Source organism: Artibeus jamaicensis, unplaced genomic scaffold (assembly GCF_021234435.1).
Source record: "Artibeus jamaicensis isolate MK-2021 breed Jamaican fruit bat unplaced genomic scaffold, CSHL_Jam_final contig_923, whole genome shotgun sequence".
NCBI lineage: Eukaryota > Metazoa > Chordata > Mammalia > Chiroptera > Phyllostomidae > Artibeus > Artibeus jamaicensis.
In genome coordinates, this window is record NW_026522014.1 from 13,410,674 (window position 1) to 13,482,762 (window position 72,089).

Here is a 72,089-nt window from a genome sequence, read left to right on the forward strand (position 1 = left end):
GGAGCTCCCGGGTGTCTGTTACCACCAGCCATACCTTCTCACTCAATTAAAGTACATCTCCCATGTTATTTCCTCAACAGCCCCCTAGTCGGGTTTTTTTTTTCTGCTAGAACTTACACCATTTACACTCCACAATGGCAGTATTGCCTGTGTTTGTGTATATATTAGTTGATTGGATGAGTGAATGGGTGAATAAATACATAATAGCACATAATAAATGAAACAGGGAGTGGCTGTTGTGGGGATTGAGATAAATATAAAACAATCTTAGACTGGAAAAATGTGACAAAGAGGTGGCATCTGGGTTAGGTGGTAGCATATGGTTTTAACAGAACAGTGAGAAAAGCCATACATGAAGATATATATGTGGAAATACTCTTAGTTTGTCCATGGAATGGAGGAGAAAGCAATGCCTTATCAAATGTCTTGCGAATACATTTACATCGTAGATGGATTTCTGCTGATCTCTAATTATTTTCCTGACTTAGAGCTCCACAAAACAGTGTGCTGGAGAGACTCAGACCTTAATTCTATCATGCCTAAATCTCTCCCCAGAGACATTTTCCTTTGGTGACCTGGGAAGCTGAACTTTCTTAATTGGATTAGTGGCACTTTGCTATTTCAAACTGAAACAGGATCCACTGGCCGACACTCGCTAGAGCTTTATAATCTACACCATCGGGTTTGTGGTCACTGCTGAAATATGCAAGCTAACCAACCCAGGGAGACAGGAAGTGGCATTAGAATTCTTTCTGTTTAGCCCTGCTTAGAGATGTAGTCTGAGATAATAAAAACAGTGCATTTTTTTCTGTATCAGAACGCATGTTCCTTGTAGAGCTGAAGTGTACAAAGAGAAGCCAAAGGATCTTCTCAGTCACTATGTATGTATTTCCTGGGCACTCGGTATTTCAAAGGAGACTTATATTCAATTCATTTGCTCTCAGATATTTTCTTGTTAATGAGAGGGTGAATCCTACAAAGCTCAATCTCATTTATTAAAATACCAAAGCAATCTTTATCTTATATCAAATAATCCTGTCTACGATAAGCTTAGGGACTTTAGTCATTTATCCAGGGTTGTTTTTCCAATGAAAAAGTCTCTAAATAGAATTATCAAGTCTATCAAATGTTAATTTGTCGAGAAAAGCAGAAGAGCTAATAAGGAAAATTAAATTTATATTGTAAATAGAGTATTATCATGAAGGCTTCCATGTGCTCAAAAGGAACTGTGACTGAAATATGACTGAGGGGAAGTCTCAACCAAACTGTAGTCATTTTCAGTGTATTGCAGAATCTTGCTCTGGGGGGCTGTCCCCCAAACACCACCACTGCCTTTTAGGTTTTTGGTGGGATGTGCAGATAATTATAGGGGCCACCATGAGTGTGGGATCCTGATTGTTAAAAAACAAACTACAGCTAAGTAAATTTTGGAGATCTTACTGGCTTTAATCAGCGATGCACGAACCAGGTAGCATTCATTCTAGCAGAGAGAAAGGGGCTCCAAGGCACTGTATGAAATGAGAGGCTTTCAGAGGCAAAGGGGAAACCAGGTTAGTTGCTACAAGTTCTCTTTCCTTTAGGGGAATCAGGGGTTTGGAAGGCAGCTTACAGAACTAGTACTAATTAGGTGATTCCTGATCCATTGGTTTAAGACTTTATTTCTGACAGAGCCAAAGACACTATAGTGAAGACTCAGTTTGGTGACACGGGGCTTAGCCTAAGTAACTTAGTTGGAGGCCTGTTTTTAACCAGGCACTCAACGAGGACTGTTTTCTGCAGAACACACCCCCACTCACATACCACATCAGGGAAGGTGGCTGTCCTGCTCTCCTGGCCCCGCTAAGGAAGGAGAGAGCTGAGAACACAGCTTCTGTCCCTGCGCAGGGGCCTGCTGGTAGGATTCCAAAGGGTCTAGGGTTTCCAATGGATGAAGCTGCACACCCACCACTTTTCCCTTAGAGAGTGGATATTGACCACATTGTGGTAGATGCTTTGTCCCAGTGCCCTCCCTGGACTTCAGGGAGTACAGAGCCTTTGCTATGGAGCAAAGTCTGGTGCCCTCCCTTGTTATTCTATACTGTCCACATCTCTTCTGCAACATTTTCCTAGTAGATTATAATTTTGAGAAGTTGGCCTAAGGTGCAACTTAAAATTGCTTTTGTGAAAAAAACAGTCTCTGTGATTTACTTTGTCTTTAAGTTATTTAGATTTTAGGGTGGGGCCTGCACATATTTCTCTGCATCCCAAAGGGGACAGGAAGAGAGGCGGAGTTTGCCAGGAGAATGAGATTAGAGAGGAAGCTGCTGGCACTAGGTCACTCTCTATGGAGAAATCAGAGAACTTCCTTGCTCCCCTCCTTGGCCCCTGATGGGATTCGCCATGGAAGAGGGGCTGCATCAGCCACTTCCCTTTCCTCTTGTTTTCAGTGGAAGTGACCAGAAACTGAAAGAAGCTTATAATGTGGCAATTGCCCAATCCCAATCCGATAACCTCGAACATCTGCAAGTTTGTGGACTGGAACTTTGGTTTTTGGGAAATCCGTTGAAGGTCTTCCCACTGGGATGTGCAGGCCTACCTCGTTCTCACTGGTCCTTTCCACACCACTACTGATGCCCACAGTATATTTTATGCTTGCCTTCTTGCTCTTCCATGTTCTCTCAATAAGTATACACACATATATGTAAAAAACTTTTTAAATTTATATATATATATATATATATATATAAAATCACTCTATATAACTTTCTAGTGCTGTGTCCTCATGTCTCTTATAGGAATCTGTCTGCTTCTCAACTTTTCTTTTTTTGATCAAGTTCTGACTGAGATCCAGGTGTTCCAAGCTATGTACTTTTCTGGCATTAAAATTATTTTGAGATTTTCTTTAAGGTTTCCTATCCGATGGATTATATTAATGTTATCAGGTTATAGAGAGTTGTACATTGAAAGCAATGGTCTCAGTGTGGTTTTCCTGTTGTCTAAAATAAGGGAATTAACCTTAAATGGAGGCTGCAACTGGTCTGTTTGCCTGTTTCAACCTGTGGTGAGAGTTCATTCTGCCAAAGTTTATACAGAAAAAAGGGGGCAACTGAAGGCTAACTCAAGGGCGAACATTCAGACCACTTCCTTTGCTGTGCCAGTTGGGAAGAAACATGTAGATTGTGTGAATCTCACTTTCTTTATCTGTAAAATAGTGATAATAATCCTTTCTTCATTTCTTGGTTTCGAGGATGAGATTTAAAAAAAAAACATGACATGTGGGAAAGTGCTTTTGAAACTCTAAGACACTACAGGAAATATGAGGAACTTAACTTACAGTAACCAAGAGGGTGGTTGTTTATTTTAAGTGTACTAAATCAAGTCTGGTTTACTCCTACTAAAGAAGATATTAATTCAGACTCTCAATGTAGCTATGTCCTTACTTTTATACCGTCTTTATATTTACTATGAAACCAAAAACAATAGACTACATTGCTAAACATCAGTTCACTTTGTCTTCCAGAGGTAAGGTTTTGGGCTCTGGGGAAATAGCAAGAAAAACTATGTAAATTATATTTAACTCTGAGCCCTAATATGTAAAATGAGGAGAGCATGAAATGAACTGAGGATCCTTTTTAGGGGAAATCTGCATTGTTTTCCAAACAGAATGTAGCACGAGGAGTCACTGTCTGTGACGTGACACCACACGGAAGAGCACCCAACCGTTCCTTCACAGCTGCACACTTACCTTCTACTCCCCAGGCTCCTGCTTTTCTCAACTAAACGTTTGGAGGCAGGGGAAAGGGAGTCATTCTTTGCTGAGAGCCTCTGACATGATGCAGAAGGGGACGCTTTGTCCTTGCTAGTTCACTTAGTACCACCACACTCCTGTGATATAGGTCACTAAGAAGTCACAAACTTGGGCTTGAGCCCTACCTCCTGTTCTTGTACTGTGTGCTGCTTTTAAATGTGCTATTCACAGATATCGTTTGGGGTCAAGTTCAATTCCTAGTTCTAGGCGAGCTAAAGTAAATAACACCATTTCTTCCACCTCTGTCCTTCAGTGCCAGCCTAACCTACATATTAGTGAGCATGAAGTTGTTAAACAGTAGAACTCAGGCAGCCGGCTCCAAGGGCATTACCAGAGAGATTATAGATTAGGGCTTCACAGCAAATACCTCAGAGCTTGAAGACTTCTGCACACAGAGGTAAAATGTTGGAAAATTCCCTTTCGTAGTGAAAGCCCAAAGTCAGAAAGAATCTATCTCATTAATAAAACTTGGAGTATTTCAGAAAGACAGAGTTGAGCCTGGCTGGTGTAGTTTACTGGACTGAACATGGGCTATGAACCAAAGGGTTGTTGGTTCGATTCCCAGTCAGGGCACATGCCTGGGTTACAGGCCAGGTCCCCAGTATGGGCCACATGAAAGGCAACCACACATTGATGTTTCCCTCTCTTTCTTCCTCCTCTCTAAAAATAAATAAAATCTTAAAAAAAAAGAGAAAGACAGAGTTGAAAGTGGCAATGCTATGTTAAAGAATTATTGTTCTTGCCCTGGCTGGTGTGGTTCAGTGGATTGAACACTGGTCTGTGAACCAAAGGGTCGCTGGTTCGATTCCCCATCAGGGCACAGGCCTCGGTTGCAGGCCAGGTCTCCAGCCAGGGCCATGTGAGAGGCAACCACGCATTAATGTTTCTCTCCCTCACTTCCTCCCTCCTTTCTCCCTTTTAAAAAATAAAGAAACAATAAAGAATTATTGTTCTTAAGGTAAAATAATAGGCAGCAAGATTTTTGGGAAAAAAAGTAATCAAAGAAGCAATTTCTTTCAGAACAGCATTACGTAAGACCCTGTGTTTTTTTCAGCAGTAACAGATGGACACAAATTTCTCTGGAGTTATTATTAAGAGCCTTTTATCAAGGAAGCAGTCATTTTCATGTGGTCCCGTGGAGGAACATAAGCACCATGGAATGTAGCGGTTCAGGCGAGGGCAGAGTTAGAAAGCGAGAACCAAGAGACAGCGGAGTGGGAGGGTTCCCCCTACAAAACCAGTTTCACTAAGTCCTTTCTGAGAAGTGTTTAGAAGTTAATAAGGCCACCTCATGTTGCATTCATTTTAATCTTTACATGCACATTTACATCTAAGTCGACAATACGGGAAACTGACCAGCTCTCATTCTGTATTATGTTTCTTCCCATTTTTTTCCTTTTTGCCTTTGTATATGACTCTAAGTTAAAAAAAAAAAAAACTTCCTTGAACATTCAGATATTTGGGTCAGAAGGACCTCTGTTCACTCTCTCAGGCACAGTTGGGTCGTCCTCAGGGACCAGGTAGAAAATGGTACTTGTTATGAAGTGCTACTCCAGTAAGACTTGGTCTGCTTTGCTAGAGTCCTCTCGGCACCGCACGAGGGCTAGCCCACCCCGGGAACACTTAGATTATCAACTGTTAGGAGCTTCTGGGTCACTCAGCTGTTCAGGATCAAGGAAGGGTCCTGAGTCTCTTTGTCTGAGAGCCTTCTCCGACCATGAAGTGCAGGCCAGAGAAGTGAGGAGTTAGTACCTCAGCACTGACTTGCGGCCAATAAGAGCGAGAGATGGAGGATAAACATTCCAGCTTTCTTGTCGTTGCTGGGGCAGTTCTGAGGCTCTTAGCAGGACTGAGCTCAGGTTCCCACTGCGGCGATCTTCTCATCCACACCCTGCATTGCTTCCTTCTCTGTTTTACTTCCCTATTCCTTCACTGCCCTTCCTGGGATCACTTCCCGAAAAACCACTTGCACTCAAATTCTTGCCTCAGTCTGGTAACCCAGACTGAGAAAACCACCTGCTTTTTTTTTTTTTTTTTTCTACCTAGCATGCAGAAAGACACTTCCCAAGTTGAAGGAGATTTTTAAGAGATTGTGTTTAAAGAGCTCTTGTCATGTTTTGTCACTAGTGATATGAGTGATTGGGGAATGTAATGGAATTGGGCAAACAACCTGGGAAAGATGGTGGTGCTAGAACCCAAAGGCCACTGACCAGAATAGTCAAATTTTCATAACGTACTTCATACCAGCCCTGAACTTAACACTATGTTCTGTGTGTGTGTGAGAGAGCGGGGGGGGGGGGGGGGGGGGGGGCACCATGTTCCTACAAAGCTGTTTCTGCTCCCTAGCACAGTGGTGCCAGCTAATTTACATCAAGCACGTGGTGTGAAAAGGTACCCCCCACTGCCCTCCGTGTTTCTGTAATACACAGTAAGCACTGAGACCATGCTTTAAAGCTTATACTGCAGTAAGGCCAGAATACTTGAGGTTAAAATCTACAAAGCCTTCCTCTTCTACTCTGATATTCTTCAATTTACTTTGTGTTTGTTATCCAGAGAGACCCTATAGTTTTACTTAAAACAAGTATTTATTTAATTTAAAAATTAGATTAACCAGTGATTTAGGAATTTTTAAGGATGATTAAAATTTTTTTATTGTAAATCTGCTTTAGATATATTTGCTGCAACAACAGCTGTCTTAAAGAGGAAAAAAACCATTTAGGTGATTGGAAGATCTTCTGGAAATAGTTGCTCTCACAGATAAACACCATATTTCCAAACACATTATTGTGACATTTCAGCATTTGGAGAGAAGGTGAGGTGCCTGGCTTGTGCTAACTCTTTTATAATTTTCAGGAATTATTAGACTCATTCCTTTTCTCTCAACTTCAAGAAGTAGAATGTTTTTAAACCATCTATTTTCTAAAAGACCATGAAGTACCCTATGTTAAATGTTCAATTTCTTTCTCTAAACTAAGGAATCTATTTCTTCTTTCTTCTGCATGAAAGGAAATTTTTGTTGTTCCTTCTGATCTCACTGGTAAAGAAATATGAAGTTTGTGCACTTTAGTTATTAACTGGTGCACAAACTAAATTTAACAGCAATCATGTGCTACATAAATAATTGGATTTATATTCTTACATGATGTTGATCACAAGAGATAAACTAAAAAAAACTGAAACCAACTGGAACAAAGGACTTGATTTGAGGCGACCGTTGTTTGGGAGTTTATTTTTGTGGGACAAAGGCAAATTTTTGATTGTTTATCTTATGGTTAGAGAGTTTACATTAAGGAGGCATTCATATCTCTATTTCTTTCTTTTTGCTGTGACACTCTTCCTGGATGTTTCAGACCACTCTGTTTTTGCAAGATGATTCAGCTTTCTGAAGAGGTTTTCTGCCTAATTCAGTTCCATCAACCAATTGCCACAGAAACTCTTGATATCCTTTCCTCTTCTTGGAATGAGACATTGGCTCTATTTCAAATGGATTTTCTTTTTCTTTTTTTTACACAGAAAATAGATTAAGTTTCAGACAGTAAAATGTATTCTCAGTGAAGGAGTACCATTCTGGATGACCCACTGGGTGGAGAGAAGCCACAGCACATCCCTGGTGAGCTAATTTACCAATTACAAACAGGTGGCAGTACCATCCACCTCAAGACACAGTGGTGCCTGAATGATTTTTCAAACTTGATTAAAAAGGAAGTTAAAATGGTCTTTTGCTGCATGTCAGCCCAGCAGTCAAAATGAAACAACCAATGACACAGCAACCCTAAAGTTTCGTGAGATTGAGTCAATCTGAAATTCCCAAGGCCTTCTCCAAGCAGATTAATTTGGAGAATGGGAACAGTTGGGCTGGAAAAATAGTTTGTATAATGAGCTTTAAAACAAGATCCATCCGTTGACCATGGATTCTAGTTTAGAAGCATATTTTCCAAGGAAGACCACATATATTATTTGATGCATTGTGCTATTCGATTAAGACCTGTGCTATGAGACTAGAATCATATTCTGGGTTTATTCACTCATATTTGCCAATTTTTAAAATAGAATTCGGAAGGTATAACTAGTCAATCACCATAAGGAAGAGAGGAAGGATTGAGTCTAATATGTTCGCTCCTTTCCTCTGTGTAAGTATATGTGAGAGAAAGCTTTAATTGCATTACTATGCATGTACACATCTATTATACATGACTGTTTGTGTCTATATCCTGCACACAGAAATGTGGTCATCAGAAGGACAGATTGACAGAAAAAAGTAGGTCAATATTGGGAGGCAGAAGAAAAGCTTCTACAGAGTAACTAGCGTTATGTTATTATTTCTCATATAATTTAAATTTTGTATTTCCTTGTAAAAAATGAGTGAATTGTGGTCAGATATATCCATCCCAGCTGGAAGGAAGCTCTATTTTTCAAAGACATAAAAGTGGGAGGAGCCAAAATTTTGGTTCCTTGCAAATCTTGGTTTTATCAGCAGACATTAATGGCTTCCTTTGATGCCTTGAAGTTTGTTGATATAGCCATTGATCTTGAGTTTTTATTTCTCCTGCCTGAGGTAATAGGCAAGTTTATTTTCCTTTCTCACAACCTATTTAATGAGGTGGACCCCCCAAAACAGAATTTATTTATAAAAAAGTGTGTATTTATTCTTACATGTTTAAACTTCAGTCGCCTTCAAAGTACATGCTGTCTGATGCAATACACCTACTGAGATGTTTCTTTCCACTGCTCAAAATAGTTTTTGAACTCATCCATTTTGATGCCTTTTAGTGCTTCTGCTATTTTTTGTTTCACCTCTTCCTCATTGGTAAAATGTTTTCTTTTGAGGACTTTTTTCATGGGGTAAACAAAAAAAAGTCACTCAGGGCAAGATCTGGGGAATAGGGAGGGTGGGGCATAGGGGTCATGCCATTTTTGGTCAAAACTGCTCAACACTCAGCATGGTATGAGCAGGTGCACTCATAAATCACCTATCATGAATTGGAAAAATGTGTTGAAAGAGTCTTAAAAAAATGAAGCAGAACGCAGCCTCTCACAATAGCACCAGCTGGTACACTGCTACAGATGGGTTCTTAGATCCCTCACCTAGTGGGAGAAGCCTGTACTACAAGAGGCCCATCCTCCAGAACATAATTTTTTTGGGGGGATGCCCCCTTATACATGTCTAAAAATGCATTACCCTAAAAATTTTATTGGAAATTGAAATTGCTCATGTGTGGGGAGCACTTCCAAAAAGAAATGCATATTTAGCAAATCTAGAAAGAATAATAAAATAATTTTATAGATGTCTTTGCTGTTTCCTTTCTTTTCTCTCACCTTTATCTTCTCTTCCCTGCTTTTGCCACTTATTCATCACACACGTGTGACATTTCTATGGTGTGTCAGGTGCTTTGTTTCTTAATCTAAGGAGCTGTAATTGAGAAGTAACAGGTGGTTTTGTGAGGAAAGAAATGGCTAGTGTCCCAACTTTTTCTGGAGACTTGCCTCTATTGCTTTCACATGCACCTTGAGAATTTTAAAGAATACAAAAGCTGACAAAACTAGCAATGCTGCTTCAATAATTAATTTTTAAAAGAAAGCAAAGGTTTTCTTCCCCATTCATTATACATCTTACTTTGTTGCTGGAAGTAACAAGGCACCCACAAAAACAATACAGATGGACAATGGAGTTGAGGTGAAGCATTTAAAGATGGTTATGCATGCTCAGTCATCCCACCTATTCATGTTCTTTCAAAAGAATGAGAGTATGGAACAGAAGGGCAAAGAAGACAACAGTTTCTTTGTTTATATTGGAGGCTTCTGAAGCACAGACTCTACAGTCTGACCCCTCTCATCTTTCTTTTCTCCACAGTAGCAGACATTTTAGCCTAGCAGTTGGCCAATGAGAATAAAGACTGCATATCCCAGACTCGCTTGCAGCAAAACGTGGTCATGTGTCTATGTTCTGGCCAATATGATGGAAGCTGACTATCCTATGGTAGTGTTTGAGAACCTTCCATAAGTGACAGCTAATGTCCCTGTTTGCCCCTCCTCTCTTTGCCTCCATTCCATCTTACTACCTGGAATACAGATGCTGTCATCTAGGAATGTGTGGACAAGGGTCTTCCCCAGCTGTGGTAGAATGGTGGCTGCAAAGAGCCTGAGTCCCTGAAGACATCATGGGACAGAGCTGCCATAGCCATCTCAGACTGCTTCCCCTGAGACTTTTGTAGAAGAGGAACTCTAGAGAGCAGTAGAGGGACTAGATATGGCTGCCTGTAGGTATGAAGAAAAAATAAAATGAGTATTCTCTTTTCTATATTCTGGGAGAGTGCATCTTTATGCCCTTGGAAGTCCAGAGGGAAAACTTCAATAAATATTGATAACGATGACTGTGAACTACCGATTCTCCAGAATAGTCAATTAACTATAATGTAATTAGGACAAAGCTCAAAGGTCTACCCAAGGCATCCATCCAGCCCTTCAAAATGATGAGAAAGAGATTACTGGGGAAGGGAGGTACAAGGACCTGTTAGATCTCTGTGACTGGGATAGACATTAGTTCATTTGTGTTCGCCGAATGTACTTACAAGTGTATCACTGATAATTATTGAAATCAGTATCCCACATACTGTAGCTTTCTTTTACAGCTGCCAAAGTCATAGTAACTTAACACCTAAAAATGACACTTTTTACACATATGCACTCAATTGTATTTTAGTTAGCCAAATTAAATGGCATTTTTCCATGCCATTTAAGAATTCAATCATTTCACTAAGACAACCACTTTCAAACTCTAATGTTCACAGTTCTCCATGGTCTGGTCTAATGCACCAACTCAGTCCTATATTATTATTAACTTGTTTCTCCTGTGAACCCACAAATATATCATGGCCCTTCCTTGCCTCAGAAATTTTGCTCTGGACAAACGGCAATTTTTCCTTGGCCTTTGACCCAAGATCTTCTTGACTTCTCAGATTGATACTACATGGATGACCCCGAGCACATAAAAAAGAGAGGTGGCTGTTGTGTAGTGGTCAAGTACATGGGCCCTGAAATAAAACTTCTGAGGTTCAAATAACATTTCTATCAATTATCAGCTATGTTTTGGCAAGTTAACTAATTAGTCATAACTTCAGATTTTTCCTGATATGATGAAAATAAGAATATCTACTTTATAGGTTTCTTGGAATGATTAAATGTGACAGTGAATGTAAAGAACCAAACATTATATTAAGCCTTCAATAAATGTTACTGTCAGCATTATAGAGCCTATAATTATATACTGTTGTATCAGTCAAGGTTATTGATTATTGGCAACAGAAACAAAGTTGAGCTAATTTATGCAGAACTATGTTGGATAGCTCAGAGAATAAACAGGACATATTCTTTGGCAAGTCATCAGTTTATTCTCTGTATCTATGAGTCTGTTTTGTTTAGTTTGTTCATTTGTCTTGTTTTTTAGATTCACTTATAAGTTAAATCACATGATATTTGTCTCTCTCTGTCTGACTTATTTTATCTTAGCATGATGCCCTCTAGGTCTCTACATGTTGTTGCAAATGGCAAGATTTCATTTCTTTTTATTCCACTGTATGTGCATATGTGTTTATGTGTGTGTGTGTGTGTGTGTGTGTATAGAATCACATCTGCATACATTTGTCTATTGATGGACACTTAAGTTGCTTCCATACCTTGGCTGTTATAAATAGTACTACAGTGAACACATGGGTGCATATATCTGTTCAAACTAGTGTTCTCATTTTCTTTGGATACCCAGAAATGAAATTCTTCTGGGTCATGTGGTAGTTGAATTTTTAATTTTTTTGAGGAAACTACATGCTGTTTTTTTTATTGTGGCTGCACTGATTTGCTACTCCATGCCTTTTTGTTTGTATAAGTAACACTTCAGTGAACATCCTCATAGTTCAATCTTCACTCATGTCCTTAATTATTTCCTTAGTTCAAATTCCAGAGGTATAGTTAATTGATGCAAAGGTTGTATGTATTTTTATGCCTTTGGATAACAAATTGCTTTTTAGGATATCATATAAATATGAAATTACAAAACAGGACTGACTGTGCATTCTTATTAAACTGAAAATTGTTTTTTGAATGAGATGGGTTCTTTTGGTTTATATTGTAAAAATTACCCAAATGATTGAATATTTTAATGGTGACAGGGAATATATCACTAAATCTCTATGTGCATTTATGAATTATTTCTTAGGAAAAATTTCAAGTACTTGGATGTCTAGGAAGAGTGTACATTATTACCCTCCAGCACACTGACTTTAGTTAATTTTTAGGATAAGAATAGTAGCACTATATTATAATATAAAGATTTCAAAAGAATATATAACTGTGTTCTTTTATGGATTGAAAAGTTATGTTTGATCTCTGCTTAGTTTAGTCTTATCATACTATAAATGGACTTTCATCACAACCAAAATAAAATATACACTTGCTATTATTCCCTGTGAGTTTCTGCTGCAATGTGAGGCCTACTTGCCTGATTACAGCTAAAACCTCCCAGTCCTTTTTGTTGTGTTGATTAATTGGCCCAGCCTCACCATCCTTGTGCTCTTTTCCTCCAATGCACCAACTTGTTCTTCCTGAGACTTCACACACACTCTTTGCTGATGAGTTTGTGACTGACTCCTCATCATTCAAGTCTTCGTTTAAATACCATTGCTTCAAAGCAGCATTCCACAATAAGGCCAATTACAGTGGACTGTGATGCTCATTACTGCCCTTCACCAATATTTCTGGTTCTCCTCCTGCCAGGCATGCAGCAGGATTGCATTTCCCTACCTCTGTGATGTTAGTCACGGCCATGGGCTTGCTTTGGTCAATGGAGGGCAATTGCATGTGACCTGACAGTATTAGTCAGAAGCCCTTAGTAGCTGGCATACAATTAGCCACTTCAGTAGCTGACATATAATTTGCCACATGTCCTTACCCTTGTCATTGTGCTTGGTTACATTCAACAGCAAAGCCTCCCTAAGAAAGGACAGGGAACTCATTCCCTCACTGAACTATGATAAATGTGTACTGTGAAGGAAAAATAAATCCTTATTCTTTTTAACACCATTCAGACTTTAGGGTTGTGTGTTAGTGCAGCAACAAACCTAGCCCACCTGAAATAATACATAGATTTATCCCCCCTTTAGTCAATGTCGATATTTTCTTGTTTTGCTGTTTATCATTGTAGAAAATCATATTATATATAAGCTCCTCTCTTCCCAGTGAAATGGAAGCTCCTTCAGAGCAGTGCCTTTGCCTGTCTTGTTCATTATGGTCTCCTCAGCACCTGGGAGAGGGCCTTGTGCACAGTTCCCTCCTAGATATCTGTAGAATAAATTAAAAAATAGTTGGAGATTTCACATATGCCTATGAAATGTAGACTAAGATGTCTTCCTCCCTTCCTAAAAACAATTGTTCCCAGATTCCAAAATGGACTTTGGCATACTTAAAAAAGAGAGAGAAAATGAATTAAGTGAGAGTTCTGGTGGTCAGGAGAGGTTAAATATTTTCTCACCAAGTGGTAAGAACTCTGAACCACTTTAACCAGTTGGTCTTTTTCCCCCTCTAGCACAATGCACGTTTTCCTTCTGTGTGGATGGAAGACAATCATGATCGTAATTATTTTTTAATGCTCTGCTATCAGTAGATATTTTATTATGTATTTTGAGAAAAAAGATGTTAGCAAAGCCTTAAGTATATTTGGTGACTAGACAAGTGTGTTCTGTCCCTGGCCATCCAAAGTGCGAGACATGGCATTACCTTTATCACATCAACACATCAGGTGCACTCTCCCATCTTGTCATCCCCTCACTCTTCAGCCATTCCTTATGTCCGAACTACCTTATAGTATACAGACGACTATGAATTACAAAGATGTTTCAAGTTAGTGATTTCTAAAAAGTCCTCAGATAAGTGCAATAGATATGTTTGTCCTTAGGTAGTTGGTCAACAGCATTTCCAAGTTGGAGGTAACCAACTTAGAACTCATTCCTTCATCTGAAAGAGGCTTAGCACTTGAGCCGGATGACAACTTCTATTTTCTGGTCTTCACACACACAAATTTAGCATAACTATTCACAGCTGTATCTGTTGGTATCTTCTCAGTCATATGCCTTCTCTTGTCCAGAAATAGAAAAGCACAGATGGCCTCGCTGCACAATCGTATCTCCCAAATGGCCCTAAAGCTAGCTGTCTTTTCACATGCCAGACGAAAACAAGCAAAATAGAACCAGAGACATTGAAATTAAGAACAATCTGACAGTAACCAGAGGGGAGGTGGGAGGGGATAATGGGGGGGAAAGAGGGAAGGGTTTTCAGGAACAACTGTAAAGGACACATGGACAGAACCAAGGGGGGGTGGAATCAGGGGGAGGGAAATAGGGATGGCTGGGGTGGGGTGGGAGTGGTAGGGGTTAAATGCAGACAACTGTACTTGAACAACAATAAAATAATTTTTAAAAAATTTTAAAAAGGAAAGAATGGAGAAAGCCCCTCTTGTGCAGAACTGCAATGTGGCGATTTGTTTGGTAACTAGAAACATATCGGCATGGATCTGCTTTAGATGGTCCATATGCTTGGATTTCCCCTCACATTGGTGAAGTCCATCATAGCTCATTTCTTACAGGGAAAAAAACCCCTATTTGGTCCTTTTATGTTTTGATTTTTTAAGCATTCTGGAAATCCTTATCCTTAAATGAACTCTTCCTGGTCCTTTCAAACATGGTTCATGTTTTATTCTTTTACCCTGTTGCACTTCTAATTTACTTCGGCATTTTGTTATATGTTGTGCTAGTATAGATCAGGAATTTTCCGTGTTTGCTTGACTGCTAAATGGAAACAGGGCAGGAATTTTGCCATCCAAAATAGTTTAAGGACTTTCAAGAGATTATTGAGCAGATAAATCTGTGTAAAACGACAGTGATGTTTGTTCCAATTCTGATGTGAGGGAGAGGGGGAAAGGCTTTGGGATCAGACAGCCCTAGATTGGGATACCAGTGCATTCACTGACTATCAGTGTGAACATGTTACTTAATCCTTGGGGGCTTGATCTCCACATCTGTTAAATTGGGGACATGTATTTCCTGCTTTATAGACTTGAGGTGAGGACTAAGTACCTGTCTGGTGACAATAGAGATTATTATGAAGATTAAATATGAGAATGTGTAAGAACATCCTTTACATTGAACAGGTCCTCAATGGAATGGTCATTGCATGTAGTTCATCCTCTTCCATCTAAGCTACAGATGGTCCCTTTGGTCTATCATGTAAAATCTAAATTCTCCTCTAGTTTTTCCCATGATTCTCTTATTTGTGCATACAGGAAGGTTATACTTTTGGTCCTTTGTAGTTAGCAAGACCAATTGGTTACATCACTGTTGAGCCATAGCATTAAATTGTTAGGACAGGACCATCCACTCTTCTCTTACTCTAGTATGAAAGTAGTTGGAGACCTCTCGTTGGGCTGCTAGAGCTATGAGATCAAAGGAGACAAGGTCACTGAGTGGTCGCCTAGTGGAGGGTTGCCCTGCAGTACCTCCTACACCTGCATCCCGTTTGATGTGAGCAATAAACAGACTTTTGTTATGTGAAGTCACTGAAATTTTAGGATCTTTTGTTACAAAAGCAAAACTATCTGGTTAAAACCCAGGATTCTCTCTTTTCTGGACTCACCACAGCGATTTAATTTTGTTTTCCTCTGGGACTTGATGCAATGTCTTCTTTTGGGGGGAGTTGATTGTTTTTTTTTTTTTTTTTAAGATTTTATTTATTTATTTTTAGACAAAGGATAAAAGAGGGAGAAAGAAAGGAAGAGGAACATCAGTCTGTGGTTGCCTCTCGTACACCCCTCACTGGGGGCCTGGCCCACAACCCAGGCATGTGCTGTGACTGGGAATCAAACTGGTGACACTTTGGTCAGTCTTCAGCCCATGCTCAATTCACTGAGCTGCACCAGCCAGGGCCATGTCTTCTTTACTGGTAAATTATTATTTCATTTGCTCATGCCTTTGTGTGTTTGCTCACATTTTTCTTCCCCCCCTCATGTCTACTTGGATTAAATATCACTTGTGTATCAAGCTTTCTAGACCTTACAGTTATGTATCAAACAATTAGGCCCTTAAGTATAAACAACCTAAACCCATTTCAGTTCTAGTCGCTTGTGTGATAAGCTGTGAGCGTTTCATCAGAGCAGCCTGTGTCTTCCACCTTCCTGCCCTGTGGCCCAGCTTCCCCGACCCAAGTGTCTCTTCCTTCTCATTATCTCTTGGTTATTCCTCTGATCAGGGATCTTCCCATCTCAGAATTGTTCCTTGGCACTCCTGTAGGCAAAAGTCTAAGGGATAAAGGGTCAGATATTGTAACTTGACACATAACAAAAGTACTTAACTATATTAGCAATCAGAGGAATGCATATGAAAACCCCAATAAGAAACTACTATATACTCACCAGATTGTTTAATATTAAAAAGTGTGACAATACTAAATATCCGTTGGATGTGGAACCATGGAAAAACTTAATCCAGCAGGTAAAAAAGAACATCACTATACCCACTTGGTAAAAAATGGCATTATCTTATAAGGTCAGACATGCACATACAGATGACCCAGCAATTAAATACGTAAGTGTGATTATGTGGGCCAGAATTCCAACACAAAAATGTTCAAAGCAGCATTGTTTGTAACAGCCAAAGTCGTGGAAACAACTCAAAAGTTCATCAAAGAAAAAATGAATTAACAAATGATATTGCCAGACAATGGAGTACAGCACCGAAGGTGAATCCATGGATCTCATGGGTGAATATCAAATCCACAGTGTTGAGCAAAAGAAGTCAGATACAGCAGGATGCCCCCTGCCAGTGTTCAGTATTATAAAATTCATAAATGGGCAAAACTAAAGTACATTGTTTAGGAATGCATACTCAAATAGTGAAACTACAATATAAACCAAAACCAGGATACGCTTGCTATTGTATTTGACAGAGAAGATATCTCTATGGTATCGGTGAAGCCTAAACACAGACCTTAATTCTGAGGCAGGTATGATGATGGTTATGTGTGAGTATTTGCTTCATAATTTTTCACTTCATGCATTCTTATGTTTCTGTGTTACGTTCAGTGGTAAAAATTTTAAAACGCCCTCTGCATCCTTCAATACCTATTTCTCCATGGTATCAATTCTGATCACTCTACTCTGCGCTTTCTTTCTCCTCTGAATGTTGAGTCATTATCTGTATAAATCAATTAGGCGTGGCCTTATGACAGTGCTTTAATGGTTATCTTTACGTAGTAAGTACCTGTTTCATAGTGGTTCAAACGGTATTTTGTTATACAAGGTGAGGGGAACTCCAAAACCAGAATTTATTTATAAAAAAACTGTGTATTTATTCTTACATGTTTAAACTTCAGTCACCTTCAAAGTACTGTGCATTTGATGCAACACACCTATGGAGACATTCTTTCTGCTGCTCAAGACAGTATGTGAACTTGTCCACTTTGATGCCACCTGCAGTGCTTCTGCTGTTGTTGTTGTTGCTGCTTTTAATTTCACCTCTTCCACATCTGCAAAGTGTTTCCCTTGGAGGGCTTCTTTCATCTGGGGGTCAAAAATGTCACTGTGGGCAAGACTGGGTGAATAGGGAGGGTGGGGCATGAGGGTCATGCCATTTTTGGTCAAGAACTGCTGAATACTCAGCATGGTGTGGACAGGTGTCCTTGTGAATAACCCATCATGAAATGGGCAAATGTGTTCAAACAGTCTTGAAAAATCCCCTGAAGCTAAATGCACCCTCTCCCAACAATGCTGGTTGGAACATTGACACAGATGGGTTCCTAGACACTCACCTGTTGGGGAGAGCCCATACTAGGGGCCCGCCCTTCTGAAGATAATTCCAGTTTCTTGGGGTCCCCCTGCTTAGGTCACTCCTCCATCCAGTTCCTAAAAACCATTGCCATAATTTATATAAGATATCTGATTTATTTAATCACAATAATAACAAATCTATTTTTAAATATGTGATACATAACTACAGATTGCAGATCAAGGGATGCATTACTTAAGAACTTCTTTCTGAGAAGTTTAAATGGTAGTATGTCTTGGAGGGCAACAGTGTACTCTGAAAAGAACATTAGAACGGGGCTAAGGAAATCTGAGTCCTTATTCTTCCTTTGCTAAATGTTGGCTTAGCTAAAATATTTACATTTTCTAAGTAGTGAGTTCTTCACATAGTATTTGGGCTAAATTCTACTTTCTAGTGATAATAGTCTATGAGTGTTTGGAATATCATATTATAAAAAGACCCCAGAACAAATATTTGGGCTCTCCTAAGCAAATCATGTCAAAAGGCACAGAAGCTGCAGAGGAGAACTTTTGGAAAACAGCAGACCTGGTAGTCCCCAGCAAAGTTAAAACAAGTTTTTAATGAAAGAAAAGATCAGTGTGTTTCAAATAAAAAGGGTTCTAGGAAGCAGAAAAATTTGTGATACACAACAACAAACCACATTTTTTTTTTCAATAAGAATGAGGTGATGAGTCACCAGCTGACTCTGTGGCCAAAGAATCGTAGAGGAAACTCAGAAACAGAAGCTGGATTGAGAGAACTGAAACATTATCAAAGAAATGCAGATAGGCATGTATAGTTTTCATGGGCCACCACTTTCTGCCTTTGCTGGCCTTGAAAATGCTGCTTTATTTCACAGGTTTGGAAGAAAAACATTTTCACTTGCAGGTGGTAATTATTAGATATTATTGATAACTTGAGAAGTCATGAAATCATAATCTCTCAAGAGATAGAAAAGGTTTTTTTTTATTTCTGATAGTCAACCATTAAATATGCTTGAGTCAGTTTATAAAATACCTGCTGAATGGTCATCTAGCATATTTTGAGTATCTTTAGTAAAATACTAACATGTACTAAGGCTGAGAACTTAATACTTTTTATTATTGTATTAATTTCAAAGATGGCCATTGTATTTTCACACATAGGGCTACCTCATGATGAAAAATTGTTTCACAGGTTTTCACAAATGATACATCTTTTGTTTGTTTTATGTCATTATGTATATATATCTGACTTTCCTCCATCTTATTACTGTTGCCAGTGACACTTAGAAAGCATAATTAGGGGCGGGGTCGCATTCTTATTTTCCAAATATTAGCATGCATTCATGATTTTGAGCACCGAACACTACATGGTAGGCTGAAAGAAACAATTCCTGTCTATATGATTGTCATTGGAAAATTCTCTCTTGTTTTAAATGACTGAATACAATTAACCGGATCATGGTAAACTTACTTAACTGTTGGCTCTCCACACATATGGACCTTTCTGTATTCAAGGCTGGAATGAAGTTATTTAGAAACAAAATAAAATTTAAGTATTTTTGCAACAAAGTAAGATATAATCTAAATACCACAGAGAAAGCAAAGCTAATTTAAATTACTTCCTCTTTCAGTTTTTTTCTTCTTTGTTGTAGAGAATTTCTGTATAAAGTTGGAAATATCCCAGAAAACATGTTATAACCTTATGTGTTTTGCTCTAGAAATAAGAGCAATATTTGCTCAGATAAAATGAATAGCCATTCCTTTTGTAAATAAGTACTTGAAGAGGATACAAGTTAGTTTCTTATACAGAAAGACTAAAACAAGAGAGCTAGGCAACACTACATCATCGGCTAAAAAGTTCACTTAGTTTTTTCCTTCCATGGCTCTTGTAGCACTTAGTTATCTTTAACTTCATTTGAAACAATTTTGTTAAGATCGTGTTGTGACAGCTGTCACACTAGTGTTAATTTTTTAAAAAACTTATCAAAATTGGTGAATTTTTGTGTAACCATTTTAATATTGAAGATGGAAGAAAATATGCAACATTTTTGGTATATTATGTTTTATTATTTCAAGAAAGGTAAAAACACAACTGAAATGCAAAAAGGATTTGTGCAGTGTATGGAGAAGGTACCGTGACTTGTAACTTGTAAACATGTAAAAAGGGCTTTGCAAAGTTTCTTGGTACTATTGAAATTTTGGCCAAATAATTTTTTTTCTGTGGGGTCCATCTTATACATTGAAAGATATTTAGCAGCACCCCTGGCCTCTACCCACTAGAAGTCAATAGCCGACATACTCAAAATATCCAAATCATTCAAGTTATTGGTGAAAATGAAAAATCTGTCTTTTGTTTTATGGAGAAAACCATATGGACTTTTTGGCCAACCCAATGTCACATTTATAGACCTGCATAGCCTATAAGCACAAGTGTGGATGCATTATGGTCCTTTACATTTCACTGAACCCAGTACCCAGTCCTGGCACTACCAGTGAAGTCCATGCCGTGAGACATTAAGGATGTACCTGCATTTGATGCATCCAATAGATTTTAGTTAGTTGTGCAATAGTGTCCCATCTTTAACATGTTTTGACCTCTCAGTCAAAAGATAAGTGGATTCTTAGTTAAGAACCTTGTAGTTTGTACATTACATGCTGAGATAATTTTTCATTATGAAAAATATGAACTTATGGTCTCTTCTGACTCAAGCTTTTGGCTATTACATTTCCTGTGTCATAAGAGTAGAATACTCATGATTGTTATCTTTTATTTATTATGTTGAACATAAACTTGAATGGGGTTGGTGGTTGTTATTATATCCACAACAGAGACCTGCTCTGTTTAGGAGAGGATGTTTGACAGCCTCCCACACAGAGAGAGCTTTTTACTTGACCATGGGTGATATCAGCTGCACATCTGTGAAAACATGGCTATCACATTTTTATCATCCAAGAACATCCTAAAATCTCAGCCTTCTGCATACTTTGGTCATCTTTACTTCCTCAGTATGTAGGTGGATGAATAGAAGTACTTGGTTTCAAGCAGGAAATCTTAAGGACACACAGTATACAAGGTAGACATTTGTTACTATCTGATTTGCTTGCAGAGCCTGTTACATAAATCATAATACTGATAACCTAAAACACAAATGTTATTGGCTCTGTGTTGCAAAAAAATAGGCCAATTCAATATGTCGGAGATTATATATATTCTCTGTCCCTTAATGATTTTGTTTGCTGAATTTGTGTTATCTTTATGGCTTTGTAAATCACCTTTTTAATTCCAGTTTTAACTTCTAATAAGTATATAGAATATATTAGTAAATTACATAGTGCATAAGGTGGTAGGTGCTATGGGAAAAGCAAATAGACAAAGTAGGTGGCATGCAGGGGACAGTGTGGAGGGGTATTGAGGTGCCTGTAGTAGAGTCATCAAAAAGGCCTTATTGAGGTCTGGCAATGTAACGCATCCAAAGTAGTTAATATTGAGGTGTTCTAAATAAAATGTTAGGGTATGTGCTCTTGTGAAATACCTGTGACTCGGAGACTCTGGTCAGGTGCACATAAAGGGCACACTTGCCTGGGAGAACATTTAATATTTCCTTGAGGGAGATATTTGACATACTTCCCAATTACCTGTGGAAGTTAAAATGTTAAATTCATAGTTGTTCATCAGTTTCATTCTGGCCAATATGGGAGATGAATCAGCAGTATTAAAGTTTAGAAATATGGCTTGATTTCACACTTACCTCTTTGGTGGCAAATACTTTTCTTCTTTTGTTGATATCAATAATAAAGTAAAATATGTAAAAACTAAACCACAGATGGAGGTTAATAAAGTGAGTAACAATTATTGGATATTGAAAGTTTCACAATTGAATAATATTATTTACAATGAATCATTTTTTTAAAAATATAAAGTTCAGCCACTTAAAATCCAAATTCAATTTCTTCCTTACATATTTGAGCAAGTCTTTAATTGTGCTGCTTTGTTTTCTAGAAGACATTTAAAATTTTTTAAATTATATTTTATTGATTATACTATTATAGTTGTCTCGAACTGTTCCCCTTTGTCCCCCTCCACCCAGCCACCACCACTCCCTCAGGCAGTCCCCACAATGTTGTCCATGTCCATGGGTCATGCATATGTGTTCTCAGACTACTCTGTTTGCTATACTGTACTTTACATCCCCATGACTGTTCTGTAACTACCAATTTGTACTTCTTAATCCCTTCACCTTTTCACCTATCCCTTTGACTCCTCTCCCATGTGGCAATCATCAAAGCGTTCTCCTTATCTATGATTCTGTTTCTGTTCTGCTTGTTTGTTTATTTTGGTTTTTTTTTAGAGTCAGTTGTTGATAGATATGTATTTATTGCCATTTTATTCATATTTTTGATCTTCTTAATGAAGACATTATAATATTTTATATAATACTGGTTTGCTGATGATGAACTCCTTTAGCTTTTTCTTGTCTGGGTGCTCTTTATTTGTCCTTCAATTCTAAATGATATCTTTTCTGGATAGAGTAGTCTTGGCTGTAGGTCCTTGCTTTTCATCACTTTGGATATTTCTGGCCAATTGCTTCTAGCCTGCAAAGTTTCTGCTGAGAAATCAGCTGACAGTCTTATGGGGGCTCCTTCCTAGGCAACTAATTGCTTTTCTCTTGCTGCTTTTAAGATTTTCTCTTTGTCTTTAACCTTTGACATTTTAATTATAATGTGTCTTGGAGTGGGCCTCTTTGAGTCCATCTTGTTTGGGACTCTCTGTACTTCTTAGACTTGTATGTTTATTTCCTTCACCAAGCTAGGGAAGTTTTCCTTCATTATTTTTTCAAATAGGTTTCCAATTTCTTGCTCTTTTTCTTCTTCTTCTGGTACCCCTATGATGTGAATATTGGTACACTTAAAGTTGTTCCAGAGATTCCTTACTCTATCCTCATTTTTTCAGATTCTTTTTCTTCTTGCTGTTATTATTAGTTGTTTTTTGCTTTGTTATGTTCCATATCACTAATTTGATTCTTAGCTTCATCCATTCTGCTGTTGGTTTCCTGTAATGTGTTCTTTGTTTCAATCTGTGTATCCTTTTTTATAATAGCAGGCATAGTAGCAGCAGCAGCAGTAGTAGTAGTAGTAATAGTAGTAGTAGTAATGTAGTAGGTGTCCTACATGTTCTACAGGGTCCAGTGACATAGCCCTGTCTATTACCCAAGCTGGGTATACTGTATGGGCTGTGTACACCCTTCTCTTATATTTGAGCCTTCATTGTTGTTTGTACGTCAATGGTCAACTACTGCTTATGTTCTGTCTGGAATCACACAGCATGAGCTACAAAACAATCTTCAGGTGGCTGCTACTTGTGCTGGGCTTGGAGGTGCCCTGGAGAGGCCAAGCTGTGAATCAAGGCGGGTTGCTGCTCTTGCTGGGCCTGAGGCAACTTAGTAAAAGGTTCAGGGCTCACAGAAACCAAATGCTGCTTGTTTCCGAGAAATTAGGAAAATCTGAAGCTTGCACCAAGACAAGCCATTTGTATGGAAAAGGCACTGGAAACAGCTTGGGTGAACCTGAAAGTTTGGTGGAGCAGAGCCTCAGAGAATCACCAGGGAGAGAAAAACAGTGTGAGCCAGGTTGATGAACTCTCATATACGGTACCTGCCTGCTGACTCTCTGGCTCTCTAAGGGGGAAGGCTCAGAGAAGGTATATTGGCCTCTGCCAGCACTTCTTCCTGGAAGAAAGCTACCCACTACCTCTTGCCCTGATGCCAGACAGTTCAGTTCCTCCCTGTATGTCTCTGAGGCCTTTCAAGCTGCTGCCCCCATGCTGGAGCTCGCAGGGAATGAGTCTGAGTAAGTCTGCATGTGGTCCCTTAAAGAGGAGCTGCCTGAGATTTTAGAAGTTTGTCTTCCACAGCTTCAGTCCCTGCTGGTTTTCAGAGCCAGAAGTTATGGAGACTTATCTTCCTGACACTGGAACCCTGGGCTGGGGGGCCTGGTTTGGGTCTGGGACCCCTCCCTCCTGAGATATCCTTCCCAATTTTTATTTGCCACATGTGGGTGTGGGGCCAGTACCCCCTGCATCCCACCCCTTCTACCAGCCTCAATGTGGTTTCTTTTTAATTCCATAGTTGTAAGACTCCCATTCAGCTCAATTTCTAGTGGTTTTGAATGATGGTTATTATATAGTTTAGTTGTGATTTCGATGTGGTTGTGCAAGGAGGTGAGCCATGTATACCTACACTGCCATCTTGACCAGAAGTTAGAAGACATTTTTATCAACCCCTTTCTTTTCACATCTGCTCTCCAACAAAGCAAAAAAGATTACCAAACTGAACCTAAATCAATAAAATATTTCAACATATCACTTCTCATATCCATAAAAATAGTCATTTTTTAAATTTTTTATCTGGCTACTTGAAGAGCTAACAGCAGTGGGACAGTTTATGTTAAATAAAAAGAAAACTAAGCTTTGTAATATGAACATAATTAAACATTTTTTGAAATGTAAGTGGACATTCTTGGAGTAGGCTTTTTCAAAGACATATTTACTTAGATCTTTGTCATTCAAACTGTGAAATCAGAGTTAGCATTGAGAGAGTAGGATGCAAATAAAAACTCACTTTGTTTGCTTTTTCTTGTTGACTGAAGTTCCCTAAATCACCTCATGTGTGGAGTAGTCCAGTTCACTCTATCTGGACATGGCACTGCTTTCCCTTTCTTTTTGTTTATATTTAAGGACAGCATTATTTAAAATTGTTCTGAAAGCTTTTAATCTTACTACAGCTCATTTCAAAGTGCATAGAAGCCAAGATCTGATAATGCATCAGACACAGTTATTTGCTGACTCTGTATCTACCCTTTCTTTATTAAGGCTTTCTTTGCCAATGGAATACCAAATTAGTTCAAGTATTAACCCTTCAGGAACATAATTCTTTTTCCCATTGTAGGGGGAAATCTGAATTTGTGTAATATTTTTAAAAATCCCCTTCTTCTTAATGCTAATTAGTTTGTGAATCAGTTCTACTCTGTGAGGTGAGGAGAAATCTGTTGAGTACTGATGGGTGTTTGTATTAGTATTATTATCATTTTTACATTTTAAAGGCAAAGGCAAAAAAAAAAGTTAATTTTGCAAAAGTCACAGGGTAAAAGGTGGAGCATTGACTCAAGGCCAGAAGTTGGATTCCAGAGACGAAGCAATTAGATATACGAGTGAGGACCCTCATATAAACCAGAATTATCATCTGGATGGTGGATTCCTTGTATTACTGGCTTCCCCCACTAGGGGTGTTCTAGGAACCCACATGTACCCACTGGCATTGTGGGAGAGGCTGTGTTTGGCTTCAGTGAATTATTTTTCTGAAGACTGTTTCAACACATTTGCCCATTTCATGATGGGTGATTTATGAGTGCACCTGTCCACACCATGCTGAGTGTTCAGCAGTTTTTGACCAAAAATGGGATGACCCCCATGTCCCACCCTCCCTGTTGACCCAGTCTTGCCCCAAACAACTATTTTTTTGTTTCCCCAGATGAAAATGTCCTCAAAGAGGAACATTTTGCCGATGTAGAAAAGTAAAACAAAAAAGTGGTAGAAGCACTAAAAGACATCAAAATCGATGTGTTCAAAAATTGATTTGAGCAGTAGAAAAAACACCTTGAAAGGTATAACAGGTTTAAACATCAGATGTTTAAACATGTTAGAATAAATACATGATTTATTTAAGAAGTAAATTCCATGTTTTGGGGCCCCCTTTGTAAGATAAAAAATTGTTATTTTTCGAGTGAATACTAATAACTTTTATGGAGCACATGGGGGAATGAAGGATTCTGTTCCCTTTTGGGCTGAAGAGCCCATGAAAATCATGAGAATCCCATGGTCCTTTACCTCAATGGATATGTAGGCCTTTTCAAAGGGTTGTGTCAGAATAGGACACAACCATGTTGTTGCAAGTTAGGTAAGAGCACATAATGATAAAATTGCTTGCTGATTTCTATTCTTCCAAATTTAGAGGAAATGAAAGTTAGAAGAACTAACCATTGATTGAACTAACAGCTAAATTACTTTAAAACATGTGTCTTGATATACACTGTTGTAAAAAGGAGTCATTGCTATAACAAAACAGTGAAGCAGAGTACATTTCATTAACATGGTACCTTTGATTACCAATCCATTAATAAGCTTCTGAATAAGACAATCATCTATTGTGAAAGTTTTATAACCAAATAAAATTTTAGGTAATAAAATAATTTTGTAAAGACCCAAGGTAACTGGTCTTTAATTTAATAATTTGTGTTATAAAGTTTTATGAATAAGGGAACACTTTATGCTATACTTTCTAAAATTCTTTAGGAAGAAATTGTCTTTTCCCTGCCTTTTTCTGTTTGTGTGCTTTTAGTGCAAAATCCTATAGCCCTTCCATGATAGATATTTTGGGAAAATTGGAGAGTGATAGGTATGTCTGAGCATATCTAGACATTTTACTGGGAACCAGTGGAAGGATGGCAGGTATAGAAGGAGATGGGGTGAGCTGAGCTATTCCCATGTGTGATTCTAGCATTGGGACAAGAATTTTTTCTCAAGAATCAGCCTCATTAGTCTCCCATGTACCAAGGGGTTATGGCCAAGGAGCCAGTATCTTAGGAATCATGTAATGTCTCCAGACATTGATTGACTACCTGGCAACCTGTCGACTGAAACTTCTGTATGGAATGTAGTTGAGAATGTCCCAAATATATAAATGCCCAAATTTTCTCATTAAATGTCCTGCTATTGTGTCATGAACTGTTTGTCCATGGGTGCCCTCACACTGTGTCTGCTCTAAGTGGTACTCAGCCACATAAGGTTCTGACTCTGAAACTCGAGTTCCCTGGGACATCTGCAGAGACCTGCACACGTATCAGACAAGATCAGGTGCGTTCAGGGTGGTATGGTCTTAGAGTGCACCCATTTCAGATGTGTTGATGCTAGCCACCACCAGAAGCCGCAGCACTGGGTATGTGTGGCTGTATATTTGTGTCAACATTTTCCTTTTTCTGGATTTCATCTTTTTCATATTTTGCAGTTCTCTTTCAAGGTATAAACTATTTGGCTATATTCTATAAAATATATATTCTACATGAATGAAATCTCATTCCTTCCATTTTTTTTAATGATGAATATTTGCTTCAGTTCCTGACCTGTATTCCATTGTGGAAATTAATTTTATTGCTTTAGAAAATATAGTAAATCACTGGGCCAATGATTGTTCTGGTGAAGTGCTGAGTCATTAATAAGTAAACCTGATATTTTGAATATATGTATTTCCATTACTTAGAAGGAAAGTCTGAGCCCTGGCTGGTATAGCTCAGTGGATTGAGTGCAGGCCTGCGAACCAGAGGATCATGGTTTGATTCCCAGTCAGGGCACATGCCTGGGTTACAGGCCAGTTCCCAGCTGGGGACCCACGAGAAGCAACCATACACTGATATTCTCCCCCTCTCTCCTTCCTTTCCCCTCTAAAGACAAATAAATAACATTTAAAAAAAAAAGAAGGAAAGTTTGAGATTCTGAGCTATGGAAAATAGAAAAAGAAGTTCACGACTGAAGGTTAAATATAGAGGGTCAAACACATTTTACTTAGTTTATGTGCGTGCATATACATGCATACATATATATGTGCATTCATGCAAATATTTTTATTACATCTCACATATATTCATTCGTGCCACCTTAGGAACATAAAAATCATTGGCTCCCAGATCAATACATTGGAGACTGTTAGTGCACATGATGGCTTTTTGTATGACCCCTAGGGTGGAGGACTTAGCACCTGTTCAGGTTCTTACACTGTTGTCCATACTAAGGGAATTGAATTCCAAGTTTGTGGGTATGTGTTTATGCATTTCACTGAGAATGTACAATGTGCAGAGCTTTGGTGAGATTCTCAGTAATGGTCCCTTACCCAGGAGATGGGAGGAATCAGTGCTCCAGTCCAAAAGGTGGACTGAACTATGGCATCCTCAGTATATTCTTAGCATGCTCATTGTACCTGGGTCAATGATTTGAAAAAAGCATGAGGGATTTACCTTTAGTATTACTTCAACCATCATGTGATCTTTCAAATGAGAGGGAAGTGGTCATTTATGATAGTGAGGCTCAGTGAAGTCGATGCCTCATCCTGGGTTCTTTCCCACCTGCCCTACATGTGTGTGCACATGTGTGTATAGCAATGAACCTCTCCATAGACCCTTTTGTGGAGTGTGATGAGCAGAGTTAGAAGATAAGCCCCAAGGCTCTCAGTTTTGGGAAAGAATGCTCCTATTTATGCAAGCAGAAGCATTTGCAAATGAGATTGGTTTTCCTTAACAAATCAATCAAAAGTTTAGATTCATAGTTCTTAATGTTAACCAGGGAGTATGTCAAAAGGTTTAAGAGTACTTTTAAGACTATCAGTCCCACACTATAATTAATTCTAAAAATTCGAATGATCTTGACTGCAATCTCAAAAAGTACCAAAAAATATCTAGATTCTGGCGTTTCAACACATGCACACCCACCACCACAAAGAAGACGGTTTGCTGCCTTTGCTCTTCTTAAGCATCTACTATTAGGCAAATTTAGTGCATGGATAGAGGGAAGCCATGACTCATACCTAAATCACAACAGACCTCTTTGATTGCTAAAGTGATGAACTATAAAATAGCCTTTATTTGGTGAGCTTCAAGGAGAAAATGATTGTTTTATGAAATCTTCATTAGACATTTTGTACTACAGAAGGATTCAAAGCAATGGAAGCAGCAGACACAATTTTTTAAATTTTGAATATATTTTATTTTATTTTAATTTTTTAATTTCTATTGAGTTATAATTAACATATTATATTAGTTTCAGGTATACATATAATGATTTGATATTTGTATATATTACAAAATGATCCTCGCAGTAAGTCTAGTTAAACATCCATTACCTCATTTCGGTTTTTTTCCCCACCACCCCCACCCAGCCATCCCCACCTCCCACCCTCGATCCGACCCCGCTTTGGCTTTGTCTGTGTGTCCTTTATACATGTTCCTTGGCAACCCTTCTCCCTTCCCCCCATTATCCCTCCCAGCTTCCCTAACACTAAATGTTTTCTAACAGGAAGTTGTTTCTCAAATAATTGTGTTCCCATGGTTGGTGTGGGAGAGAAGAGCATTAAATGCAAAAGTTAAAGTATCTACAAAAATGTTGGGCTTGCACATCCTCCTGGCTGCTGATCTGGCTCTTTACATTCAATGTCTCCTGACACTTCCAGTGATTCTCATCATAAACTTGTGCTGGCTCATCACAAAAGAAGAGGTAGGAAACAAAGCAGGACACTGTGCGGCTGCAAGAGTGGGCTTCCTCTGGTCTGGCTGGATCAAAACATCATATGACCTTCATATTCCACCCTCATCACATCAGCCTGTTCTGAGGATATCATGCTGAGGATTTCTGAGGACCATTTTTATGCAGTATATCTGCTTGAAATTAAGTACTCAGAGACTGCCCTTTAAAGTATATAAGAAAAATTGTACAAGTCCTGTAGAGAGTCTCACAGATTTTCATGGGACAACATTAAGAGTTGTATAATGCTATGCTGAAATTGTATTTTGCTTTTAAAGCAGTTTAATCACACCAGGATCTAGACTGCCAAATATATAACCCACAGTTACATATAGTAGTCTGTCCATTAGCTTGCTAGAAGACACCAAAAAGAATCATCAAGACTTGTTACTCTCCAGTAGCACTTAATCTAACTGGAATTTATAATATCACTCTTAGGGCATAGAAAATATTGAGAATTTGTCTATAAGGGAGGACTCATTATAATAAAAATATTCACAAGGCACTGAAAGGTGAGTTATTCTCTCCACCCATTATTGTTTGAAAACCAACAAACTCTTTCAAAAAACTTTGAAACCAGAAATCTTCATCCATATGTATCATAGAAAAATACTGACAGCAAAATTACATATTTAAGCAATCAGTCCAATCCCAAATTCAGGCAGAGTAGTATTCAGTTATGCCATGAAGAATTGTCTTCGTTTTCACTTTGGGGCTGTCAGCAGCTGTAAGTGGTGGGCAAGGCATCAGATTTGGAAGAAAGCATGATTCGCTTTATTTCAACTATAAATCTGCAATGCATCTTTCAATTTATGAAATCACAGTTTTTCTTCTAGGCCTCCAGATTTTTGTACCAGTTCGTATTCAAAACAGAGTATTTACTGACAGATTTTTCAACTACAGATCTTAAAAAGTAGAAAGAATTTGAAAACATTTTCACTTTCTCTTTTGTGACCAAGTTACAATAGGTTTGGACAGTATGGTTATTGAATTACATGAGTATTTATATCTCACTGAATTAATAATTCATAGCACATTACTGTTATGAAAAGTGAAGCTGAGAAAACACAATGCCTATCTCCAACTGCACCTTGTGGATGGTGTCAAGTGGGTCCCTGTGAGTGCTCACACACGTGTGCACACCATGTGGGTTAAGTCAGACAAGTGTTTTGTACAGGTGGTCTCAGACAACAACTATAAGCCGCTTATTCAGATAAATCTGCCGGTTCCTTCTCTGAGATTGTACCAGGTGGACAAGCGAATAGCTGTCTTGAGAGTTTTTCCTTTCCGGATGCTGATCACAGCACGAGAAGCTATCCGAGTGTGCAAAATACGCTGTCATGCGAACGTGGGAAAGATTGTCAAAAAATGTTAAAACTTTTGCTAAAATGAAGTTAAGATTACAAACTTCATTTTACAAATGAGAAATAGCATGTTATGGATTAAAAGTTTGCCAAATATGTGTAAAGACATCCAAACACACATATAGTAAATGAATGTTCCAGGTTTCATGGCAAGTCTGCAAACCTCTTGCCTGTTACTTCCCCCGCCTCATGTAAGCGTGCTCTGTAGCCACATGTACCGGTTTGCTGGGCCTCTCCTGCATCACACTTCCATCCTGACCCGCTCTCCTCAGTTTGCAGAAATTTTACCCTTGACTATTCATTCCACAGATTATGTCTGCAGTGGAATCATCCTAATAGAAGTCTTCTGCCAGTACTGATGAGAATTTTGTGAGCAGAAATATGCTATGGAAACTTAACTCTTGTTTGACGGTTAGCCTATGTTAAAATTGGTTTTGTTATCTCTCATTTTGCTTCAAGTTGCAGTTTCCAAGAACCTATCAATGACTAATGTCAGTAAGTGAGGACTTACTGTACATATATTGTATTAGATATAAAATACTTTGAAAATGACAAATGTCCAGAATTGCATTGTAATATAGTTTATCTTTCTTTGTCTTATACAACTCTTTCATCCTTGATCATGGGTGGTTTGATAAATGTTCAATCTGTAATTCTATTTTACAGAAATGAAGTGAATTCTGAGAACAAGTGACTATCTCACTTTTTGCACATAAAATGAACAATGAAATTTAGGTTACATTCACATACTTATATAGTGTATTTACCTAGCCTGTTATAGATATGCAATGTAAAACGATATACAAATCGTTAGTTACGTGTGACAGAACAAAGGCAAGCAGACCATGTGTCTTTTCATAGTTGCACAGAGATGCCAACTGGCCACCCAAATTCATGACCTCCCTGCCATAACCCAGAGCTGTAGTTGGAAAGGAGCTGCTGAGCCAGGCATTATAGCGTCCTTTACATTGACATCAGATGTGGGAGTAGATCCCACTAATGGAACATGAGCATAAACATGGTCAAGGGTGTGTTTTCCCTAAGCTTTCTTCCCTTTTTGCCAGCTTGGGCAGAGAAAAATGGGGCCCCGAGATGTGGAAGAGTCACAGTCTAGAAGTACCCAGTCTCTGAACATTCACGCTAGGAAGAAGCAACCTGCTAGGAACACTCAGGTCTCACTGTTGTCCAGCTGAAAAATAGGCTTCTGCTCCGGCCATTGAAAGTTTGGACTTTATCATAGTCATTTCACCAATACAGAATTGAATATGCTTTTTAACAAAGTATTAATATCATTATGTAGAAGTAATAATTTTTTAAACTGTGAAAAAGAGTAAATTATTTTAAAATTATAAATACTGCATAAACTATCTGCCTATTTCTTTTCTTACAGATGATATATAAAAAGGTTAATTTTACTAGTTAATATAATTTATGGATGGACTTTCTAATGAGTTATATGGATATTATCTCACTTTTTAAAGAAACAACAAGTAACAAGAATACTTTTCTAGTAGCTGATATAACTTCTAGATTGAGCTCTCTAATTAAATAGACAGATACTATTTTACTGTGCACTGAAATGCACAAACACAGCCTTTGGACAGCACAGTATTATCAGCCAGAGAAGAGATTTCGAAGCAAACTGGAATTTAGAGAAATCTCTATGTTGCATTTAAAAGGTGATATCTGCATGTCTCTATTTGTGTCACATGCATTATGTGCACATTATGTCATGGTGTCTGAGGGACATGGTCCCACAATGGAGATCCAGCAACCGTTTCCAGTCTATGAGACCTGAGCAATTTACCTGCCTTGGTCTGTTTCCTCATTTGTAATATGAGAACGATAATATCTATGCTATAGGATTTTTATGAAAGTAATACAACACATCTAAAGGCATCTTTTAATCTGGAAATAGAACTTCACATTATTTGTTGACATTTATTGGACTTTACATTTTATAGCAAAAAATACAAACTCATAGGGAAGCTTGGCTTAAATTCAGGAAAATTCCGTTTTCCCAATAGTCCCTGAACTATTAAAACATTTAAAACATTTCTGTTTCTCTGCACATTTTTTTGCTTCTTCGCAATGGATTAAGGAAAAGACAAATTAGTCATCTGAGATCACCCATACAATCCACTCTTGTAGGTCAAGATGGAGACATGTTAATGGAGAAGAGATATCATTCGTTTACAAACACTTCAGTTAGCTGAAGTGACTCTATGCATATTCAACCAAACTCAGGGCTTCCAGAGGTCACTGGGTAGAAGAAAAAAACTAAAGTAATCATCAAAATTAATCATACTGACGCCTGTGTGTCTGATATTTTTTAGAATATTATGGGAAACAAACAGCAGTGAAATTCGGCAAACAATTTGGAGTGTGTGTATTTTATAAAATATGGCTTTTAAGTCTTGTGGTTAAGCTTTGGCCCAAACCCCATTCTCTGGAGTTCGGGAAAACCAAATTTTCTAATACAAGAGATGTGGAAGACCAGTTTGCAAAAGGATAAGGGGGTGGCAATGAATTTACTATTTATACATGTAAAATTCCAGAAATTGTTGTCAATTAGACAATATGTAACTACACTAGATAGTTCATGAAAGGTGGGATTTAATACCAGCATTTAGGTAGGAGAGACATATTTTGATATGTTCTAAGTAAATTTATAATGTGATTTAATAATTAAAGATTCATTTAAGTCTTACTTTCTAAGAACACATCAGGACACCTTCAGCGTGTCTTCAGTAATTAGACTATACTCAAGATTATGAACCATAGATACCAACACAGAATTCTGTTTTTAGAAAATATAGAAAGTATAGTCAATTGGGAAAAGGAAGAAATTATACTAGATCTATCTATAGTTGACAATGTAAATCACAAATGTTGTGGTACAGTGAGTTTTCATTTGAACAGATATTCAAGATATAACAATGATTTTAAACTGTCGTATGTCGAATAAAACAAGTTGGGAACATTCTGTGAGCCATGACAATTACATGGCCTCTGCCTCTGTAGGGATGTTAGAATAAAGCGTTCAAGTCCAATGCTCAATGGAGACAACCCTTTAGAAGAAAAATTTTGATAATAAATGCTACAAGTCTCACAATGACATTTATATATTTCATTGCACTTGGATTATTCTCTGTATTGAAGGAATCATCATGGTTGTTTTTTACTTTCAGATTATAATTTTTAATATACTGTATTTTATTGATTATGCCATTATAGTTGTCCCATTTCCCCCTTCATTCTCCTCTATTCTGCACACCCCCTCCCACCCACATTCCCTCCTTTAGTTCATGTCCATGTGTCACAAGCTCTTTAGATTCTACATTTCCCACACTACTCTTACCCTCCCCCTGTCTATTTTCTCCCTACAGTCTATGCTACTTATTCTCTATACCTTCTCCCTTCCTTTCCTCCTCCCACTCCCCTGTTGCTAACTCTCCACGTGATCATTTCAGTGGCTCTGCTCCTATTTTAGCTGACCGCTTAGTTTGCTTTTGTTTTAGGTGTGGTTGTTAATAACTGTGAATTTGTTGTCCTTTCACTGTTCATATTTTTTATCTTTTTTTTCTTAGGTAAGTTCCTTTAACATTTTATATAATAAGGGCTTGGTGATGATGAACTCCTTGAATTTGATCTTATCTGAGAAGCACTTTATCTGTCCTTCCATTCTAAATGAAAGCTTTGCTGGATAGAGTAATCTTGGATGTAGGTCTTTGGTTTTCATGACTTGGAATACTTCTTTCCAGCCCCTTCTTGCCTGTAAGGTCTCTTTGGAGAAATCCACTGACAGTCTGATGGAAACTCCTTTGTAGGTGACTATCCCCTTATCTCTTGCTGCTTCTAGGATTCTCTCCTTCATTTTAATCTTGGCTAACGTAATTATGATGTGCCTTGGTGTGTTCCTCCTTGGGTCCACTTCTTTGGGACTCTCTGAGCTTCCTGGACTTCCTGGAAGTCTATTTTCTTTGCCAGACTGGGAAAGTTCTCCTTTATTGTTTGCTCTGATAAGTTTTCCACTTGTTGCTCTTCCTCTTCCTCTTCTGGTACCCCCTATAATTTGGATGTTGGAATGTTTAAAGATGTCCTGGAGGTTCCTAAGCCTCCTCAATTTTTAAAATTCATGTTTCTTCATTGTTTTCTGGTTGGTTGTTTCTTTCCACTCCATTGAACTCCATTGAACTCCACTTTCCACTTTCCACTCCATTGTTTCTTTCCACTCCATTGAACTTTCCACTTCTGGTCCACTCCATTGATTTGAGTCCCAGTTTTCTTTCCATCAATGTTGGTTCTCTGTGCATTTTCCTTCATTTGACTTAGTGTAGCATTCATTTTTTCATTTAATTTATGACCAAAATCAACCAGTTCTGTGAGCATCCTGATCACCAGTGTTTTAAACTGTGCATCTGATAGGTTGGCTATCTCTTGGTTGCTTAAAAGTGTTGGCTCTAGGGATTTGATTTGTTCTTCTCTTTGAGCCATAATTTTTTGGTCAGGTCACACCTGTTACATACGAGGAGTGGCCTCAGGTGCTCACCAGGGTGGGGCAACCCAGTCACTGGGTTGTGATGCTGTATGTGGGGACAGGGGTCTGAGAGGGAACAGTGGTGCTTGCTGTGCTCTCTTTCAGATTTCAGTCCCTTCTGCCCCTTCCCACAAGCAGATTGGGCCCTTCTAGTGCTGGTTCCCAGGTGGGTGGGCTTGTGTATGTTGTAGGACCCTGTAAGTCTCTTCAATGAACTCTTCTGTGAGGCTGGGAGTCTCTCCTGGCACCTTTTCAATCCTCTTTATTTTCTGTCACTGGGGCCCTGGGTTGTGTAGTCTGTCTCGCTGCCCATTTTTGCCTAGTTTATCTGCGTGTGAATGTGTGACCATGGTCAGCCAACCACCTTGTGCGCTCTGCTTGTTTCCTCCCTGCACCCAGGGTCTGCTAGCCACTTGCTGCCTGTGCTCCTGGGTCTGGCAGTCACTGCTTTTCCTGCTACAACCCCTCTCTGCTGGCCACTGACTCAGCCCCTCTTACTGGTCTGGTTGAATGGTTGTCGGACTTTTATACGATTCAATTTTCTGTCTGTTCTGGTTGTGTTTTTGTTGCTAAATCTTTGTTGTCCTTAATTTTAGTTGTGTGAGGAGGCACAGTATTTCCACCTATGCCTCCATCTTGGCCAGAAGTCCAGATTATAATTTTTTTTTTAGAACTCAATATTATTTTCTTTATTTTATTTTTTTTATAATAAATTTTATTTAGTTACTTTTCAAGTACATTTTTTAATCTATTTCTCCCATCCCCCCGCCCTGTCTCCCCCCTCCCTCCAATTATAATTTTTAATTAAGCTAAATTCTCCTAATGTCAGATAACTCAGTTTTTACTGAAAGGTCTGCCATTTTTAAATGACTTTATTGCCTTCTCTTTTGAAAACGCAGAGTTTACTGCTTCTTTCTCTAGCCACAGTGATGATAGAAGATGTGGGTAGAAAGCAGTAGAAGACTGCTGTTGAATGATCTTGGGTAATTTGAAGTTTATTAACTTTTTTACTTGTCTCCCTTTGAACATAGGCTTTTAAAAATTCTTAGTATTAGATCCCAGTTTTCAACCTATTAATAATAGGTTGAAATACTATTTTTGTGTCTCTGCTCTAACCTGCTTCAAGTTTTCTTGTAAATTGTTCAGGCCAGAATTGTACAGTCATTTCTATTAGTCCTCTTAATAAAAGGTATTTTCCTTGTTCTCTTAACAGATATGTTGGAGTCTAAATACTTTATTGTTTTTTTAAAACTTTCCATTATAAATAGCATTCTAGTAACAAACTATAAAAATGATTCCTGAAAGTATAGTCTTATAAATAGCATTCTAATAGCAACCCAATGCTAATATGTGGGACTTTAGTATAACTTATTCTTTTGGACACAATAATAAAATATTTACCCCCAATTCTGCAAAGTAAGTGTCAACTTCATTTGCATCATGACATGTTCAGACATACTCAAAGATTATTTACTGGCCTTTTTGTGTGATAATAAACTGGCTTTTAAAAAAATTTTATAGTTTGATTGAACAATTTATTAGAAGTAAAAACAACCCTGGCTGTTGTGGCTCAGTGGATTGAGTACCAGCCTGTGAACCAAAGGGTTGCTGGTTCACTTTCTAGTCAGGGCACATGCCTGTGTTGTGGGCCAGTTCCCCCAGTAGGGGGCATACAAGAGGCAACCACACATTGATGTTTCTCTCCCTCTTTCTCCTTCCCTCCCCCTCTCTAAAAATAAATAAATAAACTAAATCTTAAAAAGAGAAGTACAAGCAGACTTCAGGATTTACTATGAAAACAAATAGCACAGTTGTCATCTCCAATTCGGCTTGAATCACTGACTTCTATTGATGCAGTTCTGGTGAGCGCTGGCGCATCCTGCTGCTGTACAGAAATAGGCAGGTCAGTTCTTTGGGGCATATTCTTCAGAGCTTAAAAGTGTTCAGTTTCTGAATTATACTACATGTTCACCATAAGCACACAAATTTATCCCTTGGCTCAAAAGCCTGGCATTTTAATGGTGGGAAATGCTATTGCCTTGAGGGAAAGGGAGAACAGAAATGAGTGGAGGTCAGAGTTGAATTCTAGACTAATTCTTATCATCCCCCCTGCAATATTAGCTTCCACACCTTCTTACTATGAAAGATTATTCATTTCCAGGAATAAAAGGTATTTCTAAAAGAAGATCCCTCCACATCTTGCAATTCTTTATATTTAGAATGTATTCCTTTAAACTTTATTAAAGACCAGCCCAACTGTATATTCTAATAAAAGGTATTTGGATTTAGAAGGTGAACCCATGCTCACCACACATAAATAGGCCTAGAAAACAGCAAATGTATTTTTGTAACTATTTGTTTGATTGGGCAGTAATTATGAGCACTAAAGTATAGCTTGATGTGCTTTTCAAGCCACTTTGCATAACTTCATTTATGTGGGATTCTCTGTATCAAATGAATTAGGAAGATCTGAGCATTGCAAGTTACGCTTTACATCGCAGATGTTTTTACGATCTGACTTACAGGAGCTCAGCTGTGGTTGGGATGCCATGTCAATGATGTTCGGTGAGCTCTGTGAAGGCCATCAGAGTCCCTGAGGACCAGCTGAGAGTTCCACTGCTGCTCATTTATGATGAATAGTTTTGTCCCCCCCAAATCTGTATTTCAGTCACATTTGTTTAACAACTCTTTATGTGAATCTGTTTCAAGCATGTCCATTTGATCCTGTCTTTTCTAGAATAAGTCTTACCATTGCTTGGAAACTATATGGAAAGAATTTAAAAATGACAGAAAAAGAGCATCTAGTCATAGCATCATTCATTGACCATCGATGCTATTTATTGCTGATAAAGCCAGGATTTTATGTGACTATAAATTTTCATTTCTTTTGGATAAATACCCAGAAGCTTGACTTCTGTACCATATGGTAGTTTTATTTTTTAAAAAAGAAACTGTAAAATGGGTTTCCAGAAGTTTTAGCACCAGTTTACTATTCTATGAGAAATACATGAGTGATCCATCCAGTTTCTCTGCATTCTCACCAGTATTATTGTCACTATTTTTATTTTATTCATTCTTATAGGTGCATAAGATTTCTCATGGTGGCTATAGTTTGCATTTCCCTGATGGTTAAAGATACTGTCACCTTTTAATGTTTTCTTGTCATCCGTATATCCACATTGATGAAATATCTGTTTGTGTTTTTTGCCAATTTTCTAATTAGATTGTTTATTAATTTACTGTTTGTTCTGGGAGTTCTTTACATATACAAGGTACTAGTCCTTTTGTTAAATGTGTACTTTGCAAATATTACCTCTCACCCTGTATACTGTCTTTTCTCCCTCTTAATAGGATCCTATGTACATAAAGTTTTTAATGTTGATAAAGTTCAGTTTATTTTTTTAAATTGTGCTTTTGGTTTTAAATTTAAAACTCTTTCTGTAGCCCCAGAGCCTAAAGATGTCTCTGTCATTTCTGTGTTACCATCTGTTAATTGCTTTTTAAAATTCACTTTGAAATCTTCCTGGTTCTTGGAATGACTTTCATTAAGACCTGTATATTTGGGGGGTGTTACGTTAAAGATTTTGTATCTCAGTTAAACCATCTGCGGCTCCACTGCAGAAGGAAAAGGAGCGATGACATCTCATTACTGTCAAATGGGGGCAGAAGTCCAGGTTTCCCCCTTAGCTTCCATTGACACCTGAAGTTGGAAGCTTCCACATGACCCCTGGGTCAGAGTGGGATTTCTGGCTACTTACTAGGTCTCCACTCCTAACTCCTGGCTGGGATGTACAGGGATTATTGCTTTCTATGTGGCTTCCACTGGTACTACAGAGGGGAGAGAGGGCCTCTTTGCTGCCAGGCAGTGGGGAAAGTCTTCTCTCTCTTTGGCATTGTCTGAGACACCAACCCAGGGGTGGGAGGTTGTGCTTCTTCCAATACCCTGGTGTGGGTGAGTGTCTAGGCAACTCTCTCAGTCTTTGCTGGTGTGGCTGTGGTTTGGTCCATGGCTTTTTTTGTGGTATTTGGTTGGAGTAGGGTAGTTCTTGTTGAAAAAGTATTTCTGTTTGTTTGCTTGTTTCATCTATGCCTCTTAGTGTTTCGTAGGTTGCTAACTTCTTTAAATTCAAGTCTGGGATGTATGAGGCCAAAAGAAAATTCAGGAAACTCAGCACCACGTCATTCCTCAGGTTCCAATGTTTTTAGCTAATCTGCCTTCTCTGCTTCTTTCACAGTCTTTTCTTGTTTGTTTTATGTGGAAAGTCCAGGGTTTTTAGTTGTAATTAGTCTGAGAGGAGAACAAAGACATTTACTTTATCTTCTTGGAAGCAGAACCCAGAGCCTGCGTATTTAACCTCTAGGGCATCTTTCCATCGCACCAGGGAGTTAACTGTTGTTTAATCTGGAAAGCTGTCCAAATCTTTGGCATTTCTCAGAGGGATTTATGCTGGGCCTGAATGATTTGATCCATGTGGTAAATTATGCTAAAGTAGAACCCAGTGCTGGTATCCATATCCTTGTGGGTCATGAAAAGTAGAAATGTTGTTATTCTCTTACAAATGCCAAGATAGTTGAGAATTCTGCTCTCAAAGTGACTGGCACATTACCAAGAATGCAGAAAAAATGAAAATATTTTAGTTCATTTGTAAAAGTAAGGCTCTGGCAGCCTTACTTTTGATATGATGATGAGACATTTTGGCCCCTAAGTTAAAGCACTAAAAATTGTGTCCCCGTGAACTTTCCCATCTGCTTAGACAGAACTATAATTTTTGGCTTTGAAGTCCCTTAATCAACACTTTATACACCAAAAAATACTACAGAGCTCATCATTAACTAGAGAGCTGTTTTCAAGCATTTTTCAGCAACACAAATAATAAACTCATAGAAGAAAACAACTAGGAAAGAAAAGTCATTTTGTTCATTCTTGTGGTTCACATGCAGGAAATATCAATGACTTATAGTTGATGCCAGGAATTAGGTCCCTAATATATAAGTGGCTCACCCTGCAACCGCAGTGATTGCCCTTCCTGTCCATTTCAGAAACAGAAACTGCCATCTACTGCCATCCAAGGGGCAGCCAGGTGTCAACGGGATAGCCACCTGTGAAAAGCAAGGCAGTTTCAACTCTTTTAAATAATGATTGCATGTATATATTTATGTGTGTGTGTGTGAGCTTGCCTGTGTATATATTAACATATATATTATATATATAAATATGTATACCCACGCTTATATATGCCCACATACTGATCTATCAAGAGAAATACAATTTTATGTGACCTCATTACAAATGTGTTGATTAAGTTTTATCCTTTATTTTCTCAATGAAAATCATGCCATTTTTAAAGCCCCGTTACAGATGGAAATCTGACTGTGCGTGTCTGTGCATGAGACATCCCCCAGTGAGCATAGCCCTACAACACTTTTCATGGGATCTCCCAAGGCTTGTGGGATAATTGACCTATGTTCATGTTCAAAAACTAGCTCTACACAGGTTTTTAAAAAATCATCCCTTAATCCAATATTTTAAATATACTGATCATGCAATGGTGAACATGTTAACACAGAAACATAAGAAGAGATTCACTTCACATAATAGCTATAATTTATATATGGCAAACTTCTCCCTTTTATATAAAAAAACCTTCTTCAATTAATGAATTTTATAGTATTAATGCAACTTGATTCCATATGTGATTCAAATTGACAAGTCCGATAGTATGTGTTCTGCTTGCCCTAAATATATCAGATCAATTATATGGCAATCTATTTGGTAGCTTTTTGGTAAATCTTTAAATGCCTCCACAGCTGGTAATGGTGTGCTCAGATTTGGTTGGAGTAGTAAGTACTGGCACATCCAGCTGGCAGACGGACCATGCCTTGCTGTACAGTCTCACCTCTGCCATCTGAATTCTTTGGCCCATATTGTTGGGTTGAATACTTTTATTTACTACCTAGTAACTAAAGTGAAAAAAATATTTGGTTTTGGCTATAATATTTATTTTGTGTATATATTCACTATGAAGAGACTTCAGAAATTGAAAAATATTGATAATTTTTCTTTTAAAAGTTTGTGTTTATTTATTTTTAGAGAGTGGGAAGGGAAGGAGAAAGAGAGGGAAAGAAACATTAATACCTGGCTGTGTCTCATGTGCCCCCAGCTGGGGACCTGGCCTAAAACCCAGGCATGTTACCTGACTGGGAATTGAACTGGTGACACTTGCTTTGCAGTCTGGCACTCAATACACTGAGCTACATCAGCCAGGGCAGAAATTATGAAATATTTTTAAAAATTTGATAACTATAGCAACTTTGATGTCACCTCCCTTATACATGCTTAAAGCTTTAACTACTTTATTCTCAAAGAGTAAGTCTATAAGTAGATCCTGAATCTCATTAAGAGGCATATGTAGGAATTCTCAAAACCTTGACATGTATTTCAGCAATTGGCAGTATACTCCTCTGGAAACAGCCTCTGGGTAAAAGTTAGATGATTTTTCCTCTGATTTACCAGCTAGAAACCTTGGATAAGTGATTCAACCACTTTGATCTTATTTTCTCATTTGTTAGACAGGTGTGACCTTACCTGCTAAAACTAACTTAAGGAAGTATATTTAAAAAATAAAAATGATAAGGGAAGTAAACAAGGTAAAAGCTTTGTAAAAAGTATATGATATTTAGATATAGTTATTTTAACATGGCAATTTGGATCCAATTGATGGTTTTGATTATTTAGTTGTAGCCCTTTTAATAATTAATTGATAAGAATAGATTTAGCTGAATAGGATAAAATGGTAACAGCAGAAACTACTTTTCTCTCTCAAAAACTTTTAAAGGTGGCAATCTAGGGCTAGTGTGATAACTCCACGATGCCACCAGTGGGCCAGACTCCTTCCCCTCATCTCTGTTATCTGTACTTGGCTTCCATCCCTGAGATTACTTCGTGAGTCCTCACCCCTGCACCTGTCTGTCTTCTCTGGAGAAAGGAGGAGGAGGAAGGGGGAAAAGGGTAAAGTGCTCCTCTCACTGCTGAGACAACCCTCTGCAAAGGGCATTCCTGGGAGAAACACACAAAGACTTCTGCTCGGTTGCCCTAAGGCAGTCTGAAGAAAGCAGTGTTTTAGCTGAGGTCAACAATAGTTTTCTGTGGTCTACAAAACAAAACATCAGACTTCTGCTTTTTCTTTTGTAACCAAATCCAAAAAAATAAACTGTAAAAGACAACTCTGTCTCTTTCTTGAGACTTACCCTGTCTCTGAACCTCCCATGTGTCCATGTGCCATACCCTCTCTGGTCTGGGATGGGGTGAAGCTAAGAAATCGGGCAATATTCAGAAATGAAACAGGGGTGGGCCGAAGGCCAAAGATGTACTTGAAAACAAAGAACCTGTTTTTTAATTTTAATGTGGTTGCTTTGACAGTTTGAAAATATTAATATTCCTTTTGTTCATTAATTATTTAGGAAATATTTATTGAGCACCTACACTGTGGTCAGTATGACAGAAAATGTTTCTGCTGATGTAGCACTTGCATTGGACAAAACTGGAGACAATAAACAAAAACAAATCCAGAAACTTCAAAATGTAAGTGCTACGAAGACAACAAAATAGGTTAAACTGAGAGCAAGGATGGGCTGAGAGAGGAGTAGTATTTAAGGAAGGTGAAAGAAGTCTCCTGTAAGGAGAGAGAATTTAGGCTGAGATCAATAATCAGTGTGTTGGGAAATTAAATGCTACTCCTACTATTACTTAGTGCTGATGAGCAATCTTTATAACTCAGTGGACACAATTGCATGTGGGTGTGGTTCTCTCTTCCTATTTCCTTTCTGGACCACAATCTGCCTTGTAGAACCATCAGAAGATTTCCACTGTTGGATCATGCAGGAAAAAAAAATGATAAGAAGCAGGTCCACATAGACATTTCCTCCTTTGATGTATTAATTCTTAACCTACTGAATTGATTATTGTATCATATGATAATCCAATGTGATTAAATCACATTAAAACATCATTGCTAACATCCCATGAGAAAACTCATAATACAATAGTTCTATGCATTAAGGGAGAATGTCAAATATAATCTTCTTCGCTGTTTTGACTTATGATGAAATAATGACATTTCGATTTTAAAATCATCTTGTTCTACATGATGTGTAAATGTAATTACAAGTTTTTCACCAGCAACCATTTGCCTTGTCTAAATCTTACAATTACTTTCTTTTTTTTCAGTATGAGGGTTGGGATTACATTTAAGCCTTGTTGCCTATTTGTAATGATGAAATAGTTCATCCAACAACTGTTATAGGATGTGTGTTATATGCTACATTCTGTACTAGCACAAGATGAGGTGGCAGTAACTGAAGTATCAGCAAAAAGGCCAGATTGCCTATTTGCCCACCTCATTATGTCATATTTATGGTACCATGATCTCATGTTGCCTAAACCCATTGAACCAACAGTAAAATTTCCATCTCAACTCAGTCTACCTTGATCTATTCACGGCTCCTTTTACAATGGAAAAGAGCCTGGATGCACTCTAGATAATTATCTATGTTTGTGGAATCACTTTGGACCTGTCTTGGCCTACAGCCTGTGCCAAGGAGAGGAGTTTATTGCTTGCCTACGGGGCTTTCAATTCATCTCCTTGAGTGAGTGGCCCACCAGCCTGCCCTGTGTTGAGAGGAAGCTCCTTGGACTGGAGCACATGTGGTTTGGCAGGGCCTGGTGTGAACATGTAAGTGCCAGTAACCAGTGCTGGGTTCCAGGGCTGAATATGCATTGTAATCCCAGCCCGATCATTCCCCTCCGCTGCCAGGTCCTTCTTCAAAGGAACCTGGCTTGTGATTTGAGGGAAAGGTGCCAACTGAAGACACATCTAGAAAAATTAGTTGGCATGGCTTTGTGTGAGTCAGCCTTGGATTATTCCTATAAAGGAAGGGAGGACAGAGGAAGGTGGTCTCAGAAATTGCAACATCACTGCTGTTGTAGGATACTGCTGGAGATTTCTGCTGCATAGGACAGTTTTAATTAAGTAAACGACTCTGCCTTTACTGCATTCTCACCATGTACACAACACCATGGGGGATCGTAAAGACATAAACACAAACATCCTGACTTTGATGAGCTGCATTTTCATCGGGAAGACAAGATAAATATACATTAAAGAGGGAAAGAACATGAGATAGTTTATGATTAAGAGCTTATGAGCTAATGTGGTTTGTACTATAGTTGCCGTGAGAGCTCAAGCAAGCTTTCTTGTTCTCTGGGTTTTTGTTTGTTTTTTACAAGTTTACAGGGTAATTGCTTCACCTTGGGGATCACAGAGGAAATACCACTGAATGTTTTCATAGGTGAAATAAAAGGCAATATGTGTAGTCATTCAGAAAATACTGCACATGCTGATAAATAATGATTCAATGTTCACTTAGAGACGGATTCCATAGGCGGAAGCTCTGATCTAATCTTGTGTGATGTATATTACATTAGCTATGTTAAGGTTTCATTTTGCAAATTAAACTTTTTATAGAGCCAGATGGGATGAAGGGGATTGAGATGAAGTCATGTTCGAAGGTGAGGACACTGGACCAAGCCATCACTCCAGCTAATTGTTATCAAGGATGACCCTTGGTGTTGCTGAGTCTTCAGAGTTTTTCAAAGAGAAGCCAGAAAGAAGAATCATGAGGTGAAATTCACGGCTATTTAAAGCACTCTTTCGAGGGGTGGAAGGAAGCGATGGCTGCACTTTGCAACCCGAGCTGCGGACACGTGCCTGCTCTTGTAGGTCACATTCTTGGTGGCAGTGGCTGTCCAACTAGCTTCTGGGTGTCAATGAACAGGTCCTGCATTCTAAGAAGGCCCTACCCCAGGGCTGTCCAGCCCACACAGCCTGTGGGCCCCATGCAGTCCAGGGTGGCTATGAATATAGCTCCACACTAAATCATAAATGTACTTAAAACATTCCTTAGTTTTATTACTAAGGTCTATACTAAGTTTTATTACTTAGATGTACATTTTCTATATGAGCTATAACAAACTTGGGACCTGCTCAACAATTTAAAAAGATTATCGAAAGAGCCACTGCATAATTAAGGTTATTAGGTGAGGACTTTTTTGCTTATCTGTGGTGGCAGCTATCACAAAAATTATGCATGAACCTTTTTTTTGCTCATCAGTTTTCATTAGTGTTTGTGTATTTAATGTGTGGCTCAAGACAACTTCTTCTTCCAGTGTGGCCCAGAGACACCAAAAGGTTAGATACCCCTGCCCTACACTAAAAATATGCTAAGCAATATTTAAAGGACTGAATCATCCCACTCTAGGTAAACTATGAGACAGTAGTTGAAGAAATTTTGGATGCCTAAGTTCAAAGCAGGAACAATTATTTCCTAAACACCCTCCCTAATATTTTCTTGGTAAGGGAAGAGCTGTGGAGGCCTTTTCTTAGCAGAGGTCTTACTGGAAGTGGCCACATCTTTAACTGGGGCCTGGTGTCTCTTCTCACCATTGGTCATGGCCTCATCTTTCAGTCCACTTCACCCCATCTGGCCTCTGCTTTAAACAAAGAATGCAGGAGCCTGAAGAATTTGGCTTTTCTTCCTTTTCTCTTTCCATGACTTTTTTTTTTTTTTCATGCACCAAAGGACATTGAAATGGAGTGTTTAGAAATTCCATTTCAATGGAATTGAAACCTCCATGATACCCCTCCCCACTCCCGGAAGGGGAGTCTGTGAGGTCAGTGCTGCATCCCCATAGTGGGGACGGGGAACACCAGCTTCCATCAGAACTCAGAGGGGTCACCTGCTGGCCAGTTGCCAAGTTGGCTATCTACTCTCCGTATCCTTTTTATTTAGCCCTGATAAGCAAATTATATACAAATTATTTAGAAATGCTTGGTAAATTAGCAGTATATTGTTCTACATAGTGTCAAGCTCAATTTTAGCTTCTGATGGTTTTTGTTATTTTAGCCAAGTAATGTGTCTTTTGAAATGAGATCTAGCCTCTCATTAGAAGGAAAACTTGTGTCACTATATTTTTTTCTAAATGGGCAGCTAAACAGTTTACCAAACATTATTCGAGACACACTCTTTCTCCCTTTCCAGACTGCTGAAATATTCCATCATGTAGTTTTCAAGGTATTTGTTTTTATATCTTCCTTAGTTTAACTTTCCATTGCTTAAAATGGGCTTATTTTTTCCTTCTTTTTCCTCATCATCCCTCAAAAGTGATTTTCATATCTATAGGCAGTCCTGCATTTTTTTTGAGCAACACCACAGGCCTTTTTCATTAGGCTTGCAAAGGATGGCACTATTATTAATCATTTTTTATTACTGTTGATTTTATCCAGAAATAACTTTAACTTATCACTGGACGTAGTAATACATTATGTATGAAATAAGTCACTGTACTTTCGACTCTTATCTTTAAGGCTAAACTGTGTTTAGTTCAGGATTCAGATGTGGGGTATGACTGTGGAACAAGTCCAATCAAAATATATTTACTTAAAAGATCAAGGAGTAACCTGGAGAAAAATTAATCACATAAGGGATTTGAAGTACACGTGTTTGGCCCTGATACAATGTCCCCGCATGAGAGTGACAGGTAATTTTGCATGAAGTTCAAAGGTGCCTAAAGTTATATGTATCTTTGTATATGACACTATTCTTCTCGTTTTTAGTTTTTCTTTCTCTCCTGAACATAGATGTCTGTGATTTTCATCAAAGGCCTCCATGTGTATTATTTATAAAGTGAACTGTAAAATCACCATCTGCTATTTGCAGTTGAGAAACAACACACCAAAGATCAGTCACTGAATTGTTTTTCCCAACCATTTCTTAATTTTAAAAGTTTATTAATAGGAGTGATCACAATTCCTGATATCAAACTATACTACAAAACTGCTGTAATCAAAACAGTCTGGTACTGGCATAAGAACAGACACATAGATCAATGGAACATTATAGACAACCCAGAAATAAATCCAAGTCTCTATGGTCAATTAATATTTGACAAAGGGGGCATGAGCATACAACGGAGTAAAAATACCCTCTTCAATAAATTGTGTTGGGAGGACTGGATTGGCACATGCAAAAAAATTAAACTAGACCACCAAGTTATACCTTACACCAGAGTACACTCAAAACGGATAGAAGATTTAAACATAAGCTGTGACACCATAAAAGTCCTAGAAAAAAGTGTTGGCAAGAAAATTTCAGATATTCCATGTAGCAATATTTTGCCAATATATCTCCTAGGGCAAGGGAAATAAATTAAAAAATAAAGAAAAATTTAAAAAATTACATTAATTTTTAAACTGCATTTTCATTTCTAGAATTTCAAATATAAAAGAAATGGGACTACATCAAACTAAAAATCTTCTGCACATCTAAAGAAATCATCATCAGAATGAAGAGGGAACTGACTGTGTGGGAGAACATATTTGCCAATGACACTTCAGACAAGGGTTTGATCTTCAAAATATATGAAGAACTCATACAACTCAGCACCAGGAAGACAAACAATCCAATCTAAAAAATGAGGGACTGAAGGGGCAAAAATGGGACAACTGCAATAAGATAATCAATAAAATACATTTAAAAAAATGGGCAAAGGATCTGAATAGACACTTCTCCCAGGAGGACATACAGATGGCTCAGAGTCATATGAACAGCTGTTCAATGTCACTAGCCATTAGAGAGATGCAAATTAAAATCACAATGAGCTACCACCTCACACCTGTCAGAATGGCCATCATTAATAAATCAGCAAACAACAAGTGCTGGTGAGGATGCAGAGAAAAGGGAGCCCCAGTGTGCTATTGGTGGGAATGCAGACTGGTATGGCCACTGTGGAAAACAGTTTTTTTTTTTAATTTTCTTAAAAAACTAAAAATGGAACTGCCTTTTGACCCAGAGATTCTGCTGCTGGGAGTATACCCTAAGAATCCTGGATCACCAATTCAAAAGAACTTATTGCACCGCTATGAAAAGTATTTTTCTAGCATCTCAAACTTTTCATTTACTCATTTTATGAGGACTTTCTCCACATGATTCTTTTTCAGTTGAAATGCTTTCTGAGAAGAATGATTCTTAAAATAAGATTAATTAAGCAATTATACAAGTCCCTTTGAGTTCAGATTTCAATGAGGATATCATTTTCCCAGCTAAATTTCCAGCTCTCTCTAAATTATTAGAATTAGTCAAATTGCATTTTCATTTCTAGAGCCAATATTAAGGGTAACATATTAGCCAGATTGTATTCTGAGAATGAATCAATTTATAGGGACTCCTTAAATTATATAGATTTCTTCACAGAAAATACTGAGAAATCTGCCTGCTCTATTTCTGCCGTTACTTTCAGCTGAAAGTCTCCCAAATACCCTATGAGGATAAAGCAACACAGCCCTGAGCTGCATGGTTGCTCTCCACCAAGGGTTCTGAGAAACAAAGGGCTCTGGGAGTATCAGGCAGCAACTTCCACCCCATCCCAGCCGGGCCCCACTGCTTTCCCCTGTTGACATCAAGATGTCCTTGGCTCCCAGACCTGTGTCTTAACACATGTACATGAGATGAGTCAGAGTCTGGCAGGATTCAGAGGAGATGTTTTATTTAGCCGTGTTTTGTAGCTGAGATGTTTTGAAAATGAGTCTTTTTGAGATCCCATGGCTGGATAATAAAGCTGGCACAGAGTTCTTGGGTTGGGGATGGAGCAAACTGAGACACGTGTCTGGGACCTGAATCACACTCACACGGGGACACATAATGCACGCTGACTTTTTCAAAGTGTTTCAGATACTTGTTACTGTCACTGTTTTTACATTGGGTTTCTTTACAGATTCACTCAGGGCAACTGTTAAATCAAGGTTATTTTAGATCAATTAGTGTTCCTTCTTATATCCTGAAGTAGAAGAAAAACAAGTTTTATCTAGGAAAGGGCTACATTAATAAAATATTTGATGAGTTCTAAAAAGTTTAATAATATCATCTAGGGGAAATAGAATCTCTCATATGTCCATAAAATATATAAATTAAAACTCAAATTTTAAGCAAACACAATTGGTGAATTTACTATCATTTAACATTATAAAAATGAACTACCTACTGTTTTAGATGTTACTGTCTTTGGTTTTTGCTGCTGTTTTTTGCTGTCAAAGCCTATACTTTACATTGTAATAACTATACTGAAGAAAAGCAAAAAACTCAAGACATTTATCTAAAATTTAGTGAGATTCCAAATGCTCAGTCTGTATGAGGCCAGGAAACTTAATGTATAATTTTTTAAACAACATGAACATATTTATTTTTAATTTCAAGCAGTGTCTCAATGCACATTTTAAAACTAATTTTACCTTTCATATTTTTATATTCATTTGCCCATAAATATTTGATAAGGGGCTATGAAGTAGGAATTAGTTACTCAGCTGCTGGGGACACAGCAATTTCTGCCCTCACAGAATTTCCTTTTTAGTTCAGGGAGGGTTTGTCCTTTTTAAGTGGCTGCTTAAGGACAAAGTTGCTGAAAAAGTGACATTTGAAAGATGGAAGTAACAAAATATGTAGATAAATAGTCATCATCTTTTCAAAGAGGTTTTAAGGCAAAATAATTTATAAGTCTGTGAAAACAGCAATATTAAAATTATTTATTTCATTAGTCATCACACGAGAAAGATGTGTACAGACCAATACAGATGTATGGTCACCTCCATCGGTGGCCTGGGGTGTTCTGCAAGATCCTAACAACTTCCATTTTACTTAAGGCAATTTTAGGATTCAGTGCAACTTTGTTCTGTCTTTTTGAAGATTAGGGATGTGGTCCTTTTACAGATCTGGCTTTACCCACTGACTGACTTTTCTTCACCAAACAGGACCATCCCGCTCTGGCCATCTTGCCCAGTTGTAAAGGGCTCTGAAGCAGAGCTGGGACCCAGGCACTGGGCTGAGTGCTCGCTAAGTAGCTCTGTGACTCTAGACAACAACACATTTAATTTTTCTGGCTCTCAGTTTTCTTACCTGCTGAGCAACCAGTTTGTATACCAGAGTCCTACAAGTTTTTAAAAAGTTATAAATGTTGATCATTTGTTGACCAAATTTTGTGATTTGATCACCCGTTCCTGTGCCTCTTACTAAAGGAGAGGGCAGCGGGATTGTAACTGTTCTGTGGGAAGTTCTGTGGATGACTCAACAGACCACACCATGAATCAGGAGCACTCCTTTCTCCCTGTGTCCAGGTAAATCCTTTTCTTGAATGTTCAGCTCTAGTCGCTGACTTTGGAACCTCTTAGTGCCCTTGCCAAGGCCCTTACCCCATTGCTCAATCTGAATGCCAAGCTGTTCGTCTCCTGCTGTTGTTTGCAGAAGCCACAGCTATGCTACATAGCTGGAAGCTGTGCTTTGAAGTGCTCACACCCGTGGTTGTCTCAGTTTGTCCCACCACGCCCAGGTTCTGGGAATCCAAGGTAATCTCTTCTTCCCAGTAGCTCAGAAAAAATGGGCTGCAGTGTCTTACTGAAGAACGACACAGAGACTGGCTCTCTGGAGATACCTCAACAAATTAAAAATGGATCTGCCTTTTGACCCCATGATCCCACTTCTGGCAATATGTTCAAAAGAACTTAAAACACTAATTTGAGAGAAAATAAACAACCCTATATTCATTGCAGCATTATTTATAATCACCAAGATATGGAAGCGACCCAAGGGTCCATCAGTAAATGAGTGGATAAAACAATTACAGGACATTTACACAATGGAATACTACTCAACTGTGAAAAAGAAGAAAATTTTACCTTTGCAACAGTATGGAATGACTTGGAGAACACTATGCTAAGTGAAATAAGCCAGTCAGAAAAAGACAAATACCATATGATTGCGCTCATATGTCGAATCTAATGAACATATTGAACTAAGAAGCAAAATAGAGACAGACTCATAGATAGAGAGCAGGATGACAGATATTGACTAAAAGGAGAAGTTAGGGGGTGGAGAGATTGAGCAAAAAGGGAAAAGGACTCATGGACATGGACAACAGTGTGGTGACTGTAGGAGGGAGAGGAGTATGGAGGGTTAAATGGTGATGGAAAATATACAATAAAAAAGATGGGCTCTATCTGGCACTAGGGAAGAGGTTATAGATTTGTGTGTTTGTTTATTTATTTACTTATTTATATTTTGGAGAGAGAGGATATTTACTGTTCATCTAAGCTCAAAAGTCCCAAGTCTAATTTAATGTTCAGTTTCATTCTTTCTTACTTCCACAAAGGTAACTGAGTACTTCAACCCGCATTGGTCTACTCTGCCGTCTTTTGTGATATAGCTAAAAGAGCAGGGGTATAATTTGGAGATAAACAGAGTGGATTTGAGATCAATTTCATATCTTTTATATTTGACTGGTATTTGCAAACATACTGTTGCTGTAACTATTAAGGAATGTGATGATACATATGGTACATAATCATACTCCCTACTCCCCAGTATAATTTCATTTCTTTTAAAATACTAGTTGTAAATTCACTATCACACAATTTTTGTGAAAATTAATAGAAGGGTGAAGCATTCCATCATGGAGTAACTAACGTGTGAAACATACTACATTTCTCCCTTTGAATTTTTTAATTCAAGTGTTTTTAAGCTGAGCACAATTATTTTATAATTATTTCACATGTATAAATTATGTATCAATAATCTCATAAGTTTTATGAGAAAAGGACTATTGGCAAATACTTTTGTAGGGTCCTCAATGGACCCTAAAAGTTTTAATAAATTAGTACTAATAAATTAGTTTTAATAAATTAGTAGTAACAGACCTAGCACTTGGCACAGTGTCAGGAACATAATTGTTCAATAAATATTTCATAAATGTATGGGTTTTCTCAATTGTGAGTATTTGCTACATTTTAAAAATGCATGGGTCCAATTTATTCCCCTAAAGTAGTTTTCTTCCAATCAAAATGCCCGGCTGGATCTGCTGTAAATGGAACTCTTTTTCGACCCAGAGATTCCACTCCTGAGCCTGTATCCTAAAAATCTTGAAACACCAATACAAAAATTATATACACCCCTATGTTCATAGCAGCACTATTTACAGTAGCCAAGATCTGGAAACAGCCTAAGTGACAATCAGTAGATGAGTGGGTAGAAAAGCTGTGATACATTTGCACAATGGAATACTGCCCAGCGGTAAAAAAGAAGAAACTCTTACCTTTTGCAACAGCATGAGTGGACCTGGAGAACATTATGGTAAGCAAAATAAGCCAGTCAGTGAAAGATAAGTACCATATGATCTCACTTATATGTGGAACCTAATGAACATAATCAACTGACAAACAGAATAGAAACAGAAGCATGGATACATAGAACAGACTGACAGTGTCCAGATGGATGAAAGATGGTGAGGAGATTAACCAAAGAACATTTACGCATGACCTAGGGACATGAACAACAATGTGGGGATTGACTTGGGGAGGGGTCAGGCTGGGGATGGATGGAGGTGGTTGGAGGTGGGGCAGGGGAGAGCAAGCATGAACAACTGTAGTTGCATAAACATTAAAAATTATTTCAAAACAATTCTGATCATCAGAGGCCTCTCATCCCACATTTCTGGGACATTAGGTTCTGCCCTGGAGCTTCACGGGAGCCAGATTGCCCAGAAGGGATATTCACATACAAGGATGTGTTTTTAATATAGGTATTGGTACACGGAGGCCCAGATAGGCCTATGAAGGACTTATCTAGGCTTAACCTGATGCCAACTTCTGCAGTTAAAATCACACTGTTAGAAATATAAGTGGCAATTGTCCAAGAAGATCTGAGTCCTCTAGATTGCTCATTCCGTTTTAGTAAATAACAACTCTTTGAATATTTTAAAGGAAAACTTCTACTAGAACTTGGCTTGTGTATTCAAGAATCACAATGTGAGTTAAATTGTTTGCTGCTTGTGGATCTTTAAATAATATTTGTATCCCTTGCACTGCAAATCAGCCAAGGTGTTTGCCATCCAAATAAATATAGTGAGGGAAATTTAAATGTTTTGAATAACTATGAAAGAAATACATTTGGTTTATATTAGTGGTCACAGGTTTTAACTTTGGTAAGAGTCAGTTAAGCAATTTATTAAAATTATGGTTGGTCTGGGGTGCAAATCAGGAATATGCCTTTACTGGATAGTCCTGAGGACTCTGACCCTAGTTGTCTGTTGATCTCAGTCAGAGAAACTCTGTCACAGGGCGTCATGATTTACGAAACAGCAGGTGCTTCCTGTAACCAGACAGAACTCAGTTCAAATTCAAGGTCTGCCATTTACTATCTTTGTAAGTATGGGAAACTATGTCACTTCTTTGAACCTCAGTTTCCAACTGTAAAGCTGCATAATTCTTACCATATAGGTAAGGTTAAAAGAGATATTATTCCTAGAACATCTTGTCCACCAAGAAGTAATCAATAAATGGGAATTATATGTCCAAGGTCTGTTCAGAAAAAGTCCAGCCATTGTTAATATAATGAGAATAGTTTGCATGAGTCCATGTAACCTGGAAGCCAAGGAGAGTGGACTGAAATTCACATGCATGAGCAATAATGACTTCACTGTACTAGTCAGTGGGGTTGGTAGATGCCATTGAGTGATCATGTGTACTGTGTGGCCATAACATTCAAAATGAGTGAGTGAGTGAAGCAACAAATATGCATCAAATTTTACATTAAGCTTGAACATTGCTCTGCAGAAACTATTTGAATGATTCAGAAGGCCACAGCAATGGGCAACTGTGACTGGCAGTTTCATCTGGACAATGCGCCCACTCATGCATCACTTCTCCTGCAGTCTTTTGGAGAAACACAAAATCACCCAGATGACTCAGCTCCTCTACATCCCAGATTTGGTGCCCTGTGACTTCTGGTTTTTTTCTAAAACTAAAGTCACCTTTGAAAGGGAAGAGATTTCAGACCATTGATGAGATTCAGGAAAATACAACAGGGCAGCTGATGTCGATTAGGAGAACTGTGTGATGTCCCAAGGTGCCTACTTTGAAGGGGACTGAGGCATCATTGTCCTATGTACAATGTTTCTTGTATCTTTTATCTTCTTCAATAAATTTTCTATTACATGAAAATTATCTTCTTCAATATTTTTCTATTACATGACTGGATACCTTCTGGATGGACCTTGTATGATTATGTATTTCTCTAGCCTTTCTGACATTCTAAATATAGTAGCTAACTATTAATTCTGCTAGGGAATGCATTGATACAATACCCTATGCTAGATTCAGCTCCTTAATTCATCTATGCTTACTCAGGCATGGGAACTCTTAGCAATGCCAGCTAATGGGAATGTGGTACCCAAACTTGTCATTGACTTTTGAATCAGATGAAAGGGTTTCTTGAACGTTATAATAGACAAAAGTTGATGAAAGAAAGGTATAATTTTGTATACTTTATTGCCCTGTGTTTTATTATAAGAAAAAAACCTCATCTATTTCTGGCTCTGTAACTCTATTTAAGTCTCAATGTGATTTCCCGTAAGAGTGAATTGAAGTGATTACTCAACTGTATAATACCTGTAAATCAATCTGCTTTAAGGTACTGGAATGTCTGTATTGAATGCAGGTAGAGGCTGGGGAGTTTAATAATCGAGTTGCTCTGGGCCAGCACACAGGTGTGGGGCATTGTACTCTGAAGGCCGCCAAGGACAATCTCAAGGGAAACCCAAGTCCCCTGTGAGACTCCCCGAGATTTCACTGACCTTGTGTTACACAGGTCACTTGCTATTTGTAATGCCTCCACACTCTTCTGTTCATGTGCTGCACTTGATTATTTAACACATCTGTCTTCCACTGAGGACATAGACTGTAGTTTACTCGTTTTTTCAACAACAGAAATATTTTTGCTTCACAGCTCTGGAGCGTAGCAATTCAAGATCAAAATGTCTACAGGTTGGTTCCTCCTAAAGGCTGTGAGCAAGAATTGTTTCATGTGTCTCCCTAGCATTCAGTCCTTGACTAGTAATCTTTGTTGTTACTTGGCTTATGGAAGCATCACCCTGACCTCTGGTTTCATTTTCACCTGGTCTTCTCCCTGCGTGTCTATATGTCTATGTCTCACTCCCCCCTTTTTATGAGGACACAGTTATATTGGAGTAGTGGCCTACTCTACTCCAGTTTGTCCTCACCTTGGCTAATTACATCTGCAAAGGCCCCATCTCCAAATAAGGTCACATCCGAAGGTTCTGAGGATGAGGAGGTCAAGTATAAATCAAGGGGCTGCAGTGGGGCTGGAGAGAGAAACAATTCGACCCATGACATTCTGTTACCTTGGACAAATTACTTTGCTTCACTATGCCTTAATTGTTTAATTTTTATTATTAGTTTTTAACTTTATTTTATTTACAGTTTACATCCAATATCATTATGTATTAGTTCAGCTGTGAAGCATAGTGGTCATTTACTCATTTTTATATTTATGTGGAGGACAGTGTCAGGCATTGAGTGAGTGAGTGAAATAAATGACTACTTAGTTATATAGCCACTTCCTGGATCAAGTAGTTCTGTCCTGTGTTGAATTTCTTTATGGAATTGTACAAATATTTTGCCTAAATAAAGGCTAAATTGGTTCTCTTTGTGCATGTAGTTTCTTTAAAGTTAATAAAATATTTTGTACACCAGTGTTTTCACCACAGAAAAAATAATTGCCTTGTGATTTGTTAAAAAAAACAGATGCAAAGGAGATATTTTGTTGTTTTCTACTTTGTACCAGAGTGCTTCAGAAATCATTTTAGCAGGCATGCCTTTAAAAATAGATCTCAAATTACAAAGGCCAAGGAAATGTTTTATAAGTCTAGATTATTTCACATAACTTTTAAAATTAACTCAATCCATAATTACCATGAAAAATCCCCTAAACTTTCAGGGCCTTCATCTAATCAGTTATACTTAAAATATGTAGAAAAGACCTTTCGCAATGTTGGAAACGTTTTTATAAAATAAATAAAATGCCAAAACTATTTTATAAGGCTATCTTGGAATTTATCTACTTTGTAAACAATGTTAAAAAATGCTGAAAAACCCAATTTGAATTCAACTTGTAGCCAAGTAATGAAATGCAATGAGAAAATTTCATCTTTCTAGAGAACATTCTGGATAGTTCTAAATGAACCCTGTGCTTGAATAGCCAGACTGGGTCTCCCCTTGGATCAGTGTTGTGCTTGGACCATGACTTGCTCTCCTTGATCATATATTTTCTCTCCATCAAAAGGCTTAGTCAATTAAAAAAATGTTAACTCAAATGTCAACTGCTAGGTATAACTACCAAGATCTTTCATAGCTCCCTTTAATAAGGGAATATGGATATAAAACCTTATACTGTTTTCACTTAAACTAAAAAACTCATGTTGAGCTCCAGATACTAAACAGTCTAATAAAATTTAAAAAAGGAACAAGGCATTTTACATCAATTCTAAAGATAAAAGGAAGCACTGTATATTAGTAAGCACTGAAAAATTATCCAGGGAAAGGTCTAGGTAGGAATATGAGGTTTTTAGAAGAGCTGTTATGGTAAATGATGCTCGCTCTCTCTCTCTCCGCAAGGAAATCTGGTCATTGTAAGTGAGAGTCCTGAGTATGCCCAGGCATGAACATGCACTTGTCAGTTTTTATCTAGGAAATGGTAAAGCAAAAGTCACCTCCAAGATCTTCATGTGAGAAATAAAACTCTTGAACTTCATTAGTGTTTCTAGCCCATTACCACAGTTTATGAACTCACGTGTGGACTAGGATTTTATTTTCACTTTGGTATACTTGGCCAAAAAGAATGCTTTTGGCAGGAATTGTTTCTGTTCTTCATTGAAAGTTGAGATATTTCCAAAGGATTTTTCCAAAAGAAATGTTGAACTGTGGCATTATGAATATCACTATTTAGATCACTTGACTATGGATCATTGGAAAGTCCTTTGAAGTTAACTTATTAATCAAATGTAAAATACATTCAGGAAAATACACAAACCATGTGTGCAGCTTGAAGACTTTTTTCCAGAGTACTGACTTCTGTGTGGTACTTGTGCCCAGATAAGGAAATAAACCATTATTTGCACCCAGAAGAATTTGTTTTCCACTATTCCCAATGTTAACCCACAAAAGTAACCACTCTCCTGATTTTTCAAACATTTGACATAAGTGAAATCTTACAGCAAGGACCATTTTGTGTCTGAATCTTTTGCTTCCAGTATGCTTGCGATCATACATGGTGTTGCTGTAGTTAGTGATTGTATTCTCATCGCTGTGTGATAACCTATTGTGTCAATATATCATAACTTATTTATCTATTCTTTTGTTGTAGACATTTGCTATTTTCACTTGGGAGCTATTACAAGTAATTCCATCATAATTATTGTCATTGTTTTTTGGTGAACACGTGTGCCTTTCTGTTGGGCATAAGTACAAAAATCTAAAAATAGAATTGTGGAATTATATGATGTATGTCTTAAGTAGCTTTAGTAATTTCTAGCAAGGAATAAGAGTGCCATTTGAGTCAGATACTCTCCAACATTTGGCATTGCCTATCTTTTAAAACTGTGTTATATTGGTTAGCATTCCTTGTATCTCTCTGCAGTTTTAATTCACATTTATCTGATGACTGGTAAAGCCTCTTTTTATATATTTTGGGGAAATTTGAATAATTTCTTTCACAAATTACTTTTTCAAGTTTTTTGCCTATATTTGTATTGTGTTGTTTATATTTTCCTTATGGGTTTTTAGGAATCATTTATGTTTTCCTCATACACATTCTTCAACAATGCATTTATATACAAATACATTTTTATAACCACTGTGTAATTTACTGTTTTTGATTTTAATTGTCTTTTTCTTTTGAAGAACAGAAATTGTTTTAGCATTGTTCAATTTATCTTTTCTTCCTTCAGTCTTTTTAGAATCCAACTTAAGCAATACTCGCCTACCCTAAGGCCATGAAGAAATTCTCCTTTTCCCTCATGAAAGCTTTAGTGTTTTACACTTTATAGTTAGGTATACAATCCATCTGAGATTGTTGACTGTTGTGTATGGTATGAGGTAGGGAGCAAATTTTGCTTTATTTTTTCATGTGGATATCCAATTTATTCAGTACCTATATTGAAAAATTCAAAAATTTATCTTTTATGGAAAAGATTATTTTTCCCCACTGCACTACAGTGTCATTTTGTAATAAGTCATATATAGATTTTTTTCTGGATTTTTAATTCTGCTTCACTGATAAATTTTTCTGCCCTTATTTCAAAATCATACTGTCTTAATCACTGTAGCATTTTTAAATATTCAGTATGATACTTTATTATATTTTCTTAGCTATAGTTCCTTCCTTTTCATTTCACCAGTTTATTATGAAATTGGTTTTTATTTATACATTGTAGTTTAATTGTTCATAAAGCCCAAACCTATAGGTTAAAAATACATATGAGTTTTGACAATAAAATGACGTATTTTAACACAACCCATTTTGTATCATAAAGACTATTTTACTTATTTTGCCAGTAAAAGTTTCCTTGAGACAGTTTTTACACATTAAGTAAAAACGCTGTCAACTATTCTATCAGTACTTCCACTACTTACCTTATAAATTGAAAATTGCTACTCACACCCAGGTCCTAAAATCTGTACTTTGAAATGCTTTTTTTATGATGGTGACAGCCTGAGATGATGGAAAGAATGTTATCAAACATAGTCTAAAAATACAGCTACATGAAAATCACCTCTTTTCTTGACTTCAAATGTAGAGTTCTGCCTCCCTCAAATTTTGCCAAACATCAAAGAGAACATCTGGGATACTGGGACATACAGGAAAAATCTGAAAAACAGACATACAGAAAAATCTGAAAACTTCCCTATTGGAAGTAGGGCTTATTACTGACCAGGATGATAAGGCAGTTTATTCAAGACATTCATTAAGTAGAAAACATTCTTAAAAATTTATTCTTTCTCTCTCCTCTTTTTTTGTATTGTTTTAACAGCAAGTATTTGGGCCCCATATCCCTAAATTCAATTACATCATAAGAATAATGAAGGAGATGGAGCTAAGCATGAAGAGGTGATCGAAGTCAGACTATAGCTTCAGCCTAATTCCACAGGGGGCTCTGGTGTGTGAGTAGCATTTGGAGTTGATTCCAGCCTGAGGTGAGCAGTACAACCTTTTCTATAGACAGGTATGTCAGTACGGGCTCTCTCTGGGAGGGGGTGTCATTTCTGGGACAAGAGAACTCCCATTTGGCTGAAGGAAATTCTCTAAAGAGGGACCTGCAATCAGCTAACTCAGCCAACAGCTGGGAATGGATATTCTTGCTTGCTAAGGTGCATCCGTGCAAAGTACTATCCCCAAAATCTGCTCTGTTACCCTAAAAAAAGTATACACTTTCTGCACTCTTCCGTTTGGGCCCCAGTCTGTAGATCACCATCCCCCAACCTCCACTTGCCATCTGCAGGGTCACTGTACTGCTTTTGCTCAGCACTGTCACTTTAAAATTGATCCTGATCTTCTGGGCACCTCTCTCCTCCTGGTCGCTGGTACTACTACTGCCTGGCACTGTGGCCAGTTCTACTAGATACTACCATTTATTGCCCAGCAATGCCAACTCCTGCTGCTGATTTTGCATCTTTCTGGTGTCAAGTTCTATTCAGGGTCAAAGCTTGATAGACATCCCCTTGCTTTGTATTACATTTTGCTTGTCAAATATGTACCCACAATAGAGAAGTCTGTACCTTAATGCTTCCAGGAGTTAATAGTGGAGCAACTCTTTCACTTGCTCTGAGGAGAAACACCACTCACCAAGAAGACTACCCTCTTCTCCAATGACTAATGCTGTTATTGGAATACTGTGATCTTCCCAACTCTCTGCTCCCTTCCATACTGAGTCCTCTCCTTCCTGGTTTCTTTATTCCTCTTGCAAAAGGACTTTTGGTAGGTCTGCATCACTAAAGCTCCAGGCTGCCCAGGTATATCTGAATTCCAGGATTGACACAACCACAACCTCAGCTACATATGCAAAGCTCAGATTAAGACCAAATTAGTTGGGTAGTTGAAATTGGAGTTAATTCTCTATGCAGTGACTATTATGGGGAAATCAGTGTTGGGTTTTATTTAGAATCCCACGATAGGCACTGCTAGTGTTTTTAATAATGTCTGGATTTCCTAATCCTTCTAGTCAAATAGAAAGCCAATGAGCTGTGGATGGAACAATATATGAGATGAATCATTCAATTAGCAATGTTTTTTCTTGGCTGAAGCATTTAATAGTCCACGTGCGATCCTCTTATGCTTCCATCCTCTCCTGCAGCAAGTATGGAGAAGGCTTTACAGTAGACCAATGGTTAAACCCTCTGCATCATCAGCTTTCCAGTGGATTTGCATAAATAGGAAAAATAAGACATGACCTTTCTTGAGTTAAGCTGTTGAGATTGTGTAGTCTGTTAGTACAGAAAAAAGCCTAAACTTACGAGTAAAAACAACCCCTTTCATTTCTCTACCATTCCTCATTTAACTAAAAAATATGGTCTCCATCATGAAAGAGATTTTGATGAAGACTGTAAGTTAGAAAACTTCACACTAATGAAATTTTCTTTCAACTTCATTATTCCTTTTCCTACCCTCTTTTCTCACTGTGTCACCAGGTGGTATGTCATTAAGAAATCTCTGTGTTTGAGTAGAATGGTTTGGTAAAAATGCTGAGCATGAGTAGGTTGCAGGTGGTGGCTAACCTGCTACCATTGTTAAAATAAGTGTAATACTTGCATTACAAAATGATTGAGCCACAGGATTTAAGAAGCCAGTAGTCACATCAGTTGCATGGCACTAGAAAGTCAAACCTTTCAAACTCTCTTTGTGCTTTTTGTTTGTTTGTTTTGGATGACGTTAGAAGTCCGTTTCCAATCAAGGTTTTCATTTTGGAAAGTCTGATAATACTAAGAGCTACATAAATTGCTAGTAAAATACGTTTCCTTACAGGAATCCCCTAAAGTAAATAAACCTCAAAAATAATTTTATTTACACTCTGTACTTGGAGAATTGTACTGGAACAAAAAGAGAAGTGGAATTGGACATATTCCTATTTCAATATAAACTTTGCTTATAGAATATTGTTACTGCTAAGGTATCAAATATTTAGTATAAAACTTCCAATGTATGATATGTGGAATGTGGCATATAACATTTACCTGATCAAGTCTATTATTTAGAAAGCACTTAATATAAAACTCAGCTGATAGTAAAACTCATTTTTTTCAAATCCAGTGGTTAAAATCTATGTCTGTTTTATGTGTGTACAAATGTGCCCCACTGTTCCACTTTTTAACATTTTAGACAACAACGCTGGAGGCCTGGCTTGTTAGAATCTCCAATCCCTTTGTTATTTTTAAGAAATGTTCCTTTAAAACTGTCCTCGAACAGCTCGCTCTGCTTTTAGAATCAGCAAGAACAGTTCATTTCATAGGCTTGTATTTTTCATAAGCTTTATTCATGAAAATTGTCTGTAGTAAAAACAGCTACTACAGCTAAAGTCACCTATTCTGAATTTTTTTTAATGTGAAAAATTTCAACCATGAAATATACGTGATGAGTTACATGATGGAAGACAGCTGATAATAGCGCTGCTGAGAAAGCTGTGCGAGATCCCAGAGTCAAACAGAGCTGACTGTCAGGGCCAGGGCATTAGGGGTTGTCTGAACGCTTGTTTCTTTTGCATGCAGATGAGCTTTTCTGTTACAGAGGGAGATCCTTCACAGGTCCTTCTACAGGAAAACATTTCATTGTGGTGGTAAACAAGTCTATGTGCTCAACAAATAGTCTATTTGCTCTGTTATTATTTACACCATCTGACAAATATTTTAAATAAAAAATTTAGAAAATAAAACATCCATTTTTATGACCATTTTCTATAATTACAGGATTTTGACAACTAAATACCATATTTTATAAAATATATAATATCACCAAGCACCAAATATATACTGAACCTGATTTACGTGTCAGGAATTGCATTCTATTGTACATGGATAATTTCACTGAATCTTTAAAACCTTCCTTTAAGTTAAATATTATCATTAGTTCCATTATATAAAGCAGGAGGCACAGAGTGGCCAAAAAAACTTATTCAAGGTCATAGATGTAGTATAATTTGTTCAATTATCCATGAATTGAACAAACATTTGTTTGGCACTAGGGTTACAGAAATGAGTAAAACAGGGGCCTGGCCCCTGCGGAACTTAGTGGTTCAGACAGATATGTAAATACCTATTTAATGTGACATAAAAAGAACTATATACTTGAAACAGGAACCATGATTTGACACAGGGAAAATAACATTTGAGCCTAGAGTAGGATTTCATCAGAAGAAAAGGGAAGGTCATTCCAGACATCATAACACGCTACGTCCGGAGTCAGGGAGGCACGAAGGCAGGGTGCTGGGGAATGCTGATGAGCTTGGGCAGCTGCAATGAAATGCGTGGGATAAAAAAAGAGGAACTTTTATTGCCCGGATGACAGCTAAGATAACTCAATTAACCTTTGATTTAAACACTTTTACCATTTTCTGACTTCTACATTTCATTGCCATTCTTCTGTACTCTCCATATGCATACTATTTCTGAAAAAGTCTTTCCTGTACTTACATTAAAAAAAAAAACATAGAACCAGTGAGATGACAGTATATGAGCACATGCCATGTAATAGATTCAGAGATTTGACAAGGTGAAAAGATATTCCATTAATTAGGCCAAAAGCTATTTATATAATCAAATATCAAATAAACCTCTGAACATTCTAGATAATCTAAGAAAAAATAAATAAGATATTAAGTTAAACCCATAATTTAAAATTCTAATTTCTGAGCACCAGATATACTTAGGAGACTGGAAAATCCCTGTTATCTACATTATTTGAATAAACCACCACCCATGGGGAAACAAAGAAAAGTAAATTTGTTTTAGAAGAACCAGAGTTTCTTAGCTGATATTTCCTTGCTAATGTAATTTGCTAGTTTGAAAGTCTAACAATTCATTTTAGAAGGCAGTGGGCTGATAAAGTTTAGGATAGGATACAAAAGAAAATTATAAGATAGTCTAGAACACATAGGGCATAGGAAGTCACTGATGCATTTACTACAAATGAGAGAAGGTTGCAACAGAAGTTGTAAGATATATTTCAACCAAAGAATAGCAAAACGATGGAAGAAATGCTAATTTGATCTTGCTCTTTCTAAAAAGAGAAGACAGTACTGCAGAAGTAGAAGTCCAAAGCCAAGAAGATAACCATGTCTAACAGGGCAGGCAGAGACCAGCAGGAACACTGCAAGTACAGGCTTGCTTTACTTGTTTACTGCTCATGAACAAAGCCATTTAGGGAAATACATTTGACACAATAGTGCATGGTCGCAAAGGCCGATAGAAATTCTATTTTATACATAAAAATAATAATAAAAGATAGCACAAAAGAGAAAGTTATGAGTATGTGTGTAATATATATATTATATATATATGTATATGTAATAGATACAGGATCTGTCAGAAGTAATACCTGCTTAAGTGTAGTTGGTAGGGAAATAATATGGGTTTAATAATTTATAGTTTCAATTTGAATATTTCACCTAAAATGTCATATGGTGGGCTTGAGTGTGGTGTTGTTATATTATAGAATTATATACTTATAATTTTGTAATAAAAGATTTTGTGATAAAGAAGGGCCATTATTTGTGATGGACCCTGTATGTCACATAGAATTTGTCCAGAAGCCATAATGCCTAGTAATTTCAGGGAGTATACAGAGATGGAATAAAAAGAGAGGGAGTGAGGAGGAAAGCAGGTGGAACGTTATTTCTTTCAGAAATGGCTACCATACTGTTTTCCAGCCTCTTGATACTCTTCCCATGGAGAGGTGGGGTCCATGGTTCTTCTGCTTTAGTCTGGGTGGGACTGTCTCTATCTCGGAAGAGCTTTCATCAGGGAGGGCCAGTGACTTTTTAAAAAAATTTTATTTAGTTATTTTTCAAGTACAGTTCTTTGTTCACTTCTCCCATCCCAGCGCCCCCCCCCGCCCCATGCTCCCCACCTTCCCCCCCAGTCCTCATCCCTGTGCCCTTCATACTTGTTCCTCCAAATCCCTCCCTTTCCCCCCCAAAATTTACCTCCCTCTCCCCTCTGGTCACTGCCCCCTTGTTCTCCACTTCAGTGTCCTTGCCTTTATTCTGCTTGCCTGTTTGCCCTGTTGTCTAGCCTCCTGTTAAAAGTGAGATCATATGGTATTTGTCTTTCAACACCTGGCCTATTTCACTCAGCATAATGCTTTCCAGTTCCATCCATGTTGTTGCAAAGGGTAGTACTGCTTCTTTCTCTCTGCTGTATAGAATTCCATTGTGTATATGTACCACAGTTTTTTGATCTATTCATTTACTGATGGGCACATTGGTTGCTTCCGGCACTTGGCTATTGTAAATTGTACTGCTATGAAAATTTTGGTGCATAGGTTCTTTGATATTGATGTTTTAGGATTCTTAGGATATAATCCTAGCAGTGGAATTGCTGAGTCAAAAGGCAGGTTGATTTTTATTTTTCTAAGAAAATTCCACACTGTTCTCTACAATGGTTGTACCAGTCTGCAATCCCACCAACAGTGAACTAAGGACCCCTTTTCCCCACAACCTCTCCAACATTTGTTGTTTGTTGCTTTGTTTATGATAGCCATCCTGACTGGTGTAAAGTAGTATCTCATTGTGGTTTTAATTTGCATCTCTCTGATAGATAACGATATTGAGCATCTCTTCATGTGTCTCTGGATGTTCTGTATGTCCTCCTTGGAGAAGTGTCTGTTCAAGTCCTTTTCCCATTTTTTAATTGGGTTAGATGTCTTCTTAGAGTGGAGTCATGTAAGTTCTTTGCATATTTTGGAGATTAAACCTTTGTCTGAGGTATCATTGGCAAATATGTTTTCCCATACAGTTGGTTGTCTTTTTAATTTAATACTGTTTTCTTTAGCCATGCAGAAGCTTTTTATTTTGATGAGATCCCATTTGTTTACTCTTCCCTTTATATTCCTTGCTCTAGGGGAACATATCGGTAAAAATGTTACTGTGTGGAATATCTGAGATTTTTCTTGCCGATGTTCTCCTGTAGGACTTTAATGGTGTCACGGCTTATATTTAAGTCTTTTATCCACCTTGAATTTATTTTGGTGTATGGTGTAAGTCTGTGCTCAAGTTTCATTTTTTTGCACGTAGCTGTCCAGTTCTCCCAACACCATTTGTTAAAGAGGCTATCTTTACTCCATTTTATGTTACTGCCCCCTTTGTCAAATATTAATTGACTGTAGAGGGTTGGGTTGATTTCTGGGCTCTTTGTTCTATTCCACTGGTCTATGTGCCTGTTTTTATGCCAGTACCAGGCTGTTTTGATTACAGTGGCCTTGTAATACAGTTTGATATCAGGTATTGTGATCCCTCCTACTTTGTTCTTCTTTCTCAAAAGTGCAGCTGCTATTAGGGGTCATTTATGGTTCCATATACATTTTTGAAGTGTTTGTTCTATGTCTGTGAAATATGCCATTGGTACTTTAATAGGTATTGCATTGAATCTGTATATATATTGCTTTGGGTAGTATGGACATTTTGATGATGTTAATTATTCCAATCCATGAACATGGTATATGTTTCCATTTGTTTGTGCCTTCCTTGATTTCTTTCTTCAGTGCTGTGTAGTTTTCTTTTACCTCCTTGGTTAGGTTTATTCCCAGATATTTTATTTTTCTTTTTGCTATATCGAATGGGATTTTTTCCTTGATTTCTGCTTCTGCTGATTCATTGTTAGTATACAAAAATGCCTTTGATTTCTGGATATTGACTTTGTAACCCGCTGTTTTGCCAAATTCATTAATTAGTTTGAGCAGTTTTTTGGTAGAGTCTATGGGATTTTCCATGTACACTATCATGTCATCTGCAAACAGTGACAGTTTTGTTTCCTCCTTTCCTATTTGGATGCCTTTTATTTCCTTTTCCTGCCTGATTGCTGTGGCCAAAACTTCCAAAACTATATTGAATAGAAGTAGTGAAGTGGACATCCTTGTCTTGTTCCTGATCTTAATGGAAAAGCTTTTAGTTTTTGCCCATTGAGTATGATTTTGGCTGTAGGTCTCTCATATATGGCCTTTATTATATTGAGGAATGCTCTCTCTATTCCCATTTTGCTGAGTGTTTTTATCATAAATGGGTGTTGTACCTTATCAAAAGCTTTTTCCACATCTATTGATATGATCATGTGGTTTTTGTCTTTGCTTTTGTTTATGTGATGAATTACATTTACTGATTTGTGAATGTTGAACCATCCTTGCATCCCTGGGATAAATCCCACTTGGTCATGGTATATAATCTTTTGGATATATTGTTGAATGCGATTTGCCAATATTTTGTTGAGGATTTTAGCATCTATGTTCATCAGTGATACTGGCCTGAAGTTTTCTTTCTTTGTTGTATCTCTATCTGGTTTTGGAATTAGGATGATGCTGGCTTCATAAAAGGGGTTTGGGAGTTTTCCATCCTTTTGGATATTTTGGAATAGTCTGTGAAGAATAGGGGATAGCTCTTCCTTAAATGCTTTGTAGAATTCTCCTGTGAACCCATCTGGTCCAGGGCTTTTGTGTGATGGGAGGTTTTTGACTACTGCTTCAATTTCTTTTGCTGTTATTGGTGTGTTCAGATTTTCTGCTTCTTTTTCATTGAGTTTTGGAAGATTATATTTTTCTAGAAATGTGTCCATTTCCCCTAGGTTCTCAAATTTCTTGGCATACAGTTCTTCATAGTAATTTCTTACAATCCCTTCCATTTCTGTGGTATCAGTTGTAATCTCTCCTCTTTCATTTTTTATTGTGTTTATTTATGTCCGTTCCCTTCTTTTCTTGATGAGCCGACTTCAAGGCTTGTCTATTTTGTTTATCTTTTCAAAGAATCAACTTCTGGATTCATTGATCCTTAGAATTGTGCTTTTAGTTTCTATATCATTTAATTCTTCTCTGGTCTTGGTTATTTCCTTCTTTCTACTTGCTTTGGGCTGTTTTTGTTGTTGTTCCTTGAGTTCTTGCAGGCGTAGAGTAAGGTTGTTTGTTTGAAATGTTTCTATCTTCTTTAGGTAGGCCTGTATTGCTATAAACTTCCCTCTCAGGACTGCCTTCACTGTGTCCCATAAGTTTTGAGTTGTTGTGAGTTCATTTTCATTTGTTTCCAGAAGCATTTTGATTTCTTCCCTAATTTCATTCTTGACCCATTCATTGTTTAATAGCATACCATTCAGTCTCCATGATTTTTGGTGCTTTGGATTTTTTTTTTGAGATTGGTTTCCAATTTCAGTCCCTTGTGGTCAGAGAAAATGCTTCATATGATTTTAATATTCTTGAATTTGTTGAGGCTCATTTTGTGTCCTATCATGTGGTCTATCTTTGAGAATGTTCCATGTGCATTTGAAAAGAATGTGTATTTAGCTTCTTTGGGGTGAAGGGCTCTGTATATATCAGTTAGGTCCATTTCATCAAGGGTGTTGTTTAGTGCCACAATATCTTTCTTGATATTTTGTTTGGAAGATCTGTCCATTTTTTATAGTGGGGTGTAAAAATCACCTACTATAATTGTGTTGCTGTCTATATCTTTCTCAAATTCCTCTAAGATTTTCTTTATATATATGGGTGCTTCTATGTTTGGGTGCATATATATTTACAATGTTAATGTCTTCTTGTTGGATTCTTCCCTTGAGTATTGTGAAGTGACCTCCTGGGTCTCTCTTTATGGCCCTTTTTTTGAAGTCTATTTTGTCTAATATGAGAATTGCTACCCCAGCTTTTTTTTCTTGTCCGTTTACTTGGAAAATTTGTTTCCAGCCTTTCACTTTTAGTCTGTGATAGTCTTTTGTCCTGAGGTGGGTCTCTTGTAGGCAGCATATGTGTGGGTCATGCTTTCTTATCCATTGAGCTATTCTGTGTCTTTTGATTGGAGCATTTAATCCATTTATGTTTAAGATTATTATTGACAGGTACTTATTCATTGCCATTTTTGTACCTGTGTTCCTCTCTGCCTCTCTCTTTTCCTTCCTTTCCTTAAAGCAGTCCTTTTAGTATTTCTTGTAGAGCTGGCTTGGTGGCAGCATATTCTTTTAGACTTCTTTTGTCTTGGAAGCTCTTTATTTAGCCTTTTATCTTGATTGAGATGCTTGCTGGGTAAAGTAGCCTTGGTTGTAGGCCTCTGGTTCTCTTTATTTGGAATATTTCTTGCCATTCTCTTCTTGCTTGGAGTGTTTCCATTGAGAAGTCAGTAGCTAACCTTATTAGGGCTCCCTTGTATGTTACTTCTTTTTTCTCCCTTGCTGCCTTTAAGATTCTCTCTTTGTCTTGGAATTTTGCCATTTTGATGATGATGTGTCTTGAAGTGGGCCTCCTTGGGTTCCTCTTCATTGAGACTCTGTGATTCCTGGGTTTGTGTGACTTTTTTTCTCATGAAATTATGGAAATTTTCTCTCATTACTCATTCGAATATGTTTTCTATCTCTTGTTCTTCTTCTTCTCCTTCTGGTATTTCTATTATTTGGATATTATTACATTTCATATTGTCTTGCATTTCCCTTCATCCCTTTTCATTCTCTCTGAGCCTCTTTTCCCTGTCATGTTCTTTCTGTGAGATGCTTTCTACTTTGTCCTTCAACTCACTAATCTGATCTTCTGTCTCATATACCCTATTTTTAATGCTTTCTACTATGTTTTTCAATTCAGAAATTGTATTCTTCATTTCCTCTTGTCCCTTGCTGATAGTTTCTATTTCCTTTTTCATGTTGATATAGTTTGCAGAGAGTTCATTGTAGCTCCCCTGTAGTTTCTGGTAGCTCATTGTGAGCTCTTTGAACTTCCTGATAACCAGTGCTTTGAATTCAATATCTGATAGTTGACTTGCCTCTATTTCATCTAACATTATTTCTGAGGGTTCCTCCTTTCCTTTCATTTGCGGATTGTTTCTTTGTCTCCGCACTGTTTGTGAGACTATTCTTGTTAGCCTCAGGTTCTAAAATTGGTCTGTTCTGACTCCCTGATTTTATGGTGTGGACTTGTGTGGTGGAATGCCTGTGAATTTCAGTGGTGCAGTTTCTTTCAGTTATCCTGTCGTTCTCTGCTTCCACCTACTCAAATATGCAGCAACTTTTGGCTTCTCTCCTACAGCAAAGTGCAATTTGTCTCTCTGACTCTACTATTTGGAGGCCTCTTCTATGGGTCCAACTCTCGTCTTTTTGTATTTTCAAGTTGGTTGTGACTCTTGAGGGTAAAAGAAAGAAAAGACAAGGAAAGAAATAAAAGGAAGAAAAAAAAAGGGTAGGGGAATGGAAGAAAGAGCAATGAGTTTAGAAAGAAGAAGGAATAAAACAGAAAATCCGGGAAAAGAGGACAAAAGTATCAAAAGATGGAACAGTAATAAAATTTAAAAGAAATAACAGATTACTTTTAAAAAGCAAAAAGATAAAGAAAAGGAATTGAAAAAGAAAGAAAAGTAAAAAAAAAAAAAAAAAAGAATTAAAATAAAATAAAATAAAATTAAGAGAAAAAAACCAAAAAACAACAACAACAAAAAGGAAACATCACTTGTTGGTTTCAAACCAGCCGAACTGGTTTTTCTGGCTGTAGTTGGCTGAGGGTCAATTGTTGTGGTTTTTCTGCCAGCCCTCTCTCAGAAGCTAGACACTTGGCGCCTCTCCCCAGCTCCCTACAATGGGGAACTAGGACTTCCTCACAGCGCTCCCCTCCCATGGGTACTGCCATGGGCTGGTTTGCGGTGCTTGTGGGCACCTGCACCAGCCTAGTTGCCTGGTTCCCTCGGGATTGAGCATAGACCTGCCCCCGTTCTGTGGGGAAGCTCTAGGCCCTCTGCCCAATCTCAGGTTTGCTGCCAAACTGGGTGTGGAGCAGACCAGGCTGTTGTGTCTATTGGATTCAGAGCCCCACGCTGTACCTATCAGTTCTCCTGGGCTGGCAACCACAGAGTTCTCGGTTGGGGCCCTTTGTCCTCAGCCCCCTCTCTGCAAACTCTATCAAACAAGTCTCTCCTGGCACCCCACCTTGCTTGGCCAAAAAGGGAGGGGGCTGAGGGTCTCAGCTCCCTGGGCTTCCAGATAGTCCGAGGGGGATGGACTGGAAGCTGGGAGCCAATCCGAGGACTGGGCGCCGACCTAGAAACTCTGTGCGCAGGTCATGGCACGCTATGTGGTATGTACTGATCCCCGGAACTGTGCGCGGGCTGAAATCCCTTCTGCTCCTGTGTTTGTCTGGGTATCCCTGGCCAACCTCGGCTGAAAAATCCCAGGGTTGGAGCAGCTCAGGGAACCCATATGGGTGCTGAAAGCTGTCCCAGGCGCCATTGGGCACTCGCTGCTCAGCGCTAGTCCCCCAACCATGCACCGTTGGAGACCCTGCTGTTCCTCTTTGTTCCGTCCCCGAGACTACTGTACCGCTGCTGTCTCCCTACCATCTGATTCCTCTGTGACCATGGAGGTTTCTGTCCCTTATTTTCATATATGCTTGGCAACTGCTGGCTTGCTGGCTTCTCCTCCTCTGATCGGACAGGTTTCTCTCCCTTTTGTACTAGGAACTTGTATCTTCCATCACCATCTTGAAAGCCTTCCCGTGACTTCTGATACTAGGTCACAAAAAATTGATGCAGTTCCCACCGGGTTCTCCTGGACCAGGTGTGAGACCCTGAACTTGCATGTAAGGTGTTTGAGGCTGCCATGCTGTGAGGAAGCTGAGTCCATGTCAAGATGCCATATCTAGTTTATCACCCACCTCCAGCTGAGGTTCCTGCCAATAATCAGATATGCGAATAAAGGTGCTTCCAGATTACTTCCACTCCCAGGCTCCACGTCCATCCAGCCAAGGCCTGAGACATCATGGAGCAGCTGTTGTCATTGTTCCCTTTCTAAACTCAGGCACTAATCCACAAAATCTGTGATTGTAATAAAAATGGTTATTTTTAGTCATAAGGTTTTGAGGCATATTTGTTATACATTAGTGAGTGAAAAAAAGAGAAAATAGCTAATAACTTTGATTGTAAAAAGTACTGAATATTCTTGTACTCAGGCCCTTGCCGAACTATACCTAGAAGAGGTCTTGCTAGATCATGAGTTCTCAGTATCTTAAATTTAACTAGTTATTGCCAAGCTCCCATCAGCCCTGGGTAAGACTTACCACTAACACTTAGACTTATCATAATAGTAAATTTCATGACTCTGACAAATATGAGAAAACATCTCAGCATTATTATAATTTGTACAACAAATCGTATTTATTGATTTTAGAGAGAGAAGCCAGAAAGAGAGAGAGAAACATTGATGTAAGAGAGAAATATCAATTGGTTGTTTTCCCTACGTGCCCTGACCAGGAAAAAACCCACAGCCTAGGTATGCACCCTGACTGAGGTTCAAACCCCCAGTCTTTTTGTGTACGGGACAACACTTCAACCAACTGAGCCTCCTGGCCAAGGCTAATGCAGTATGTTTTAATACAGTAAAATCAAAATGCCCTTAGGGGAATGGATACTATATAGCATTTAAGAGGCACAACCTACATCTACACATATAAATATGACTCATCCCAGAAGCATAATGTTGAGGGAAATAGCAAAATTGCAAGAGAATATATAGTATGATAGTACTTATATGTTTTTAAAATGTGAACAACATCTGTATTGTTTAATCACTAAAAAAATCTGTAGAATGTCTGTCATATGCTGAGCTCTGGTCTAGACACTGAGAATACAACATTGCAAAGAAAATGTAAAGGTAAATGTATAGCTCTGGCTGGTGTGGCTCAGTGGATTGAGTACTGGCCTGTGAAGCAAAGGGTCACTGGTTTGATTCCCAGTCAGGACACATATCTGGGTTGTGGGCCAGGTCCCCATTAGGGGGTGTGAGAGAGGCAAGCACACATTGATGTTTCTCTCATTTATAGAAAAAAAAGTATAAATCTTGGTTGGTAGATACCATGCATATAGTGTATGGTGAAAGAAAAAAAATGTGCACAGCAGTGATACCAGCTTCAGAATAGCAGTCCCTTCAGAATAGCAGTCCCTTCTGGAGAGGGAGGAATGAAGAGGGAATAGGTAGAGGGTAGGTTAAAAGATTAGCTTTATTCATGTGTTATTTCTTTAAAAAAGTTGAAGCAAAATGGTAAAGTGTTAACATCTATAAAATTTTGGTAGTAGC